Here is a 72,089-nt window from a genome sequence, read left to right as displayed (position 1 = left end):
GGTCTTACACGTTCCCCCAACTCAAGCACGGGCAAAAATCTGATTTGGTCATGTGGCAGTGGGGCCCACACGGCCACTAGTGCATAATTAGTGAATATTTAAGTCTTAATCCCCACTTAATAATCCAATCATGGTTAATTAATCCCTAATCTCCATTAATATGTTTACACTAAGTAAAATTTATAAAGTAATTTATGTTCTAATAAAAATTGAAAGATTAAGGATTTTTATTCCGTGTCCGGGAAGGGTTCCGTCTTTAACTCGCGTCGATTCTTTTATGAATAACTCGACATATAAAATATGGGGTATAACATTCTTCCCCCCTTTTAGAACATTCGTCCTCGAATGTTGAATTGGTCCCGTAACGTTCTATAAGAATTTTGGGGAAGTCTCCCTTATCGTTATAACATATAGTTTCACCAGGCAATTAATATAATCAAGTAAGGAGTTTAAGTTACCTGTAGGCGTAGGGAACAAGTTAGGATACTTGTCTTTCATCTCCTCCTCGGCTTCCCAGGTCATCTCTTCCCTATTATTATTTCGCCATAGCACTTTGACGGAAGCCACGTCCTTAGCTCGCAACCTCCTAATCTGTCGATCAAGTATGGCTATAGGCTGCTCCTCATAGGATAATTCCTTTGTCACCTGGATACGGGAAATACTCTGGAAGGATCGCCTATACATTTGCGAAGCATTGATACGTGGAAGACTGGATGCACTGCTTCCAATTCAGCTGGTAGGTCTAACTCGTAGGCAACCTGGCCTACTCTACGAACAACCTGATAAGGCCCAATGTATCTCGGGCCTAGCTTCCCTTTCCTGCCAAATCTCATAACACCCTTCATGGGCGACACCTTCAGGAACACCCAGTCACCAACCTGAAACTCTAAGTGTCGACGTCGATTACATGATTTCTGCCGACTCTGGGCCGCCAGTAATCTCTCCTGAATAAGCTTCACTTTATCAACAGCCTGCTGAATCATATCTGGGCCTATCAACTTGGTCTCGCCAACATCAAACCAGCCAATAGGTGATCTGCACTTCCTCCCATACAAGGCCTCATACGGTGCCATCTGAATACTCAAATGGTAGCTGTTATTATAGGAGAACTCAATAAGTGGCAAATGATCATCCCAGCTACCCCGGAAATCAATAACACAGGCCCGTAACATATCTTGTAGTGTCTGAATGGTACGTTCGGCCTGTCCGTCAGTCTGAGGGTGAAATGCTGTGCTGAGACTCACTTGTGTCCCCAATCCCTCCTGGAAAGATCTCCAGAATTTAGCTGTGAACTGGGCTCCTCTATCAGAGATAATAGCTGTGGGAACCCCGTGAAGTCTCACTATCTCCTCAAGGTACAACCTGGCATAATCCTCAGCTGAATATGTAGTCCTGACTGGAAGAAAGTGGGCTGATTTAGTCAACCTATCAACGATGACCCAAATAGAGTCATATTTTCGCAGAGTGCAAGGTAAACCTGTGACGAAGTCCATATTTATCACCTCCCATTTCCAGGTTAGAATCTCCATCTCCTGTAATAGTCCCCTAGTCTTCTGGTGCTCGATCTTAACCTGTTGACAATTCGGACACTGAGTAACAAACTCTGCTATATCCCTCTTCATGCCATCCCACCAATACAAGCATCTGAGGTCATGATACATCTTCGTTGACCCTGGATGAACAGAATAACGGGCATAGTGTGCCTCTCCCATCACCTGTTGTCGTAACCTTGCAACCTCAGGTACACATAATCTACCTTTGTATCGTAGCACTCCGTCAGGTGCAACCTCGAATGGGGTTTCTTCCTTTTGAAGAGCTGTATCTCTATGATGTACAAGAATAGGATCCTCATACTGGTGTCTCTTAATTTCTTATATGATAGAGGACTCAGCAACTCCCCGAACCGAAACCCTTCCATTATGAGAATCAGCCAAATGGACCCCCAAATTAGTTAACTGGCGAATCTCACGGACTATCTCCTTCTGCTCTGATTGTACATCTGCCAAACTACCCATCGATTTACGGCTGAGTGCATCTGCTACAATATTTGCTTTCCCTTGGTGGTATAGAATGTCAACATCATAGTCCTTCAGCAACTCTACCCATCGCCTCTGTCGCAAATTCAGCTACTTCTGCTTAAAGATGTACTGGAGACTCTTATGATCTGTATAAATGTCAACATGCACACCATATAAATAATGTATCCATATTTTTAAAGCATGAATCACCGCTGCTAACTCCAGATCATGGGTGGGATAATTTCTTTCGTGCTTTCTGAGCTGTCGGGAGGCATAGGCTATAACTTTGCCATGCTGCATCAACACACAACCTAACCCAACACCGGAAGCATCACAATACATGATATAGCCATCTGGTCCCTCAGGAAGAGTTAGAACTGGGGCCGTAGTCAACTTATCTTTCAGCAACTGGAAGCTTCGCTCACAAGCGTCGGTCCACTGGAACTTAGCTGCCTTCTGGGTTAGCCTCGTTAAAGGCGCTGAAATTGAGGCAAACTTCTCTACGAACCTCCTGTAATACCCTGCTAGCCCCAGAAAACTGCGTACTTCGGTAGGTGTTGTAGGTCTAGGCTAAGTCTTCACCACCTCGATCTTCTGTGTATCTACCCGAATGCCGTCAGCTCCAATAATACGCCCCAAGAATGCTACTGCAGTTAACCAGAATTCACATTTGGAGAACTTAGCATATAATTTCTGGTGCTGAAGTACCCTAAGTACCGCCCTCAAATGATCTGCATGCTCCTCTTCTGATCGTGAATAAACAAGAATATCATCAATGAATACAATCACGAACAGGTCAAGGAATAACTTGAACACTCGGTTCATCAAATCCATAAACACTGCTGGAGCATTAGTCAACCCAAAGGACATCACTCTAAACTCGTAATGCCCATATCGGGTTCTGAATGCAGTCTTTGGAATGTATGCCTCCTTTACCCGCACCTGGTGATAACCTGACAGCAAGTCTATCTTCGAGAAACACTTAGCACCCTGCAACTGGTCAAATAAATCATTGATCCTGGGGAGGGAATATCCATTCTTTATTGTCACCTTGTTCAACTGCCTATAATCAATACACATTCGCAGCGACCCATCCTTCTTTTCATGTGCTCGCTTTAATTTTCGTCACCGCATACTCTTTATTCTGAGCTTTCCCTATAGAACTTTATAAATATTTCTCATTCATCCTATACTCTGCTTTTCCATATCATATTTGCCTTTATACCTTAGTCACATAAATCACGTCATATTCTTTAGTCGCCTCCTCACCCGACTTTACTCATTCTTATGACAATCCTTGTTATATTCACGTAATATCTTGTTCGTAATCAATCCTATAGGGTAACACTTCTTGGTCTTATTCACGATTCTTACTATGGTATGATTACATTCTGTAGTGTAGGCATACTTAACCTTTGGTCAATCTTACCCTTAATATCTCACAAGCTGTCTTATCAACACATTCGTGTTTGTCATAATTCTTCCTCCCCCGCACTTTTGTCTCAATCATACCATTTCTTCTTTAAACTATAAACTCGTTGTAATTTACCCCTGCCTATCAGTTCCGTCGATACCTCAATATAACATTCTATTAAGATTTTACCGGCCCTTTCTAAATCATCTCTCGAAGTCAGACGTACTTGCGACCTAGCCAAAGCTTATCGTTACTGTTGGAACGACTTTCCAAAAATAGAACGAACTTATATGTCATTTCCTCATTATTTCTCAGAAAATTTTGGCAGAGTTTCCTCTGTATTTCTTACTATCTCAAAACATGCACGCAGAAAATACCAACAACACCTCACAGGGCCAACACACACATATATATATATCGTATCGTAGCCGCACAGGGCTTCCTATATCAATCACAAGATGAAAATGACAAAATTGCCTCGTATACCCAACACAAACTGTACCTGTCACTCTTTCTTGTTTATTTTCCCTTTCCATCTTTAACTACAGGTTTCAAACGTACCTGCAGCATTCGTACTATGCCTAATATATATTCTGTTTACAGTTACTGGTTCCTTTAGCTTCTTCTGTGCACACTTTCTAACTGGACTTATCTACAATGTATACATTCAACCCGATTCCTTACTATACTTACCATAACTCACCATAATGATGGCCAATTTGCCATTCCGTATATACAAATTCTCATTATGTACCCTTGCTATCCAACTTTCACCTGTACGTGCAACTATTTTCCATTCTAGATTCCAAAATTCCCACGGGTGGGAACGCCTTGGTCACTGTTACTCGTAAATACTTGGTTGTTGACTCCTTTGATTTCCGCTTGCCGCGATTAGGTAACAATCTATAACAAATGCACATACATAGGAAATTTCAATAAGGTCTCATATACCTGTAGTCGATCAGTCTCTAGTCTGATCCGGTGATCTAGAAGGTGAAGTGTGCTCCTCGTCATCGTCTGCCCGCCATTTACTCGTCTGACCTTCATCGCCTTCTTCATCTAAATCCGGGGAATGTAGATAACCGGGCAACTCCTGGTTTACCAATGACCAGGACAGAGGGCTGGAATAATCTGTAACACTTACCGGGGTAGCCGGTCTGACGTGGTGCCCTGCCATAGGAGCAACTGGTATGGGTTCAGGGATCACCTCCCTTGATATCAAAAACTCTGGAGGAATTGTCGCTGGGTCCTCCGAAGGGTCAGTCTCGATAGAATAACTGAGGCTCCTCCTACTCGGTCCTGGAGCCTGGGGTCCCGAATTTACCCTAGGGGCCCTCTTAGCACCCCCACTCTCTGAAGCTGGCCTCTTCATCTCTCGCAATTCTGCACCTACCTACAGGAAAAGAGGTCAGAAACAATCTTTCCTAGGTTCAGGCTCTATCGCACGATCTAAGACAGAAGGAAGGATAATATCCTAAATGTCCTGTAGCTTCCTGTTTATAGATGTGGTGCACAACACGCCGATAAACAAGACTCTACTAGACACGGTCTGTAGACAATCCAAGGATAAACCGCTCTGATACCACTTTTGTCACGACCCAACCCTGTAGGCCGTGACTGGTGCCCGAGCTGGACACCCGTACACACACCTGTTAGCTATATGCTCAATCAACACAAACATAACATGGAACGTATGAAGGCCAAAGCATAGTCTCGGAGCTGTCACATAAATGCATAAATACGTATCGCAACCTGTCTCCTGAGGAGTCACAACTATCAACAGATAACGCAGTACGTAAGCCGACAAGGCTGTCATAACATGTGGGAACGTCCCAACTATATGTATACGCAAGTCGACAAGGCTGCCACTACGAAACAATAACACAAGTAAGCCGACAAGGTTGTTATCACAGCATGACCATATATGCAAGCCGGCAAGGCTGCTACAACGATAGAACACGCGTACTGATCATACGCACAACTGATCACATCTGAATACAACCCATATACATGTCTACAGACCTCTAAGAGTTTCAACCGTGAAATATGACGGGACAGGGCCCCGTCGTACCCTTAAACAACATATACGTATATTTAGATAAAAAAGGATCTATAACAAAATCTGGGCTCCGGAACAACGGAGCTCTCCAAGATAGCAGAAGGGAAGTCCTAAGCTGGCGGCTCACCAAAGCGAGTATCTGTACCTGCGGGCATGAAACGCAGCCCCCCGAGGAAAGGGGGTCAGTACGGAATATATATTGAGCATGTAAAGCGAGAAATACAGTAAAAGGATCATAACTGAAATAAGGAGTACAGGAAACAAGTACAATGTTCAGAATACCAAAACACTTGCCTTCTCAACTTGACTAGAATTTGTGCCTTGAAGTTAATTCTTGTTCTTGCTATCTAGGATCAATCCCACATTGTTATACACCTTCAAAAGGGTTGAAATGCTTGAAGAAAATATTTTTTTGAATCAACTTGGAGAACCCAAGTTCTGGTCGTGAGCTATAAGAGCTTGCATGGCATGTTTATGGTTTCTCCTTCACTTGAAACATAATGGTGAATGTGTAGAACACTTTAAGGGTTTAATGGTAAGAAAAATAGAAGGGCTGGCCGTGCAATGGTGGTGGAACTGCCATGGCTGGCCGTGGCTCTCTCTCTCTCCCTTCACTTGGTGAAGATGAGAGCCTCTCTCTCTAAGTTCACCTTGTGGGATTGGGAAATGACTTGTGGCTGAACTTTGGTCAACAAAGTAGACCATTTTGATGCCCAAGAGGGTCTTACACGTTCCCCCAACTCAAGCATGGGAAAAAATCGGATTTGGTCATGTGGCAGTGGGGCCCACACGGCCACTAGTGCATAATTAGTGAATATTTAAGTCTTAATCCCCACTTAATAATCCAATCATTGTTAATTAATCCCTAATCTCCATTAATATGTTTACACTAAGTAAAATTTATAAACTAATTTATGTTCTAATAAAAATTGAAAGATTAAGGATTTCTATTCTGTGTCCGGGAAGGGTTCCGTCTTTAACTCGCGTCGATTCTTTTATGAATAACTCGACGTATAAAATACGGGGTATAACAGGTGGGCAGATTCTTTGCCTTAGCACATTTTGTAATTGGTTTTGCGATATTCAGTGACTGCTATATGGTTGATTGGCTGGAATGCTATCAATATACTTATAAGTTTTTTAATTTTTGTTGAGGCAGTGAGGTCGTATAGCTATGTATTCTTGAAGTATATTCATGAAAATACATTAATAGGGAGATTAGTTGGTCATTATGGATTAAACTTGAACCCTCCCCGGTGTTAGCCATGCCTGGGATTCCTGGAAATCCCTTGGAACTTGTGCAACATCGGAAAGACGGGGGCAAAAGCTTTCCGATACTAACCCTCTAAGTCTCCTTATAAATGTATATATGGAATATACTCAAATATACATAACATGTATACAAGTCGCTGATCTGTTTGTTTTGAATTTACATTATATATGTTTTGCCTTATTTATTGATTACGCGCTAATCCTTTTTCTTTCATATTTATGCTTGACCATTGCGTACGAGTCCAAGGGACTCATCTTCCTCAGCATTCGGTGTTGGGCTAAAGTCCAACGTGATTTTCCCTCTCGAGTCACCACTATCAGCCGTGAAAAAAAAAAGAATTCTGGGTCGAAGCCCAATGACAGACAGATCGCAGCAGCCCTAAAAAATGGGCTGGTCCATTCGATTATATTTTTTATCCCCTCTACCTTATTTTTTGTTGTGTATTTTCGATTTATATTGTATGACTAACACTTTACTTTGTTTTTATTTTCTTAGCTTAGATGAATCCTAGTGGATTAGTGGGGATAGTTTTAGTGATAATGGGTAGTGAATTTAAAGAAGAAACCAACAATTAATTTCATAGGTTTCATTCCCTTCTTTTTATGTTAAAATTATTTATAGTATCTATAATACTTATTTTTATTAGAACAATTGATTTTCAAATAGCGTGAACACATATTTTGAGTTAAGGGAATCATGTTTTTATTCTTACTATCTTAAAAATTTAGAACGTAGTGTATAGGCCAATATGAACCTGAATACTGCTTATAAACTTTTTTTTTTATTTTGATTTAATCATGCGTTCTTTTATAATTGAGCATAGACAAATAAAAAATAAAAAAATAAAAAGAGGAGAGGAAATTCACGCCCCTTTTGTGTATCACAAATCTAAATTTTCAACATTAATATAGTCACGTAACATAAATTATTCAAAGATCGAATTAGCCAAATTTTCCTTTAAAACTATTATCTAGGTGTAATTCTTTATTTGAATTCATATAAGATGTTGCGGAAGTATATTTTATTTTTATTAAAATAAATAATACTAAGATGAATAAAAAATGATTTTTGGCCCTTTTGAAGATAGCTATTTACTTGGTCAAGTATAAAAATGTATTATGTTTATTTGCAAGGTTTCTCTATTTTAATTATGTATATGCATTTTATGAGACATTTTTCTTAAAATTACTTATAAAATATTATTTATTATATTTTCCGATATTAGCTTAAGTTTGGTCGGTAACCATAATTAATGGATTCTAAAGGATGCCTAACCCCTTCCTTTTAGCATAATCAAGAACCCTTACCTAAAATCACACTAATTATGTAGACCATTAACGGAGGTTTAGTTTATATTTACCTTAGTTAATAATTAGGTGTCCTAATTCATCATTAAACAATTAGGTGGCAACTCCTTAAGTTAAATAATTTGGGAATCACCAATATGTTGTACTCCGATTTGACCTGTTTAAAATGGGGTATAACAGCTTGGCGACTCCGCTGGGGGCTTTAGGTTCTAACCATGACAGACTTAGGTTAATAATTTGTTAGATGTTTTGTTTTCTTTATTTTTTGCCTTTATTGTTGCTTTTTATGTGCTTTTAAGTGTTTTTATTATTGTTTTATTCCTTATGTGAACTTTTCTATATTATTGGTCTCCTTTAATTGGCACTCCGTTCATATTTCCTCCACTCCTGAAAAATTCACACAAATTCACACACTTAAAGCGATTTCGCGATTCGCGGCCGTGCACTACTAAATCACCCTTTAGTTGGATCTATCTTGTGGATTTAGTCGATCGGCGGTGCAGTCAACAGCCGCGGACTTTCCACTCCCAAGTTTTCCACTTGGGGGAGTCTTGCGTCATAGGAAACCAACTCTTAGTCAGCCTAAGATAGAGCTTAGCCAAAACTCTCTTTAAGAACATGCATCATATAAACTTAGGAGGCTTAATACCCAAGGTGTATTAAGTCCATTAGTCAACCTCGTCCAAATGTCCGAGTGGGTCTATGACCCCAAGCGACGGTTATCACTTTATGTGCATTGATTTGAAGGATAAACATGTGTATTATGTGGACCATATGCTATTTAAGTGGGTAATGGGTAGAACTAACCATTTGTAAACGCAGGTAGCCATGAGTCAGCACAATATTTACCCAAGGCTTAGCATGGTCTTGAGCATTCCTCCTCAACTAAAGGCATGGTGGATTGATTTGGGGGACTGCGGACAGCGGGTGGTACGTGGAGCACTAGGACACTTACCGTCCTTAATGGATATCCAACCGTGTAGAGACATAATCGAGGCGACAACTGTGTTTTGGAATCAGAAGAGGGTCGTGTTTAGACTTGGCAACAATGAAATGACACCATTGTTAGAGGTGGCTATGTGGAAAATGCAGCTTTACTACATAAGAAGAAAAAATGGCAAAATTGTGGCATGATTATTCCAAAGGAACCTTTACCAAAGGAATTTGTTGACAGTTTCGGGTTCAGAAAGGGTAAAGGCGTGGAATGTTTACAAGGGTCTATGATACCATTTGATTACTTGTATCATAGATTCGGCTATCAACAAAGTTTCACCACTCATCAAGATGAAATTTTCTCGTATGACTCTTGGAAACAAAAACGATGCTTTGTTTTCGCAGTGTGTTTTTTGTACACTATGGTGTTCCCTAAAGGAACAACAAGAGATATTCACACCTGACTCATTATTGTAACAGAAGCTCTATTTGGTGGCATTGAAGTATAATACTACACTGTGGTCCCTATGGTCGTAGCAGATATCTACCGAGCGTTAGGACGTTGCAAGCACAGGTACAAGCATTTTGAGGGATGCAACTTGCTCTTACAAATTTGGCTGATGGAACATCTTCAAAAGGTTGACAGAGGTCTAGCATTTCGGAAGCCGACGGGTGAAAATCACATTCTTAGACATGTTCCAGGGGCTATTTTGACTAATAGATCATTTGAAAAGCCAAATTGTGTAGAAGGGTGGGTAAGACTTCTTAGCCGTTTGAACGATGATTCAATTCAATGGATGTTCGGTTGGTTTCCATCTGAGGGTTTGGTGTTTCGTACGAAGATCGTATTATTTTTAGTTTTGATGGGACTTTAAGGCTTGCAACCTTATGCTCCGCTGAGAGTTTTAAGACAATCTGGAATAAAGCAAAACATACCTTTAGTGGCAGACGTGGATCGTTATCGAGCCGACTACAAAGAGGGAAAAATTCCTTTTGCAAAAGAAGTTATAAGCATGTGGAAATCGAGGGAAACTATAAAAGCGGAGTCAATTGAGCCAAACAGATACCAAGCTGGATGTGATGATAACTATTTGGAATGGCTGACCGCTAACTTGGAAGGATCAATCAAACCCGACTTCAGCCTGAAGGGACGAATTAAGGATGGAGAAGCAGAAGCATACATCTTACTCCGGCAACTGCGTAAGAAAAATCTTATCTCTGAAGCCGAGCACCATGCACAACTTGAGAAAAAGGAAAGGGAAGCAGAAAAATGGAAGCAGCAAGCACTTAGTTACGAGCAGAGCATGCAAGAATTAGATACACTTCTAGCTGAGAAAGGAGACACCTGCATCAAAGAAGACATCAAAACGGGAGGGGTTCTGGCTATGTCATACATTATCCAAAATCGCCGTAAGATCGGTCAATCAATCCAAGAAACTAAGAGGCTCAAGAGCGACGAAGGGCCTTCCTCATGTTAATTAGCTTATGAAAGTCAAGTAGTAGTTGTAATAATTTCTTTTGTACCAGGATTTAAATTTTCAAACATTGTATGTTTTGGGGGTCTTTAATTAATAGCACATTGGGATGACATATAATTACATGTTTTATCCTTCAGATCCTCGCTAGGCCTACCTCTGGCACAAAAGAGGTCCCATACATAATAGGTCGCGCTATGTTTGCTATATTTCTGTGTGATTTGTTTGCTATGCAATATGTGTTTCTTTCAACGTTATTTTCCCAATGTTCGCATTATTTTAAGCAGCAATCATTCGCACTATACTAACGTAGTTTTCTTCATTTTTTAAGGTTTGTTTTTATTTTTGATTATTCCCCCCAAAGGTTGATTCGTGTTGACTACGAATTGGCACACCACCCGTACTTCACAAGATCAAAAGCACGAGCATCCAATGATATGAATGATTCAGGGGCGTCCGAACAGACTGGCTTGGGACTTATCACCGTTCCAAGAGACCAACCTGAGGCTTCGGGAGGAGGAAATGATGAACTTATCGCCCAATTGATATAGCAAATAGCCAACATGCAAAGTGAAATTGAGCGACTGCGAAATCTTACCAACCTCTCCATTACCCTCAACACGCCTCACCATGAACAAAGAACGAGTGCGACAATCCCACCATCCTTTTCGCCTGTTGACTCGCCCGCTTCTCGGCCCTTTCCTTCGAACCCTCCACTTCACACAGTCAATCCAAGAACTACCAATTCACCCTCCGTCCCACAACAAACTAGCCTGCAACAAACCAACTCACAACAATCAAATCCACAACAAGCCATCCCTGCACAGATTAACTCACAGCAAGCCATACCGTAACAAACTAACCTACAATAAACCATAAAATGACCCGCAACAAGCCAACCCACAACAAGTTAACTTCCAACAAGCCAATCCGCCACCTTTCACCACTCCCTATATTCCTCAGCCTTCAGTTATCCAAACTACCCCCACTTACCCAAAACTACCAAGCAACTCAACACATACCATTGGCACACACCGCCAACCATAACACGCAGTATGTGCCACCGGTATATGTAGCAGAAGCTCAAAATTTCACTACCCAATTGCAGGCCGTGCAGTATCCAGAGGTTGACCCTTATGAGGAGATGGAAAGGGAAGCCAGGGCGAAAGCAGACGAGAATGTAGCAAAGGAGATTCGCAGTCTGAAAGAAACAGTTAGAAGCATCCAAACCCACAAAGGATGTGAAGGAGTGGAGTACGAGGATCTGTGTATTCATCCTGACATCGAGTTGCCTGCTGGATATAAAGTGCCAAAATTTGATATGTTTGGTGGAAAAGGAAATCCTCGGGCTCACTTGAGGTCGTACTGTGACAAGATTATGGGAGTAGGGAAAGATCAAGCCATCAGGATAAAGCTGTTTATAAGGAGTTTGACGGGAGAAGCGCTCGATTGGTACACATGCCAAGACCCGAAGAAATGGCATTATTGGGGAGAGATGGTACAAGAGTTCATGGATAGGAAGAATCACAAATCTTGCAGCCTTGCAAGCAACAAGTAAGGTAATTCAATCAGATTCAGCTAAGAAGAAGAGGGACGGAGTATCCGCGGTCATGACCATTCAGGAATGAAGACCAAACCAGATGTTAACCTACCAATACCCTTTATCCCAGCCTTCATATTACAGCCAATACACCTAAGCCCCTCAGCCTTATTACCAACCTCTACCCACTCCTCATTTTGTTTACCACACCCAGCCAGCATATTACCCACCTCGAGCACCTGCCCATCAAAGCCCATCATAATACCTGCCAACCTACTCATCTCAACCCCAATACCAATCACCAAACCGTCCACAAAATGCGCCCAGACCTCGACCAAACTTTGAAAGAAAGCCAACCAAAACCTACACACCGTTAGCTGAACCCTTAGCCCAATTGTATGAAAGGTTGAGAAACGCAGGGATACTCCAACCAATTCAGGGAAGAGTTCCTAATCCCCTTCCTGGATGGTATGACAGGACTAAACATTGTGTGTATCACTCAGGAGTTACCGGACATGATACTGAAAATTGTCGTACTCTCAAAGAAAAAGTCGAGGCATTAATCAAAGAAGGAGTTATCCAGCTCAAAGGAGCTCCCCCAAATATAAACAACAATCCTCTACCCAATCATGGTGATGCAAATGTGAACATGATTACCCTTGACGAAGATTGCAATTTGGAAGGGACTATCGTGTCGGTTAAAAAAGAGAAAAAGGTTGAATCATCAGCCTTTATTGCTCCAGTAGTCACGGTCCAAATGAGGGCCCCAATTGAAGTGGAAGTGCTCACTCCAAGGCCTAGGATCACGGCCTTAGTTGCTCAGGCATCTTCTTTCAACACAAAAGCAGTTCCCTGGAATTATCAGTCTGATGAAAGGGACAGAGCAAAGGGAATATTGGTTGTAGAGACTGTTTCTGCTGGATTGACTAGATCTGGGCGGTGTTATGCCCCAAAGGAGGTAGCACGAGGAGCACCGAGCAAAGAAAATGGCCAAAAGAAGGCTGTGACTGAGGCTGAAGTTGAAGAATTCTGGAGAAAAATGCCAATTAAAGAATATTCTGTTGTAGAACAACTAAAGAAAACACCAGCCCAAATTTCTTTATTGGCATTGTTGATGAGTTCTGAAGCTCATAGGAACGCTTTAGCAAAGGTACTGAATGAAGCTTATGTTCCGGCTGAGACTTCCAGCGAGAAATTTTCAGCCATGGTTGGAGAAGTCCTTAAAGCCCACAAAGTTTCTTTTCATAATGATGAATTGCCACCTGAAGGTTTGGGGCACAACAAGGCATTGAACATTACAGTCAAATGCAGGGACAATTTTATTTCTAAGGTGTTGATTGATGGGGGTTCAGCTGTGAATATATGTCCTGTCACTACTCTCCGAGCCTTAGGAATTGATAACGGAAAGCTTCGCGACAGTCAGGTGAGAGTCAAAGGTTTTGATGGAGCTCAAAGAGGTGTCGTGGGAGAGATTGACTTAGCCTTGGATATCGGACCTGTGGGGTTTACGGTGGAATTCCAAGTAATGGATATATCCGCTAGCTACAATCTACTGATAGGAAGGCCATGGATCTACATGGCTGGTGTAGTCCCCTCTACCCTGCATCAAAGTTTGAAATTTTTCGGGAATCATCAAGAAATTCTGATCAATAGAGAAGGCAGCAATTCAATCTATCCTGAAAGCTCAATTCCTGTTATTGAAAGTGTAGAAAGGCTGGATAGATCTGTCTTCCATATCAAGGAAACCATGTGCACTACCCAAGCTGAAAGGGCAAAATTGTCGCGTGTGCTTATGTTGGTGGCATGGTTTCAAGCCTGGTCGATGTCCCGGAATGAACCTGGACGGAATAGTGGAACCAATTCAGTTACCCGGTCAGAAGGATACTTTTTGTCTTGGATACGAGCCCACTCTTGAGGAAATCTCACTGGCTAGTCTCAAAAGAAAAAGTGATATTCCTTTGCCAAACCCTGTTCCTCTCCTGAATCATTCATTTTTCAAGGTATCCGTCACCCAAGAATCAGATGAAGCTGCTGAAGACAACCTCGTAGAAGGTATCAAGAAGCTATTCATTGCCAAGGAGGAAGCTGAATGCAACATGATTCTGGATGATTGTCCTGAAACTCCAAGCATTTGGGATGCTGATCCTGGAGATATTTTGAACACCCGCCCTCGGTTCTTCCGGAGTCTTGGTAGACAATTTGTATTAAGTATTTGATGAAGCAACACGATTCAAAACTGAGGCCTGAATCGTGTTTATGATTTTGTTGTGTTTTGCCTCCAAACTTTTGAAAGCTCAAATGCCAAATTCAAGTTATGCTTTTTATTTATTGTTCCGTCTATTTAATTAATTTTTATTTTATTTTTCAGCAGTCAAAGTAGTAAATCTGCTGATACTGTGAATGTGACACGTAATGAAACAAGCGAGCCCATAGTAAATGCCGAACAAGACTCTGAAGAATATGAAGAGGACATGCAACCTGAAGAGTTAACTAAGGATTTTGAACATTTTGAGAATAAGCCAAAACCAAATTTGGATGAAACAGAAACCATAAACTTGGGAGATTTAGAGATTATGAGGGAAACAAGAATTAACCTCCATCTAACCCCGTCACAAAGGGAAGAATTGATCAACCTATTGAGACAATATATAGACATGTTCGCATGGTCTTATGATGATATACCGGGTCTAAGTACAGACATTGTTTCGCATAAGTTTCCTATCGATCCCTCTTGTCCTCTAGTGAAACAAAAGAAGAGAAACATTAAACCAGATTTGAGTTTAAAAATCAAGGAAGAAGTCTCCAAGCAATTTGATGCAAAGGTCATTCGAGCTGCAAGGTACCCAACTTGGCTAGCTAATATCGTGCCTGTACCAAAGAAAGATGGCAAAAGTCAGGGTGTGCGTGGATTATCGGGATCACAACAGGGCTAGTCCGAAAGATGACTTTCCCCTCCCAAATATTCACATACTTATTGACAACTGTGCGAAGCATGAGCTGCAGTCATTCGTTGATTGCTACGCAGGATATCACTAAATTTTAATGGATAAAGAAGATGCTGAGAAAACGGCATTCATCACACCTTGGGGAGTATACTATTATCGAGTGATGCCTTTTGGGCTCAAGAACGCAGGTGCCACCTATATGAGAGCCATGACTATCATTTTTCATGATATGATCCATAAGGAGATTGAAGTCTATGTGGACGATATCATCATCAAGTCATGAAAGAGCTCAGATCACTTGATAGATTTGAAGAAGTTTTTTGACAGGTTGAGGCGATACAATTTGAAATTAAATCCCGCAAAGTGTGCATTTGGTGTTCCTGCTGGGAAGCTGTTGGGTTTTATTGTGAGTAGGAGGGGCATAGAATTGGTTCCTTCAAAGATAAAAGCTATTCAAGATTTGCCTGCCCCAAAGAGTCGAAAGGACGTGATGAGCTTCCTCGGGCGTTTCAACTACATTAGTCGGTTCATAGCACAATCGACAATAATATGTGAGCCAATAATCAAGTTATTGAGGAAGGATGCTGCTACCAAATGGATGGAAGATTTCCAGCGAGCCTTTGAAAGGATCAAAGAATATTTTTCTAATCCGCCTATTTTGGTGCCTCTAGAAGCAGGAAGACCTCTGTTATTATATTTATCCGTGTCAGCCAATGCATTCAGATGTGTGTTGGGACAAGATGATGAAACGGGAAAGAAGGAGCAAGCAATATACTACTTGAGCAAGAAGTTCACACCTTATGAGGCCTGGTATACTTTGTTGGAACGCACCTGTTGTGCCTTGACTTGGATTGCACAAAAGTTGAGACATTACTTGTCTGCATATACTACTTATCTCATCTCAAGGATGGATCCACTCAAGTATATCTTTCAGAAGCCTATGCCTACTGGGAAACTAGCTAAATGGAAAATTTTGCTAAGTGAGTTTGATATTGTATATGTTACCCAAAAGGCTGTCAAAGGGCAGGCAATAGCTGATCATCTTGCTGAAAATCCCGTCGACGAAGAATACGTGCCTCTTAAGACTTATTTCCCTGATGAAGAAGTGTTGTTTGTCGGAGAAGATATCGCAGAAGAATACCCAAGGTGGAGAATGTTCTTTAATGAGGCTGCGAACTCCAAAGGAGTTGGCATTGGAGCAGTTTTAATTTCAGAGACAGGCCAGAATTATCCGATCTCAGCAAAGCTCAGGTTTCCATGCACCAACAATATGGCAGAATATGAGGCTTGTATTCTCAGACTCAGAATGGCTGTTGATATGAACATACAAGAACTTTTGGTTATAGGAGATTCTAACTTATTGGTTCATCAAGTACAAGGCGAATGGACCACTAAAAGCGTGAAGATACTTCCATATCTGCATTGTGTAAAAGATCTGTGTAAAAGATTTATCAAGGTGCAATTCAAGCATGTTCCAAGGGCTCAAAATGAGTTCGCTGATGCTTTGGAAACCTTGTCCTCTATGATTCAGCACCCGAACAAGAATTACATAGATCCTATCAAGGTGAATGTGCACGATCAGCAAGCTTATTGTTTCTGTGTAGATGAAGAACCTGATGGAGAACCTTGGTACTATGACATTAAGAAATATCTCAAGGAAGGAGACTATCCAGAAGGCATAACCAGTGTTCAGAAGAGAACACTTCGAAGATTAGCAAACCACTTTTTCCTAAATGGAGAAATCCTTTCTAGGAGGACTCTAGATTTAGGACTATTAAGGTGTGTTGATGCCAAAGAAGCGGCCAAGTTGATTGAAGAAGTGCATGGCGGTACATGTGGGCCTCACATGAATGGTTTTACTCTGGCTAAGAAAATTCTACAAGCTGGCTATTTCTAGGTGACTATGGAATCAAACTGCATTCGTTTTGTGCAAAAGTGTCATCAATGTCAGATTCATGGCGATATGATTCGAGTCCCGCCAAATGAATTAAATGTGAAGAGTTCTCCGTAGCCATTCGCAGCTTGGGACATGGATGTCATTGGTCCTTTCGATCCTGCCGCGTCAAATGGGCACAGGTTCATTTTGGTAGCCATCGACTACTTCACGTAATGGGTAGAAGCATCTTCGCACAAGTCGGTGACGAAGAAGGTGGTGGTAGATTTTGTTCGCAATAACATCATTTGCTGATTCGGAATCACTGAATCAATTATAATGGATAATGGAGCTAATCTTAATAGTGGTCTGATGCATAAGATTTGCGAAACATTTAAGATTACTCACCGCAATTCCACCCCATACAGACCTCAGATGAATGGAGCAGTTGAAGCAGCCAACAAAAACATCAAAAGGATATTGCGGAAGATGATTGATAGTTACAGGCATTGGCATGAAAAATTGCCATTGTCCTTTCTCAGTTATCGCACCACTGTAAGGACTTCAACTGGGGCAACGCCTTATCTCTTAGTCTATGGGACATAGGCTATGTTACCTGTAGAGGTAGAGATACCATCCTTGAGAATTATCCAAGAAGCTGAGTTGAATGATGCCAAGTGGATACAAAACCGATATGAACAATTGATGCTCATTGATGAATAGAGGATGAATGCAGTTTGTCATAGGAAACTTTATCAGAACAGAATGGCCAAAAATTTCAATAAGAAGGTAAGACCGAGACACTTCAAATCGGGGCAATTGGTATTGAAGCGCATATTCCCATGCCAAAATGAAGCTAAGGGAAAATTTGCACCTAACTGGCAAGGGCCTTACATGGTTCATCGAGTACTGACTGGAGGAGCACTAATTCTGGCAGAAATGGATAGCGAAGTTTGGCCGAAAGCTATCAACGCAGATGCCGTCAAGAGATGCTACGTCTAGGAGCTTTTCATTTATTTTGTATGTAATATCTTGTGATGCCTTTCTATGTAATGAAGCTACATTCCCTCGGCGGTATACGTAAGAAACCTATATCAGGTTTGATCTTTTAAGATAGAAATCCAAAAAATTTCATTTGTTTATCCATGAACTACGTCTGACCTGATTCCCGCGGTGGGATACGTAGGCGGCCTACATGGGCCTCGGTCACATTATTAGAAAATCTCAATTTTATTTTTGCTTGTAATTTGAACGACGCTTGACCTGATTCCCTTAGTGGGATACGTAGGCAGCCTGTATAAGGCTCGGTCACGTCATATTAAAAGTTCAATATCATCCTATACCAGAAAATGGGACAAATTTTAAGAGCATCGTTGCAAGAAGACATCAAGAGACGTGAAAAGTTGTGGTCAATAGAGTCATCAGACAAAGGAAAGACTTTGGAGAAAGGACGCTTGCTTTGTTTCACAGTGTGTCACAGTCCCAAGTGCAGCAGAAACTATTTATCACTATATACATATTTTACTATGCATATTTTCTTTTGAAATAATATGATTTTTAATCAAATAGGTTTATTAGTTGGCCAAGACTCAGAAATAGGCGGAGGTTACAAGTCCAGGACAAATTGGAAGCATGAAGCATCAGGAGCCGGATCTTTAAAGTCAACGCGAATCAACCTTTCCCCTCAAACTTACAAATTTTCTTTGAATGCATATTTCCAAATTGCGGAAGCTGAAATATGTAATGTTTACAGCCTTGCAAGGATTGTGCGTCAAGCGGTTTGAGTTTTCTTATAACGATTATGCCTCTCAAGTGTTAATAATTCTCGAAATTTGCTATAAATTAATGATTAAGTTTTACCAATGATTTTTCAAATGTATCGACGCATAAATATTTTTCTACTGCTTTCCAAATGCTTCGCATAAATGCTTCCAAATGCACTGCACATGCACTATTGCTTTTAAATGTCCCGCACCGCACATGCACTGTTGCTTTCGAATGCCCTGCATAAGTGCTCTCAAACGCACCGCACATGCATTGCTGTTACTTTCAAATGCCCTGCAAACACACTGCATAAATGCTTTCGAACGCACTGCACATGAATAGCACTGCTATTTTTAAATGCACTGCACACGCATAGCACTGCCGCTTTCAAATGCTCTGCATAAATGCTTTCAAGTACACTGCACGCATATTGCAATACAGCTTTCAAATACACCGCACATACATTGCATGGCTGCCTTCAAAATGCTTTGCACCGCACACGCATCGCACAAATGCTTTCATCTGCTTCGCATAAATGCTTGCAAACTCACATGCACCGCACAAATGCTTTAAAATTCATTGCACAATGCTTTGCACCATGAATCATGTTGGTTTAAAAACCTCATTTTCATCAACCATTATGCCGGCTTAAAAAGCCTCATTTCTTATAAATCATTCGACTTAAATAGCCCATATTCATATCCGGTTTAAGGCCTCATTAATCATCGCCAAAGGCATCATTCTCATAAATCATCGGCCTAGAGCCTCATTTGCATTAGCCTCAGCTAAGGCTATCATTTTATCAAATCATTGCAGCTTTTTCATGGGTTTATTTTACATCGCTTTACTTCCAATATTTATTTACTAACTGTTTTATTTAGTTTAAGTTTCGCAGGAACTTTAGCGCAAGATGGAACTATTTCTTCGGCAGCGAACTAGGGCAATATGTAGGGAAGAATAATCAAAATTCCCGACAAGGGTTCACTCGTCTCCAATCCCAAATATTCCGCTTGCATACCAACACATTTATATTTCAGAATTCTCGAGTTTTATCATAATTCGACACTGGGACAATATTTTGCAAGGATTCGCACCAATCAGGATTCATTATTCATAGGTGTCATAGTTATCCCAGAATTACACATGGCTTGATTCTCGTGCAACCCGAGATATGTAGGCAAATCGGAGACCAGAGTTCGGCCACAATTCCATAAAATTTTCTTACCCTTAGTCCTCCGAAATCCTTTAGTCTGGACAAAATAGGCTACTGAGTCAACGTCTTCGCCCGAAACTTCTTTCGTCATTACCGGTCAAAGACGGACAAGTTGTTGACACCCAATTTTATCCCGCCTTCCTCCAAAATATTTATTTACGTTTCTAATATTCTTGGCAACTTAAGAAATAATTATTTATACTTTACTACAATTATTAGCTTTTTATTAATATCAGCATTTCATTATCCTATTGCAGTCACTAGCTATTATTATTTTTATTTTATTACCGTTACTACTACCACTATTATTATTATTATTATTATTATTGTTGTTGTTGTTATTATTATTATTACCAGTATTATTATAATTTGCATTATAATCATTTCAGCATTCTTTACCATCTTATGCACACGTATCACATTTATTTTTTGCGCAATTAAATAATAGCGTTTATTTACTAATATTATCGCACGACCATTACGACGTCATATAATTTTATTTTTTATCCGAGCACTAATAAACACATACTTCTATATTAGGTGATATTTTAGCACACGTTAGTATATAATTAATTAAAATAGGTCTTTTATTTAAATTTAGAAGCCTAATTTTTTTCTTTCATTCAGCCAATATTAGCCCAAACCCGAGTCCAATCAATCCACATTATTTTTCGGACTAGCCCATTGTCACCTAAAATAATACCTAGCCCAAAAATTACCAGCCCATTTCATCAACCCATTACCCGCCTACCTGACCCGGCCCATACCTCTTATTTCACCACCCTTACCCTAAACCTAATCCATACGAACTCAGCGCCGTTCCTCTCTCTTTCCCCGTCTCTTTCTCTTCTTCAACGCATATAGCAAAATCGCATGCCCTCTTTCGATCCTACAGGCCTTGCATGGCCACTTTGGGGAAAGGAATTAATGGCTCGTCCTTGCCCCGTCAGTGTTTCAACTATGGTAAGTTGTCGTCTTCTTTCTTTGTCTGTTTTTTATCTGAAACGATTTTAATGGATTTTGGCCCTTTGTGAGTTCAAATCCACCTCCTTTATCAGCTCCTTTTCATTTTCGGGTACCGAAATTTTAATGAATTTTTGTCTCTTTGTCTCGTTTGTTTCTGATCGATGACAGAAAAGCATTATAACGTTTTGTATTTGAACGGAGAGTTGACTTAGAAATCCTGCCCAATATTCTTTTTAGAACCCCAGCAAACCCGAGAAATCCCCCTATAAATATTCACTTCTTAATCCATTGAAAGGGAGTTCTTTTTAGCCGCCTCAATCCCCTGAAAATATTAGTTTCCATCCGTCTCTATATTTCTTGATATCGATCCCAAATACTAAATCATTTTTGTTTTCTTTTGCTCCTAGTATTACCTCGAATCTGAGTGTGTGCAAACTCAGATTTGGTAGTGTTCGAGTGTATATCGAAAACCCCGTGCCCTGTTCGCTGCACTCGAAGAAGGTCAGTAAACATCACTTTTATTTTATCTATCAATGAATTAAGTATTTTCTGTTTGTGTTATGTGTTTTACGTGCTTTACATGTTGTTAGTTAGGTAGTTTGATAATGTTAATAGATGTTATTACAATTCTGCTTAGATTAGTCTGGTGTAGTTTCAGCATATAAATCAGTTAATTAGTTTAGTCTGACTAGCATATGTCGATTTGTCATTAGCTTGTTTATGGTTAGCTTAGTAGTTTGTACCTGCTTAGTTGTCAGCTTAGTTCAAGTTTAACTTAATTTAGTCATTAGCCTGTACAAGCATGCTTATTTATCTTAAATAAATAGTAGTGATGTTTACTTAGCTTGCTTTTTCTTCTGTTAGTCAAATATGATTTTAATATGATAACATGTTGTTAGAGTAGCCAAGTCAGTAGTGTGTACAATATGTTCTAAGTATTTTGCTAAATTAGCTTGATGAGTTAGCCATTTTTGTCATGTCCATTATGTTCTGTTTGGATTAGTATAAGCTAAATGTCTCCCACTTGAATATAAGCTATGTTGACCCTCAGTATATTATAGTTTAGCCTAATCCCTGTTATGAGCCCTAGTCAATCAAAAAATGATGGCAAATGTTGTATTTTGGTTAGAATTTATTTGAATCAGGGATGTTAACATGGTTCAACCTAGTCTAGTTGTTGTTCCAAATAAATGTGTGTTAAATCAGATTACTTGGTCACTAGCATGCCTACAAGCCTGTTCAATTGAATATTGTTCAAACCATGCTGTGTGTGACATTTGTTAACCCACCAATTTGTCTATAAGCCGGTTCGGTTGAGTCCTGTTTGACTGTGTGTCATCATCATGCCTATGAACTCATTGGATGCTTCAATTACAGTTTTCTTACCTGAGTATTATGGATCTGCTTAAATGCTCTATGTTAATATTATCATGCCCTATTTTTAACGGGTTAAAACTAGTTCACAGCTTATGACTATGTTTCCTCTGATTTTGTAAATTTTCAGAGTCGCCACCTAATTTTAGGAAATATTAGGAAACCATTTATAAAAAGTAAACTCCATTTTTTAGTCTTTGAAACTTGTGAGATTCTAGGTAAGAGTTTTATTTACCCTGAGAGGAAGGTATTAAGCATTCCTCAGAGCTTATCCGAAGACAGTCTTTAAACTTAGTTTAACTGACACTAGAGGGGGATTATTTCTTTTATTATCACCTATTTAAAGAATTGCGGAAAAAGAAATTACTCTCTCAAAACTATTTGTATTAAAAAAAAGGGTTTTTTAATGTAATTGTAATTATGTGAGTAATGCATATACATAAAGGAAGTAGTTAATGCTAATGTGTGCATAAGAAAAATATGTATGACATTTGTTTTAGCTAGAGTAATATGGATAATATAGAATAAGAAGATATATATATATATATATATATATATATATATATATATATATATATTATGAAAATAACGTGTATACATGATATGTATATCATGGGTAACTAAAAATAGTTATTGATGGCATGATAGTACTATATAGATGCATATATGTGAAGACGACCAAGAGAATTAACGGAAATAAGGTAGTATATTTATGGTACGTGTAAAAAAAAAAAATAGTCGGTAGGCATACTCATTGTAAAGTTATATGTACTAGAGATGCATTTTTTTTTAAAAGTACATGTGTATTTTTTGAAGATCAGGTATAAATATGGTTATTGTATATAAGGGCAGTATATATGATGTAGGGTATGGAAATACATATTTATTATGTGAAAATAACATATACATAGAGTATGTTTATCATATGTAAAATAGTATAAAGAAGTACACTTTTGGAAATAGCCATGAAAAATATAATAACATGTATAAGTACTAGGCCTGTGCACAAATCGGTTCAATCTGAATTTCCAAACCGATTCGAAACAATTCGGATAATTCAATTTGGATAACACAATTCGATTTCGATTTACAAATGAAATTGTAAAATATTACGGTTTAACGGTTCGGATACGATTGGCTTCAATTATCAACCGAACCGATCCGAACAAACCGAATTTATATGCCACTAGTGACTAATATGACTAATTTGGTATATGTAATGTGGTGTTGGCGGATTTGTATGCTTGCACAAGTTGTCAAGCTCTTGTTTTGCTATTTATATACTATTATGCTTGCAAGTTTATGGTTTTTTCTTGGTTATAAGGTTGCAAATTTAGGATCTCATTATTTTTTGTTATGTTTACTCTAGAACTGAAATGAAATAGTTACTTGTTTAAATTTCGAATAAACCGAACAAATCAATTTGTGTAACCGAACCGAAATAATAAAAAAACGAATCCAATTGAACCTAGAATGGATCGAGATTGGGTGAGAATTTTAGAAAGTCAAAATTTGAAATTTCAACTCGATGATGGCCAAAACCGAACCGAACCGATTCGTGCACAGGCCTAATAAGTACCGTGATATATATAAGTACACCCACAATGTAGAGATGATTGGATGATTTAATAAGAAATAAAGTATATATATGTATATGAAAAATAGAGTATATACCTGGTGGCTTTCGTAAAATAACTTGGGCCACTATACATAAGCCCTAATATAACTTTCTTGTTTTCAACTTGAAAAATAAAACCTGAATTTATGAATTCGACCAAACTCTGGTTCCTGAGTAGCTGTTATATCCCGTATTTTTGAACGTCAGATTATTTGTTGAGGTGGGGCCCACACATCGAGATTTTTTTTGGGACATCTGAAAAGTCATATGAATCACATATGTGAAGTTAAACACAACTCAAGAAGGACCCTTGGGCCAAATCAAAGTGGAAGTCCTCCAAACGAATATTTTTAAGAAAACGTTTTCGGGTGATCTGACTTCTAGGGGCAACAAAGGTATTATAAGTTTGGAATTTGGAAAAATACCAAGAAATAGAAGTTGTAGATAATTGAATTAGCTTTCCAACCATATGTCGTGGGTCCATAGGTGACGTCGAGACAAGGAGATATGGACGTTTTAAGGCAGAAAGGTCAGTGGGCTAGGCCCAATCCGAGCCCAACCGGGTTAGGCCCATGACCCATCTTTATTTAAGTGGAACTTCAGCCCTTTTCTCCTCAATTTTCATACCAACACACCAGAAAATTCTGGAAAAGAGAAAGAGGAGCCTTGGAGAGAAGAAAAACCAATTTTGACCAAAATCTGAGCCCCGAATCCCGAAGCCCATGAAGGGAAAAGTGTTGTACGCTGCGTTGTCTTCAATTTGAGCTAGAAATCAACCAAGGAGGAGTGTGATAACGTGGTGGCTGAATTCTTAAGGTATGGATAAGGTTCCTTTTCATTGCAAACAAGTTTATTTAAAGATTTAACGGATTAGAACGGAAGAAATAGCGATATAACTTTATTTGTCGGTGTTGATGTGGTAGCCATATAGGGGGCTGTTTTGGTGGGGTATGATGAGCTAATTTTATCTAGTATTTTGATTGTTGTAGATATGTATTTTGTGATGGAAATGAGAACTTGATAACTTAAATTGATGTTGGAATTGTTATGGGCTGATTTGGAAGCCAATATGATGTTAGTGTCGTTTCTTTAAATGTGAAAATAATGTTGTTAGAATGTGTGTTGTTGGGATAGTTCATGAATTTGGAAGCAAGAAATGCATTAAAAATTGTTTCTAGGGAAGTTGGAGAATTTTCGGGTGAATTATGAATTTGGTGGAAGTTGGAAATATGGAATGTAGAAGATTATGTCACTTTAGAATGATTTTGTGATATTATGGAAATGAAGTTGTTAAGATGTGAATTATGATTATGGTTGATGAAATTGGAAGGTGGAAATATGTTATGAATATGTATGTTGAAGATTAGAAGTTTTGGATGGATTATGGTTTGGTGGAAAATTTGTATATTTTGTATATTTTGTGAATATTTTGTAAAATGATATGAAATGTTCCAAATTGTATTGGAGTGATCTTGATTAGTAAATGAATATGAGAATGTTGGTATTGAATTGAAAATGTGAAGTTGGAATGCAAGCTATTGCACTATGTTGGAAAGAAGACTAGTTATGCTATATTGTGTTTTGTAATGATTGTTGGTGTTGTTAGTGTTGTTGTTGAATTATTTTGGCCGAGTTAAATTCTCGGGGATGCTATATGTATAGGGGAGATGCTGCCCAAATTTCTGTAGACAAGTATTGGTTAAGATTGAACTTTTAAACCTTATGATTTATATTTGGTAAATGTGACCAAATGTAGATTTTGGACGAAACGGGATTTGAATTTGGAGAGGCGTAAGGAGCGAATAAGGTATGTAAAGCTTTACCTTTCCTTCTCTTGGCATGTCCTAGGTATGATAGGCTTTGATACGGGCCTCGGGGACGACTCTACTCTTCGGAATCTACGTTCGAATTTGCCCCTTTTTCATTCAGTAGAATTGAATTGAATATGTTATGAATAGTTAGAAAAGGTGCCTAAATGTCTAGAACTTGCACAAATAGGACCCGACTACCTTATAACTCTCACGGGTAACGGTATGAAGTGTAACATACGTAAATTATGTGCGCCACCTCATTTGACCCGAGGTGGGCCCACTTTCCCGGATTTTTCTGATTTGTTCCGTTTGACTTATTTTGGAAAAAAAACTTCAAAGGAAAACTCTTGGTTACTCTTCTAACTACTATATGACATTCGTTTGACTCATTTTGTTAAGTCCCATAATATATTTTGAAACATGAAAATGATTTCACAAAGCTTATTTTGGCATATGCTATTGCGATATCCGAAAGGCTTACGCTATGACTACCGTTCAATCTCTTTTATATGATTTGCCGTCTGAGTTATGCTATCGAGATTCTGTAAATGTTTATATTTTGATATGTTCAACCAATCCCAAAAGCTTTAATTTGATATAATCCCCCGCGACATCCAAAAGGTACGTGCTATGACTATCGTCTGATTTCTTTCTTAAATGACCTGTCATTCGGATTATTCTGTCTACTATGCGATAAGTGTTATGACTACCTTTATGAGTCTTATAAAATATTTTTGACATCTGGAACGTTTCTGGAAATCTTATTCTGATATTCTGGATAAGCTACGTACCTTCGGTATTTTTTCTGATATATGATTTTGGCATATATGAATCTTGTGTGATGCATGATCCTGGCATGTGTGATTTATGCTTGGAAAGTAATGAATTTGGCATTCTGTTATTACCTCTTTTGCCAAGTCCCAGGCCTGTTATATTATTGTGCGTACTATGTGATATTGACCGCTGGACGCCTGACCGTGGTATGTCCGACATTGACCGCTGGACCCCTGACCGCGGTATGCCGGATTTGTGATGTTGACCGCTGGACCCCTGACCGCGGTATCTGCGACATTGACCGCTGGACCCCTGACCGCGGTATGTCGGGTTTGGGATGTTAACCACTGGATACTTGACCGCGGTATGTGTGATAGTGACCGCTGGAATTTTGGCCGCGGAAATTGTGTGTTTGATTTTCTATGTGTATGAGACGGAAATATTTTTCAAAAGAAAGCAAAGCAGTTTGGTATTCTGGTTGCCGTATTTGTCTTCTGGGATCTGATATATACGCCATCTGTATCTGTATATGCCTCTGTCTGTTACACTTCTGGAAGTCTGATTCGGATAATGATCCTGTCTGCTTCACTTCTGTATGTCTGATTCAGGCTATGATTCAGTATGTTATACTTCTGTACCTCTGACTCTGATTACGATTCCGTCAGCCATATTTTCTGCCCTGATCCGTATGGTGATTCTGTCTGCTATATCTCTGTACTTCTGGTCGGACTATGATTATATTTGTTATATTCCTGCTTTACATACTCAGTACATTTTCCGTACTGACCCCCTCTTCTTCGGGGGCTGCGTTTTCATGCCCCGCAGGTACACCCAGATGATGCGAAGTTATTATAGAGGATGTTCCAGCAGAGTTGGCAAGCTCCATTTGTTCCTGGGGTGCCACTGAGTCAGAGTTTGTATGTGTGCTTTCTGGTTTGATGTTAGAGACTTTGCAGACAGAGTCGTGGGTGTAGTATGTCAGTTGTGCATGCGGCTTCATCAGCCTATATGTCATTCTGCATTATATGTTAAATTCTGTATGATCACAGATTCGGTTTGATTTGGAAAGCATTGAACAAACATATTTTGAGAGTTTATTGTATATTTTATTTTTATCTGATTTAAAAAGTCTACTAAGATTATGTGTGTCCCAAAGGTCTGTGGGTTCGCTCGGCTTCGGATATGGGGCCGGGTGCCCATCACACCCTAGCGAAATTTGGGTGTGACAGTAGCCTACATATCTTGGGTCATAAGAGAATCAGGTCGATGCAGTTCGAATAAGGAGATGGTAAAATTTTGGGAGGTCCTCAAAATTCTGCCACAATGTCTGAATTATGAAGACATTGGTTCTCTTGTCATGGACAGGGAATAATAGTTTTATTGGAGATTTGGAAGGTTGAGTTGTTGAAAATTTTTTAGGAGTGTTGTAGTTATGGTAACACTGGGTTTCGGAGATGGAAAGGGTAGTGGTTTTAGCATGAGCGAAAATGGCTAGAATGGAATATGACTAGCTTGACTATGAGTCCCCTACGTATTGAAGAGGACGGGAATTAATTCAGTTAAAGGAAAACGAAAAGATAGAAAATTTTGAGGGATCCTCAAAATTTTGTCCCAGTGTCGAATTATGGTGACACTAGATGTCGTTAAGAATATGCGGTCAAATTTTGGGAAAGATTGCTGATGAAAAAGGTCTTTCTAATGACGGGATGTACTTTTACAGCTTCTTGATTATAAATGTGGCAGCCGCAACACACCCATAAGCGAGACTCTCCACGAATGCATTGTGTGCTGTCATAGGATCAGCTCGTCGTAGGGGACTAACCCTCGGAATTGTCCCAGTATCGCATTATGACGGCCTTAGGATGCGTAAGAATTTGACTGTGTTTCTAGAATGTAGATTCTCAAAAGAAGTGACTTCTTGAAAAATTGAAAGAAAAAACTGGTCGGCGAGCTAAAGCGGAGAGCGGATTCATTGACTCTAGCTCTAGCATGCGAGTTTGATGTCCTCATCAAGCGGGGTGCCTCAGTTCGCTATGGCAGAGATAGTTCCACGTTGTATCGCGTTTATCTGCAAAAAATGTAAAGATACCTGTGCAGTTCAAAGTTATAATGTAATAATAACATAAGGAAATAAACGAAGGGATTGTAGACAAACTAGAATTGAAAGCTCCGATTTGCGAAGCGACTGAAATGTAAAGCTTCCTGCTGGCGGAACAACTGTAATGTAAAGGCTCTCGGCTGGCGGAGCAACTGTAATGTAAAAGCTTCCGACTGGCGGAGCAACTGTAATGTAAAGCTTCCGGCTGGCGGAGCAACTGTAATGAGAAGGCTTCCGGTTGGCGGAGCAACTGTAATGTAAAGTAAAATATCTCCGATTGGCGGAGAAACTGTAATGCAAAGTAAAAATTTCTGATTGGTGGAGCAACTATAATGTAAAGTAAAAATTTCCGACCGGCGGAGTTTGTTGACGAAGTTAGACGGCGATCCCCGATTGGCGGGGTAATTGACGTTGTTAGACGGTATCCTCGATTGGCGAAGTTAGTCGATGCAATTAGATGGTATCTCTGACCGGCGAAGTTAGTCGTAGTTAGATTGTAGATTCAATTGGCGGAGTTAGTTCGCGAAGTTAGAAGGTAGATCTTCGATTACCGAAGTGAGTCACTATTAGATTGCATCTCCGGTTGGCGGAGTCATTTAACGCAGCTAGAAGGTAGATCTCCGATTGGTGGAGTGAGTCACTTTAGATTGCATCTCCAGTCGGCGGAGTTATTTAACGCAGTTAGAAGGCAGATCTCCGATTGGCAGAGTTAGTATTAAGGAACAAGGCTGCTACGGGGGCCCCTATCTCTCGAATAATCGACCTTGACCCTGCTTCTGGAGATACCTGCAAATTTAAATAAAATGTTCAGAGGTGCATAAGCTAAGATAACAAAATAAAATAGGAGAAGGTTATTTTGGCTCATAGTGTAGTGATGGATCTTGTGACGCCTCCACCGGAAGCTTGCTTCGATGTCATCTCGTCATAATTCCTGTCAATCCTGTACTCAAAGAAAAATTCTTAGTTTGGGAGGGGGTGTTGATTTGTGGCGATCGTGGCCCTAGCCTTGTCACTTGAACCCTTTGAGCTTCTTTGGTTGCGGAGATCTCTGTCGAGAGACTTGGTAGGTGGAAATATACATAAATGCATTTTGAAAAAAGGAAAAATGGTTTTTTAGAAATCAGATATGCATGTATGTATACTACGTATAAATGCAATAAAACTCTATCATTTTTTTAGATTATGACAGGTTCCGAAACGCATTGAGCTTCTCCATTTCGACCCCCGCATCCAAATGGTGTCTTTGCATAGTCTGTTCCTCTGATGACACTTCTTCGTATTCAAGCCAAGTGTCGCGATGTCTTTGACGATGAGACCGATCCTTATCTGTAGTTACATTACAAAGAGAAGGTTTCCTAAGGGTATGACCGGACCTTTTTAGGTTGCCTACGTATCCCAAATAGGAATCAGGTCTGTACGTAGTTCGGGGGTACAAATGAAAAGAAAGTGATATGTAATGTGATATGACCGAGCCTGACTCAGGTTGCCTACGTATCCAAATGGAATCAGGTCGTAACGTAGTTCAATTACAATAAAGGGTAAAATAATGCAATGACCGAACCTGACTCAGTCAGCCTACGTATCCAATCGGAATCAGGTCATGACGTAGTTCAATTACAATAAAAAGAAGATTAATAAAGGGACCGAATCCGGTGGGGATTGCCTACTTATCCCACCAAGGGAAATCAGGTCGAATCGTAGTTGCAGTTACACAAAGATAATGTTTTTGGGGTTTTCTATTACAAGAGACCGGACCCGATGTGGGTTGCCTACGTATCCCACCGTGGGAAGTCAGGTTAGTGTAGTTCTGTTTACAACAGAAATGCAAATTACAACGGAAAAGAAAAAGCTAGCTTGGATGTCTTCAGATGTAGTACTTCTTGATCGAGTCCGAGTTGATGGGCTTCGTGCTCACTTTACTATCCATTTCTGCCAAAATCAATGCTCCTCCTAAAAGCACTCGATGAACCATGTATGGACCTTGCCAATTTGGTGCGAATTTCCCTTTAGCTTCGTCCTGATGAGAAAATATTCGCTTTAAAACCAACTACCCTGGTTCGAATTTTCTAGGCCTTACTCTCTTGTTAAATGCCTTGGACATCCTGTTCTGATAAAGCTGACCGTGACAGACAACGTCCATCCTTTTCTCAGAGCATCAACTGTTCGTGTCTGCTACGTATCCATTCTGCATCGTCCAAACCAATATCTTGGATAATCCTCAGAGACGGTATCTCTATTTCTGCGGGTATCACAGCTTCGGAACCATAGACCAACATATAAGGAGTTGCTCCTATGGATGTTCTAGCAGTGGCACAGTAACCAAGCAAAGCATATGGCAATTTTTCATGCCACTGCCTGTGACTGTCTGTTATCTTCCTCAAGATCTTTGTGATGTTCTTATTCGCCGCCTCGACTACTCCATTCATCTGTGGTCGATAAGTTATGGAATTTCAATGGGCAATCCTGAACTTTTCACAAGTCTATCTCATAAGATCGCTATTGAGATTGGCCGCATTATCTGTGATAATTGACTATGGAATCCCAAATCGCAAATTATATTATTGCGAACAAAATCTGCTACCACTTTTTTTGTCACTGCCTTGTACGTTGAAGATTCGACCCATTTAGTGGAATAATCGATGGCTACCAGGATGAAGCGATGCCCATTTGATGCGGGGGGCTCGATAGGTCCAATCACATCCATGCCCCAAGCGGCGAACGGCCAAGGGGAGCCCATTACATTGAGCTCATTTGGGGGAACTCGAATGAAATCTCCGTGAACGTGACATTGATGACACTTTTGTACATAGCGAATGCTGTCTCTTTCCATAGTCATCCAAAAGTATCCCGCTCGCAGAATCTTCTTTGCCAAAGTGAATCCGTTCATGTGGGGTCCACATGTCCCTGCGTGTACTTCTTCTAACAACCTCGTCGCCTCAGTGGCATCCACACATCTTAGAAATCCCAGATCTGAAGTCCTCCTATATAGGATTTCTCCGTTAAGGAAGAAGTGATTTGCCATTCTCCTGAAGGTCTGCTTCTGTTTGTTAGTTGCATTTTCCGGATATTCTCTCGTCTCGAGCAACTTCTTAATGTCGTAGTACCATGGCTGGCCATCCAATTCCTCATCGATATGAAAACAATATGCTTGCTGATCGTGTATTTCTACCTTGATAGGGTCGATGTAATTCTTGTTCGGATGTTGGATAATTGATGACAATGTCGCAAGGGCATCAACAAACTCATTTTGGATTCGAGGCACATGCTTGAAGTCAATCTCTCTGAACTGCTTGCACAATTCCTTCACGCAATGTAAGTATGGAAGAATTTTGACATTCTTGGTGGTCCATTCTCCTAGTACCTAATGAACTAATAGGTCAGAATCGCCTATTACCAAAAGTTCTTTGATGTTCATATCAACTGCCATCCTAAGCCCGAGGATGCAAGCTTCGTATTGCGCCATATTGTTTGTGTAGGGAAATATGATCTTTGCTGAAATAGGGTAGTGCTGACCCGTCTCGGAAACCAAAAGTGCTCCTATTCAGACTCTTTTGAAATTTGACGCTTCGTCAAAGAACATCCTCCATCCTGAATAAGGCTCTGAAATATCTTCCCCTGCGAACAGTACTTCCTTATCAGGAAAATAGGTTGTAAGCGGCTTGTATTCATTATCTACAGGGTTCTCTGCAAGGTGATCCGCCAAGGCCTGTCCCTTTATGGCCTTCTGAGTTATGTACACGATGTCAAACTCACTTAACAAGATCTGCCATTTCGCTAATTTCCCGGTGGGCATCGGCTTTTGGAAGATGTATTTGAGTGGATCCATCCTTGAGATCAGGTACGTGGTGTACGCAGATAAGTAGTGCCTCAACTTTTGTGCGATCCAAGTCAAAGCACAGCATGTGCGTTCCAACAAAGTGTACCTTGCCTCGTACGGTGTGAATTTCTTGCTTAGGTAGTAAACGGCTTGCTCCCTTTTCCCCGTCTCATCGTGTTGTCCCAAACACATCACCATCCAATACAGACAAGTACAGCAATAGAGGTTTTCCTGGTTCCAGCGGGACCAATACAGGTGGACTGGACAAGTACTCTTTGATTCTGTCAAAGGCTTTCTGACAATCTTCTGTCCATTTTGTGGTAGCATCTTTCTTCAGCAACTTGAATATGGGTTCACAAATCACCGTCGATTGTGCGATGAATCGACTAATGTAATTGAGCCTTCCGAGGAAACTCATTACATCTTTCTTGCTTTTCGGGGGAGGCAAGTCTTGGATTGCCTTGATTTTTGAAGGATCCAACTCTATACCTTTTCTGCTAACAATGAATCCCAATAAATTTCCAGCAGGAACTCTAAACGCGCATTTTGCTGGATTCAACTTCAAGTTCAAAGAACTTCCTTAGGTCAGCAAAATGATCTGAACTCCTTCGAGATTTGATAACGACATCGTCCACGTAGACTTTGATCGCCTTATGAATCATATCATGGAACAAAGTAGTCATGGCCCTCATGTAGGTCGCACCAGCATTCTTGAGGCCAAATGGCATTACTCGGTAGCAGTACACTCCCCATGGAGTGGTAAATGCCGTCTTTTCTGCATCATCCTTATGCATCAAAATCTGATGATATCCTGCATATCAATCGACAAATGATTACAACTCATGTTTTGCACAGTTATCGATGAATATGTGGATGTTTGGAAGGGGGAAGTCATCCTTAGGACTAGCTTTGTTGAGATCCCGATAATCCACACATATCCTGATTTTTCCATCCTTCTTGGGAACGGGCACAATGTTGGCCAACCAGGAAGGGTAGTTTGTAACCCTTACGACATTTGCTTCAATCTGCTTAGTGACTTTCTCTTTTTTCATTAAACTCAAATCGGGCTTGAACTTCCTTGGCTTTTGCTTGATCGGCGGGCGGGTGGGATCAATTGGTAGCCTATGAGAGAGGATGTCGGTGCTCAGCCCGGGCATGTCGTCGTAGGACCAAGCAAACACGTCGACATACTGCTTAAGCAATTCCAACAATTCTTGCTTCCGTTCAGCTTCTAAGTGTATGTTGATCCGGGTTTCTCTCACTGTCTCATCGTCTCCTAAGTTACCTATCTTAGTTTCCTCCAAGTTCGATTTCTTTTGATTCTCGAGTTGCTCGATCTCTTGCGGAAGATACTCAGGCATCATGCTTTCATCGTATTCCTCATAATCTTGTTCACCGTTTATACTTTGCTCAATGGTTTCGTTATATGTCATAATCATAGAATGAATATTTTTACTAGTTTGAGTGTTGAAAAACAAAAAGCGAGCATAAGTAAGATATGATATTTTAATAGAAAAATAGAAATGCATTTTCATTAAAGAAGCATTCAATGCTTTTAAAGAAAGAGGCAGATGACAAAAGAGCACAGGCATTATTCAAGCCTCAATTGATCCTGCTATTTTGAAAACAAACTACAATTCCACACTACCAAGACTCCTGGCGAACCAAGGATGGGCTGACAGTCCAATTCTGCAAGATCTCTCCTGGTTCGACATCACGAATAGTCGGTGTCTCGGCATTTGCTTCAGTCTCCCCACAATACTCCTCGACCATTGTCACGAACAGGTTCTCCATTCCTTCTATGATATCTTCATCGACCTCTGGCACAATCATCTGACCCTGGACAGGAACTTGCTCTGGTACAAAGATCCCCTTGGTGCTGCTAGTTTCTCCAAACATAGGATCATACCCGAGCCCAAAAGTACTCTTCTGCTGCTTCAGTTGGATTGGTTCAATTATGCCATTAGATTTTGGGCCTAACCCGGACTTTGGCTGGTAGCCATACTTCAACATCTCTGACGCTACCATCTTTGTCGCGCTTGACATCTTCATTTCATCAGATCCCGCCATCTCGTCTATTTTTACAGCTTGCATGATTTCCACAGCATGAAAGGTAACTCCATCTAACTCTCCCATTTCTTCAATAACCGGAATAAAGCTTTTAGAATAGATGGGGTGACTAAGTTCCCCCTAAACTACGATTTGCTCCCAGCCCCATTCGAATTTCAAACACTGATGTAAAGTGGAAGTAACGGCTCCAGCTATGTGGACCCATGGTCTTCCTAACAACAAGTTGTAAGTTGACGATATGTCCATCACTTGAAAAATGATTGGGAACTCCACGGGCCCGATATGCAAATGTAGACATATTTCTCCAGTGACACCCATTTGTGTCCCGTCAAAAGCTCGAACCTTCATACGGCTTTCTTTCATTTCTTCCGTGTCCATCTTCAAACTTCTCAGGGTGTTGAGAGGGCAAATGTTACACCCTAAACCTCCATCGATAAGTACCCTAGATACAAACTTATCTCCGCACCTCACGGTGATGTGAAGTGCTTTGTTGTGTTCTGTTCCTTCTGGTGGAAGTTCATCATTGCGGAAAGAAATCTTGTTTGCTTCAACCATCTGCCTGATTGTTGTGGCCAACATTTCACTCGTCGTCTCATTCGATATGCTTACTCCACTTAATACCTTAACTAAAGCATCCCTATGGGCTTCAGAACTCATTAGCAAGGACATGATCGATATTTGGGCAGGTGTCTTTTCAACTGTTCCTCGACTGAATAATCTTTGGTTTGCATCCTCTTCCAGAATTCTGCTGCCTCGGCATCAGTAACGTTTCTCCTTTGATGGTGCTCTTTGCCTGAACTTCCTCTGTTTAAATCCTCCGGGATATAACATCTTCCTGACTTTGTCATTCCATGAGCGACTGCGGTTTCCATCATCTTAGCCTTCACTTTCGATTGATAGTCCCATGGGACTGCCCTGGAATCATAATCGTGCTTTTTTGCGACAACAGTGGTCACCACGGACCTTGGTTGGTATGTCTGGACAACTACTGGCGCCCTCAACTGTACTGTGATGATGGAAGCAGTTGGGGATGTTACGACAAATGCCTCTGTGTTTCCAACGGGTACAATGGTTCCCTCCAAGTCATATTCCTCATCAAATGATATCATATTAACTGCCCGGTTTCCATGATTTGGCAGCGGGTTGTTGTTCACATTCGGGGGCGCTGTAGTACATTGAATTGCTCCACTCTTTATTAAAGCTTCAACCTCATTTTTCAAACCAAAGCATTCCTCGGTGTCATGTCCCTGAATTCCTGGATGATATGCGCAACGTTTGTTCCTATCAAAGTTTCAAGGAATTGGGTCAGGGATTCTCCCTTCAATTGGTTGTAACAATCCTGCTGTCCTCAACCTTTCAAATAATTGGGCTAAAGGTTCGGCTATGAGGCTATAGGTTCAGGTATTTCTGACTTCGGGAGTTGGGCGAGGTCTTAGGGCATATGGTGGTCTATTTTGATGGATGGGTGCTTGAATAGAGATGTAAGGTCTTGGAGGGTTTTGGTAAGTGGGGGCTCGTGGTGGGTTGTAATGTGGTTGGACGTTATAAACTGGGTATGGGACATAAGGGACATGAGTAAAGATTTGGGGGTTTGTGGGGTATGGGTGAGATGACTCTCCTCGCTGGTAGTAAGGTGTGATATTAGATATGTCCTCCTTCTTTTTCTTAATCCCATTGATGGAACCTGACTGTATGGCTTTGCTTGCAACTTGCAACGCATCCATTGATTGAATCTTTCCAGACTTGATTCCTTCTTCCAAAAAGTCTCCCATTTTGACCAAATCTGTGAACTTTTGGCCCATTGATCCCATCATCTTTTCAAAGTAGATGCCTTCCTGAGCTCGAATGAAATACTTGCTGAGCTCGCTTTCATCCAATGGGGGCATAACTCGGGCAGCCTCCATCCTCCAACGTCTTGCGTAATCCTGGAATGATTCAGTCGCCTTCTTTTGTATGTTGCTCAGAGAAAACCTGTCTGGTGTGATCTCAGTGTTAAATCCGAAGCGATTCATGAAATCTCAGCCATATCCTACCAGTCGCTCCATTTGCGAGGATCTTGGTGAGTATACCAAGTGAGCGCCTCTCTTGACAAACTTCTAATAAACAATTTCATCCTCAATTTCTCGTTCCTTCCTACTCCTACTAACTTGTCGTAGTAGGCCCTCAAATGTGCATGAGGATCACCTGTCCCATCAAAAATATCAAACTTAGGAGGTTTGTACCCTACTAGCGTGCCAATATCCGGGTGTATGCATAGATCATCATAATCCAAACTCTCACTTCCCCGAGTGACTCGCATGTTCCTCATTTCTTTCCTTAGACTGTGCAGCTGGTTAATGATTGATTCATCTTCTCCTATCTTAGCATCTCTCTCAATTTTTGCATATTGATCCACCTCGAACGGGACCCTGACTGTGATAGGAGCGGTAAAGGTTGGAGCCCCAGCTGCATATACCGGTGGCACATATTGCTCGCGGGAAGTGTCAACGTCTGCCCCTGGTATGTGCTGCACGGTGGGGTAAGTAGGTGCAATAGTAGTTTGGGTTGATGTTGGGTTTTTGTGAAGTATGGGTGTAGTCGGGGACGTAAGGGGTTTGTTTATGCATATTTGGTACATTCGCGGGAGTGATCGGAGGTAGGTTGGAAAAGGAAAGGGGTATTGAAGGTGGACGTGTAGATGGAGGGAAGTGTTCTAGAACCAGCGAATCCAAAGATGGAAAGTGAGGTGGGTTTGGGAAAGCAGTCACAGTGAGACGGGTCAGGTCTCGAACTTGGCGCAGCTCTCCTCTTAGTTTGTCAAGTTGTAGCTTTAGCAAAGCGATCTCTTCTTCATCGTTCAGATTAATCCTCTCTGTCGAGCTTTCTGGATTTTCATTTGTTATGGAAAAGTTAGCAGTTGGGTTGACTTCGTTGGTGATAGTCATTTTTCCCTTAGACCTCAAATTGTAGTGTGACTAGGCCAGTTTGAAGATCAACACAAATCAACCTCTGTTGGCGGGATAAAACTAAAATAAAAACAATTGGAAAACAAAAGGTTAGTCTGGGAAGCTTTAGAAAGAGTATAGTAACACATTTGATCACATAATTACGTCAAGTCGACGTGCAAACAAGCGTGTCCTATTGTGGAGCCTCTTTTTGCCAGAGGTAAGCCTACGTTACACACAAGTTGATGATGATGATCCTTTTTTGACACATTCTGTGATTTTTTAGAACAAACATAACTTCCATTCCCACAAAAGGCATCTCGAGAGCTTACAAGGATAGGCCTATGGCAGCCTGAAATGATAAAACACAAAAGGGGATGGCCATAAAGGCATACAAAAGGAATGGGTTAATAGAAATTTGAAATGGAAATGCAACGGGTGGCCACGAGGGCGTACAAAAGGATTGGGCCATATAACACTCTTTTGGAATGTAAATAAAACAAAGGGGGGGGGGAAAGAAAATAGTCTAGGGCCATGTCGGGCCGTCATTGTCATCCCCATCATATGCTGGATCATAATCGGGCCCTGGGTCGTACTCAGGTTCTTCCTCTGGGTCTGTCTCTATCTCCCAACCTGCCTCCGGATCATACTCAGGTCCCTCCTCCATACCAAGTACTGTGGGCCTCCACTCGGACTGCACCTCCGGTTCCTCCTCTAAATATCCTGTTGGAGTGTACTCAGGTGATTTCTCTGGCTCTACCTCTATTACAAGATTACGCTCTGATTCCCACTCTGGATCTTCTTCCGGATCCTCTTCCATCGGTTCATCTAGCTCTGTCGATTCTTCCTCGGGATCCTCTTTCATCTCATCTTCCGTCTCCATCGGATCTTCCTCTTCTACCAGTTGTATCAGATGGTTTACTGAGCCTGGAACTACCTGCCTATACATATTATTAGTGACGCTCATGAGAGGCAATATCTCAACTGCAAGCCAAGCGGCTACATCATCGTCCGTGAGCCCATCGAATCTATCTTCGGTTGGCAAAAGTGCCAGGCCTCCCACATTATACTAGGCGTAATACTCGGGTGTGCACCAACTCTCGTTACCCATACCAATTGTGATTATGTTCAGCCATTCTCTTTGTAGAATTATCACTCGTGCCACTGGAACCACCCTATCATAGTTACCTTTATGCAGTGCCATGCGGGACCAGACTAGGACATCTTGTGTAACTCCAAACTGCCTCAGGACCCTAAAAGGCGCATACGGTTGAATCCTATCCAACCCGACCAACTCAACGAAGTACAGATTTGCAGTTCTTACCAAAGGTCTCCCTGACAGCCAGGGGTATTTCCACTGAATAGCATCTCCCGTGAGCTGAACCAAGAATGCGCGCCACTCCTCTGCTCCTGTAGGTTCAGGCCAGCACCTCATTCTTTCCATATGGCTTTGAATTCTACTTCGAGCATCTATGCAATAATCCATGATGGGGGAGCGAGTATAGAAGTGTTCCGTGGCCCATAACTGCAGCAAGAGATTACACCCCTCGAAAAAGTTATGCCCTCTTGAACAAGCTGATAGAGCTCGGAGCATCTCCGCGAGGATCATAGGGACCAATGTCAATTCATCCGGTCTCGAGAAGATATCCATAACAAGTGGCAAAAGGTTAATATTAATTCGGTAGGCTCTCTTTGGGAAAACCAAGACTCCCAACAAGGCTACGGCGAAGACTCGTGGCCGCATTTTCTCCCACCTTCCGCGGTCACACGCAAACTCATCCCGATATCGATCAACGCTTTCTCGGCTCCCAAATCTCTGAAAAAGGAAGTCAAACTTCACTCGATCATTTTCCACGTTCCTCAAGACCGGGTAAACATTAAATCCCAAAATGCGCAAGAATTTCTCCCTCGATATGAAGGATGGTAACACTGGCATTCTTCCCTCAAATGGTAAGTCGGTGAATCCACAAACTTCCTCTAAAGTAGAAGTTATCTCAAAATCCAAAAAGTTGAAGGTTACACTGGCGGGATCCCAAAATTCTATCAGCAGCTTGGTGAGAGTTTTGTTAGCTTGGATACCCATTAGTGACATTAACGACCCTAGATGTTGTTGAATTTCCTGTCCGTGTGCCACTTTTATGTTCCTCCACCAAGTTTGCAGGTCGTGAGGAGATGAGACTATCATTTGGATATTTGGTAGGTTTTGGTTAATTTCTATCTGAAAAGAAGGGTAAAGGTTATGATAAGTATTGTTTGTAAAAAAATCATCTTGTGTCTCTTAAGGATCATTTCATCAATTCACATAAAGGGTTGTGTCATTCAGGTTTCAAACCTTTGACAAAATAGTGGATTCCTAATTTGCAGCGACAATACCTTAGATTGTCCTGCCTAAGGTGTATGCAGCATGACTTATTTTTTCTAGAATAAGATTTTTTCCTAAGAATTTTGGAGTGGGACTGAATGTCTGCGAGAGGGTAAGTAGTAAACTACCGTACCGACTCTGAAACTAGAGAATCCAAAGAAGGGGTGGAGGTGTGTCAGACAACACCTCGCGTGAACCACAGTGTGTGTAAGTGTACGCCCAAAGACTCGATAGAAAGTGCAATGACATTATAAGGAAAGCAATAACAAATAGTGTTTTCTCAAACAAATAAGGAGCACAAGTTTGGCTTTAGCTTGTGTCCTTTCAAATATAGCAATGTAGCAACTCATAAATAACAGGCGGAAAAACTAGTTTGGCTTTAGCTTGTGTCCTAGAGTGCCTCCCCAGTGGAGTCGCCATTCTGTCATGCCCTATTTTTAACGGGTTAAAACTAGTTCACAACTTATGACTATGTTTCCTCTGGTTTTGTAAATTTTCAGAGTCGCCACCTAATTTTAGGAAATATTAGGAAACCATTTATAAAAAGTAAACTCCATTTTTTAGTCTCTGAAACCTGTGAGATTCTAGGTAAGGGTTTTATTTACCCCGAGAGGAAGGTATTAAGCATCCCTCAGAGCTTATCCGAATACAGTCTTTAAACTTAGTTTAACTGACACTAGAGAGGGATTATTTCTTTTATTATCACCTATTTAAAGAATTGCGGAAAAAGAAATTACTCTCTCAAAACTATTTGTATAAAAAAAAAAAAGGATTTTTTAATGTAATTGTAACTATGTGAGTAAATGCATATACATAAAGGAAGTAGTTAATGCTAATGTGTGCATAAGAAAAATATGTATGACATTTGTTTTATCTAGAGTAATGTGGATAATATAGAATAAGAAGATATATATATATATATATATTATGAAAATAACGTGTATACGTGATATGTATATCGTGGGTAACTAAAAATAGTTATTGATGGCATGATAGTACTATATAGATGCATATATGTGAAGACGACCAAGAGAATTAACGGAAATAAGGTAGTATATGTATGGTACGTGTAAAAAAAAAAATAGTATGTAGGCATACTCATTGTAAAGTTATATGTACTAGAGATGTATTTTTTTTTTTAAAGTACATGTGTATTTTTTGAAGATCAGGTATAAATATGGTTATTGTATATAAGGGCAGTATAATGATGTAGAGTATGGAAATACATATTTATTATGTGAAAATAACATATGCATGGAGTATGTTTATCATATGTAAAATAGTATAGAGAAATACACTTTTGGAAATAGCCATGAAAAATATAATAACATGTATAAGTACCGTGATATATATAAGTACATCCACAATGTAGAGATGATTGGATGATTTAATAAGAAATAAAGTATATATATATATGTATATGAAAAATAGAGTATATACCTGGTGGCTTTCGTAAAATAACTTAGGCCACTATACATAAGCCCTAATATAACTTTCTTGTTTTCAACTTGAAAAATAAAACCTGCTTGACGTTAGTGCAAAAAGAACAAATTCTGAAAATATGTTTTGGATCACTAAAGTTCTTATTTTTTACTCTCCAAAAACTGGTGTCTTTATCACTTCTAAAAAAATCCATGTGTGGGCCTTTGCATAGAATATGCCTAGCTCTTGCTTGAAACACTTGAAAAAACGTTTTTAGCCAATTCTTTATTTCGAAAGAAGTCTCCAGTTTCACCTTTTAGAAAAATCCAATTTTCTTACATCCTGAAAAAAAAAAGTTGACATCATTTATGTGACTACTCTAATATGCCTAATCCGAACAAATACACTAAGTTCAATATCTTAAAAAAAAGAGCGTAGGGAAGATAATGACTAAACTTAGTAATATACTCAAGTCAAGTTACACGTTCAAAACAAAACTACAAAAATACAAATTCACAAAGAGTGTTAGTCAAATAATATAAACAGCATGTATCAAACAATATGGAGGCTTGAAATTTTGAATAAGGAAGAAGGACGGAGACTCGAGACGTGGACGCGGTGGGACTGCTAGAGACGAGCAAATAATCTGCTGCTGGCCGCTCTTATGACCTGGGCAGAATTAGAGTTGAGCCACAACTCCAACAAACTCCCATGGTGTTCATGTAAAAAGAAAGAAAAGAAAAGGATTAGAGTTACAATCCCAATAATCATAGATCGAAATAATTAACATCAAATGCTACACGTTGTAATTAAAACAAGGCACAAAAATACTAATTATTTCCAGAATCTAGTTAAATCATAAGAAGATCTCCTACGTCAAAAAATCTAGTATGTAGTCTCAAAAATTAGCTCACAAACATTTAAACCATGATCACATCCAAAGCCTTATTTTATGTTTTAATGTTCCACCAGAGGGGGAAATACAATAATATGAGATAAGTAACTTTGTCCAACTGATCGCTTTAGACGACTCAAATGGTTTTAAGCATCCAGATCAAAGCACATCAACTTTTGAGCTAAAATATGAACAAAATATAACGCAACTACGAGTTCAACTTGAAATTCTTAAACATGATAATAGGTTGTTCAACAAGCTCACACCTTTATTTTCAAGACTCCAAGACAACATGTAAGGCACCCTACAAAGTATGGGAGTAAAGAGACCAAATCTGTCTAGGAAGGTCGACCAAAATATGCATTCTTTACTTATTGATTCATGAAACCAGGAGATACAAATAAAATAGTACAGCTATGGTCACATTACACGCCTCGACAAATCGGCAACTACAAAAAAAAGGCCCAAGAACGGATGCAACACGACTGACCACCATTCTTCCAAGCAAAACAATTAATCCAACTCTACATAGTGCAGGTCCCTTTTTAGGCTAATGGAGTCTATTAAGGCATAGCTAGAATGCAACAAAGCTGTTACAACAAGCAGGTGAATTTTTTAAGAGTAAGCAACTTTTAGTCATTAAAACATGTAGACCCTTAGCTAAGTTTCTTAAGTCAGAACGTTTAAAGGAACTCTTCAAGTCAGAAAATGTGCTAGATTAAACAGCCAAGAATTCTCGCATACCCTTAACAAGCTCGACATGCCTCATAAATTCATTATTCATACTTGTGGACATATAAAAGCAACAAAAGCAGTCACTAGATCCTCTCTTATCCATATTTCATTCAAGTGAGTACATAAGCATATAAACTAATTCATATTTGTTTCCAAACTTGAAAAAAAAATACAGAGATAGCCAATTAAGTACATATAACTGGAAACTTAGAGCCAAAAGGCAAACTAACACTTTTTTTTTGGTGACTGTTTCTAGACAAAAGGAAGCCCAAAACAAGTAATTTAGACTCTCACATAGCAGCACCCCTGTACATTAGGAAGTCTAGTTAAGCTCAAGAAAAATGACACTAGCAAATTGTCAAACTAAAGCGTACATTTGGCACAGGATATAATATGTGCAGCTAACTACCTACTGCTTATTTATCTCGTCCCATTTCACTAAACACCAGTCTTTTACTATCCTCATCTAGAGATAATTAAGTTAAGAACTCTTTCTAGATTTATACATGACAACTTAGCTAGTACAATCATGCTGAGAAGACCACAAATGTACTTAGCATCAACATGTTTCTTTGTAGCTTTTGGGATTTCCCAAGTGAACTCCTAATCATACCATAGTATATTCCTAACAGAGAGGATTTTAAAACAAATGTAACAAGCAGAACTGGTTTAAACTTCATATCAAATGTTAAAGCTTAAATTCTACGATCTGCAAATAGTGTAATATGGTATAAGATGAACAAAACAGCTGAATCTATATAAACACTTCAAGATGTTACAGCCATAATTCTTAAACAATGAGAAAACTTCCATATTTACAACAGACTTAACAGGTTCACTTGGTCACCTAACATGAATTCTTATAGAAAAGAAGCATGGCTTTTAGTTAATTACTTGAACATACAGGAGGACAACAACAAACATAACATCAAATCCATGTATAAGCTATATATTCTCACAAATAAGTAGATTTCCCTTTCTAAATTCGCAGTTTCCATAAGCCATGCTTTATACCGAAAAAAATAAGGACGTGGCAGCTTTTGACAAATGACTGAAACAGAAAATTAGCCAAGCGACAAAATTGCATACATCTTAATTAACCAACAATTCTTCTAAGTATGATTAGTCGTTTTACACTAACTTACAACAAACGACAAGCAAACACAATCTAGCCAACTAAACCAAATAAATGATGAGAAATACTTGACGACTACATTTCTACTTTAACAAAATTAAAGACGAAGATAGGACGAATGCGATTACCTTCTTTATGACAGCGAACTGAGGCTAACGTCGTCGTCGAGTCTCCGAATCCGCTTGAGGAGCTTGTTTAGCCGAGAACCACCAAAGAATTCGACAAAAAACAAACTTAAAGTTAAAAGAGAGATTTTTTTTTTTTTAAGAAAACAGATGAGATTTTTTTTTTTTTTGGGTTATTCAAGAGGAATTTCCAACACTTCAACCTTGTTAACTTAGCCCTTGAAACTTGTCTCAAAACAGCCAAGGAAGGCCTGTATTTATAGGTAAATACTGAGGGTTTCAACAGCTTGAATTCGAAGTCTTAAAAATAAGGAAAAGGGGGGAAATTTTGGGAGATGTTTTTCAATAGATGAGATGATGAAAATAGGGATGGGACTTACCCCGAAATCCGCTGAAATCGCACATGGAGCCTGCAAGCTTCAGAGATGGAGTGTGAGAAAGGAGAAGAGGGGTGTAGGTAGCGGATTTTGTGGGATATGGGCGTGGTGGTGGTGAGGTGACAGACGTGACAAGGGTGGCGGCGATGGGTGGTGCGTTAGGGCTGTTAGGTGAACGTTGAAAGGGGGTTGTCGGTTTAGGGTTGTTTGGTTAAAGATGAAATGGTTAAAGAGGGCAGTTTGGTTACTGATTTTAGGGACTTAGTATTTGGGCCCGGGTCGCGGGGATTTTTGGGCTGGGGTGGTGAGGAATTGGGGATTTAATTGGGCTTCAGATTTGGGGCAAGGGGAGAAGAGAGTTGGCCCAATATTTTAGGTAGATGAATTATTTTCTAATCCCCTTTTTAGTCTAATCAATTAATTAAAATATGCTCCTTGGTCCTAATTAATTCCCACAAAATGTATACCTACATAAATTGCAATACGAGTATTTAATATGCGTATTTAGTTTTAAAATAGGGTAGAAGGGGGGGGGGGGGGGGGGGGATGACTTGTAATTAAAGAAACTGGAATGAGTTGCATTCGAGATTTCAGGGGATTGAGACCTATTGGAAACATAAAGAAAGTTGACATTAGGAACTCAAATCAGTATTACGGTTTATAGATTAGATTGATAACAAAGAGATATTGATATGGGAAAGGAAGTTAACGAGTACGGGAATGTTCCACCCTAGAAATGTATATATATACGAGATCAAGATTGGTTTGCACTCATAGTGGAATGTTCTGCAAACTTCTAGGTAGATATTATTAAGTAGCAAACGGGAAAGATCACTTTAAGAGCAAAGGAAATCAAGGAGGACCTTGAGGACAGAAGTACGAGAAAATACAATTATAAATTAATTAAAGGAAGTTATGTGATCGGTGACGATAAGAGGAAGCTTAATAAATTAGTAAGGTTGGCCAAAGGTAGACAGTGATGGCATATGACAGTGGACTTGGAATAGAGATGCGATTATAAAGGAAACAAGACGAATATACGAGGAATAGACATACATACGAGCAAGCTATGGTATCGTAAAAGGAAATAAGAAATGAATGAAGGAAGAAAGAAAAGGGCGTATTTTACTAAAATTTCATGGTGAGAACAAGAATCGGCGGGACATTAGAAGGATTATGATGCATGATTATGATACAAACAATTAGTTAAGAGAAACTATGGGACACTATGAGCTGAATTAAGGAAAGGATGAATGGTGAGAACGAATAAGAGAGAGTATCGCCTTTTACTAGTATGGTATAGACCCAACTCGGAATCAGGAACCAAGAGTAAGATGAATCTCAAGGGTACTGGTGAAATGATAGCTATGAAGGAAAATTGCGGCTGAAGGAGCATGGTATAGTCGGGCATTCTATAAGGAGCTTAACGAATTCCGATGTCACAATTGATTCATTAACCTAGGGGACTATTAGGCGTGAAGGAAGGAAGTGGTTTGAGTTGTATCCAATATGTCTGGACATTTGACTTGATACAAGAATCCAGTTAGCAAAAGAGAAATAAGTCAAATCATGCTATGAAAGTAACTCCGGCATTATGTGGACTAGAGGAGTTGAAGAATTGCTAGGGTCGCCCAAATGACTACCAAAGACGATCAATACTCGAATGTTACTGGTATATGAGAACATTCTTAGATGAATTAGAATATTCCCAAGTACAAAAGAAGGAAATGTACTAGCTTGAAGGAGTCGAAATTCAAAATGAACTAATATAGCAAGGATGTGCTAAAAAAAGTAGAAATGGACTAAATGCATGTATATTATGAGGCAGACATGGGAACGGAGGCATGACAAGATAATGAAGGTTTAGCAAATCAAGGAAATAAGTTTTGTCAATGCAATACGTTATGTTTCGGGCTATGATTCGAATCGCTCGTACCAGAGAAATTTTTGGTTACAATTAAATACGCAGCAACGTACCCCAAAAAGGTAGCAGAAGAAGTGAGAAGGCATACAAGTGACCAAGGATAAGTATTAGGGACAGTCGGGATTAGTAAAGAGAAATCGTAGCACTGGAAGAGGTGAGAGTTTTAAAAGAGGAATATTTTTAGGAATTTCAATGATCGTCAAAAGAAAGAAAGATAGTATGCCTATGAATAGCACGACAGTAGTACTGCCTGAGACTAGAAATACCTCCTGCGTCGTGAAATCATAAGTCACCTTTTATATCAAATCGTGAGAGTATATGTCATAGGACCATATAAATAATCGTCCTGATGAAATGACTAGTAAAATGGTATGGGGACGATAATAAATATTTGAAGAAAAATGGAAGCTAGTTAAGTCTCAATTAGCCACTGGTATAGGAGAGCCAAGGACTTAAAGAGGGAAGCACACTCATATTGAAAGGAAGTTGTAATTAAGTAAGATTTTATTTCAGTCTCATGCTTATGAGTTATTTCGTAATGATATTAAGATTGGAGAAGAGGAAATTGGGGGAAAGATTCAAACATGGATTTGAAGATATTTTGAATAATAGATTAGCCTTAGACTTGATCAATGGTATGTTGTAAGTATAATCCAGTGATGGGGAATAACAACGATGACAAGAAAATGTTGTATACAAGTGCATAAGGGATGATGCTGAGGTTGTTGTATGGGTTGAATTGAGTCCTATTTGAATATAAATCCCTTGGCTATAGTATTTTTGACGCATGGGATGAGTAATATGAAGTAAAGTATTTAATAAAAATAATAAGCCCTTAGCAAGGAAATACTATTATAAACCATTTGGGCACTACCATAGGTGGAACTATGATGACAATACAAGGAATTAAGGAGTCCGACAAAAGAATTTAAAAATGAGATGAGATGATATGTATGTAAAATCGATTAGTACTAAGAGGGATAATCTAAAGTATCACTAGATAAGCAAGAAAGGAAAAGTACCACAGCTAAATAAGAAAGTTGTCCACTAGTAGAGAAATAGAGGGCTGCGAAACAAGAGGGACTAAGTCAGCGGAAGGTGAAGTCATGGAAGTAGATGAAGATAGGATCGCAGGAAAAGGATTCAAGGATATAAACAAAGGAGATAGACATTTAAGGAATTAAGAATCTACTTGATTTATAAAATCGAAATGATAGATAATTGCGTCAAACTATGGGAAAGACTTATTAAGTGAGAGTCGGGTAAAGGTTAAAAGTAGAAGGCGAACCCCAAAGTAAATGATCAAAGGATATCGCGTTTGATTAGAACAATCGGGTGACAATGAAACCTCGTGGAACAAGCAATATGATGGCTCTTATTAGAAAAGGAATGAATGAAGGTTAAAGACAAAGGAAAGAATGAAAAGATCTGAATTCGCTGCATGACTAGAAATCTTAGTCGTTCTTCGACAAACTTCTGAATTCACCTCTAACGTATTAGCCGAACTAAGGATCAGAAACTTTAAGAGTATATGAAGGAAAGGAATCATTAAAGAAGAGGTTTGAGATGTTTTTGATATAAGTACAAGAATTACCGTTAGTTATTCAAGTGCCAGAAGTCCAATTGAAGAAAAGAGAAATTAAGCGAGACATTTTGGTGTTAAACCAGTTGAAAGATAAAGTACCGCAAAGATTAATTCGACTGCTATGGAAAGCAAAGGATGCTAAAATGTGACCAGTCTTGAGGTTATCTTTAAGGGAGGAAGAATAAGAATAAGTAAACTCCAAGAAGACAGAGGCCTGGGACATCTGTAAAGCTTAAGAAAGGTACATAGAGATCGAAGAGAACAAGAATTTCTGAATAAAAAGAAGATGGGATCAAAATTGGATAAAAGTATGTAGTAAGTACTGGATAAAAGAGCATACAAGAATGTAAACAACGGAGGCTGAAGAGACAATAAGAACGATAAAGCATCAAGAGTTAGTAAACAAGCAGGTAATAAGAAAAAAGACGACCTTGAGTATGGGCGTAAATTTTGGCCACAAAAGAAGAAGGATAAACTGCGTAATTCAGATAAGTTTAGTTTTAAATGAGCAAGTAAGATTTCAAGTAATTAAAGTAAATACTGACAAATACGAGTAAGAACATTGACATCTACCTCAGAGCGAACTCCACCTCAACATTCGAGGACGAATGTTTTTTTTTGGGGGAGGGGGGGGGATTTGTTTATCAAAGCTCCAAGGCATACAGATTTCATGATATTATGGGATGATTTTATTCATGGAGATTTCCAAATACATGAGCTATATATTATTATGAGGTGATTGAGCTTACTTTGCAATTTCTTAATTTCCTTCATTGTTAGTAATCTCACCTTATGACCCTTGATCCTTCAAGGTGGGATAAACGATGATGATTGATCCATAATATAATCAGAGGCTACCGACCTTACGTCACTCCGATATAGTGGTGGATTTTGATTGGGCTCTCAGGCATGCTTTATATATATGTATGTATTTTCTCACACCGCGCTGCGCTATAGTCGATCGGGCATGGCACGTAGATGTGCACACCACTGTAGTGGGCATTTTACGATATTGCCCGGCCGCGGGAGGCCCGAACGCGGGCTAATGGTGATAACACTGAGCCTTAATGGTCGGGCATAATACTATGCATATGACACCGAGCCTTAATGGCCGGGCATGGTACTATGTATATGTATAAAAATGTTTTTTTTAAAGGCTAAGCATGCATGACATCCGCCTTATGAGGCATCCAGATGTATATGTTATCTCTCTTATCCCATGTTACCTTTCATATCTATATTATGTTGTTATTCATGCCTTACATACTCAGTACATTATTCGTACTGACGTCCTTTCTTGTGAACGCTGCGCTCATGCCCGCAGGTAGGCAGGGGAACGGATCAGACCCGTAGGTTTTCTATCAGTGAATTCTTAGGAGCACTCCAGTTACTTCGGAGCTGCAGTCTATTTGGTATTATGCTTATGGTCATTTGTACTCTATGTAGAGGCTCGTAGACGTGTGTGTATAGTTAGATATTCTATTGCTCCACCGGTTCATATTGTTGTATAATATATTGGTGGCCTTGTCGACTTTATTTTGAGCTCTTGATACATTACTGTTAATCTTGCCGGCTTTATGATATACGTTATGTTGTGGCGACCTTGTCGGTCAGCATATGAATATATGTGCTGAATGATCGGATATTCCTATGTTGGGCCTTTTCTGCTTGCAGGTGCTCTTTGAGTTATAGTTTATACTGTTCAAAGTAATGGATCAGTCAGGTGGTTTCCGGCCTACGGGTCGGATCCCGTCATACTCTTGGTAGGGGTGTGACAAAGAATCCCACCCAAATTACCCATTATCATCCTATAAGTCTTTGTAACACTATTTAAAAAACAATCACAAGAATTAACAGGATAAGGCCCCACCTTAATGACATTATCAGCCCGACACAATGCAGCTTTATCCTAGGAAGATGGTCCATGGATAACGCTGTAATTGTACAGGAAGCTGTACATTCATTCCGCAAAAAAATCTAACACCAAACCAAAAATGATTTTAAAAAATCGACCTAGAAAAAGTCTTCGATAGACTAAAGTGGTCCTTTATCTATAGCTCTCTATGTGACCTTAACTTCCCCTCGGACCTTACTCAGCTTATTATGAACTGCATCACCACTGCCAAAACTGCTATCATAATCAATGGCAATCCTTCAGAATAATTCGAACCAACACGTGGCATTAGACAAGGAGACTCTCTATCACCCTATATATTCATCATCTGCATGCAAGCCTTAACTCGTAAAATAGAGCAGGAAATAGACATTGGGAACTGGAAACCCATAAGAATTAGCCAATCAGGCCCCTTACTATTACATATTTTATTTGCCGATGATCTAGTTCTATTCGTAGAAGCCACTACCTCTTCTGCCTCCTCCATAGTAAACACCTTCAATGCGCTTGCTACCCATTCTGATTAAAAAAAAAAACAAATCAAAGCTCATCTTCTCCCACAATGTCCAACCCCCCCCCCCCCCCCCAAACCACAACCAAAACTATTAATTCTATTTCCATTCAGCTTAATATCAAGCATGTCAATTCCTTTGAAAAATACCCAGGGTTCCTCATTACCAATCTTCAACCTAAAGCTCCTGACTATCAATACATCATTGATAGAATACACAACATATTAAAAGGAAGGAAAGCAAAAATACTAACCATGGCGGGAAGAATTACTCTCACTAAATCAGTCCTCGATGCTCTCCCTGTCCATGCTATGCAAATTATCATGCTGCCCACGGCTGGGTGGCAGCAGCCGCGTCCAGCTCTCTCGCAGCAGGGAGTTCTTGGTCCTCGTCCTCCACAGTCGTTCTACTCGTCAGCCTCGTCATCACATGGTGGGTATGCGCCCACATATATTGATCAAGCCATGCATACAATGTCGTTGAATCCACCTGATGACAAGAATTGGTACATGGACACCAGAGCCACATCTCACATGACCAACTCCCAAGGTACTCTCTCGTCTTATTATCAATTGAGCAAAAATAATGGCATTGTTGTTGGTAATGGTAGCATGATTCCAATTCGTGGTTATGGTCTTACATCCCTTCAAGTAAATCCCTCTTTAAAACTGAAAAATGTCTTACATGCACCTAAACTCATCAAAAATCTTATTTCCGTTCGAAAATTTACTATCGATAATATGGTTTCTGTTGAATTTGATCCTTTTTGTTTTTATGTGAAGGATTTACGGACGGGGAGCAAACTCATGAGATGTGAGAGTTCGAGTGATCTTTATCCATTCTTCAAAAAATTTCGAGCCATCTCGTCTTCCGCACCATCTGTTTTTAGTGTCATCTCTCCTCATATCTGGCACTCCCGTTTAGGTCATCCAGGGGATGTTATTCTTAGTTCTTTACATAGTAGTAATTTGATTGAATGTAATAAGGCTCGAAACAATGTTTGTCATTCTTGCCCTCTGGGGAAATTAATTAAATTGCCTTTTTATGACTCTCTTTCAACTACTACTATGCCCTTTGACATTGTTCACAGTGACTTATGGACTGCACCTGTTCTTAGCTCTTCAAGTCACAGATATTATGTTTTATTTCTTGACAATTACACAAATTTTCTTTGGACTTTTCCCATCAAAACAAAGTCCCAAGTTTATAGTTGCTTCTTGTCTTTCCGGAATTTCATTCGCACTCAATTTGAAAAAGAAATCAAAACTTTTCAATGTGACAACGGGCGTGAATTTGATAATGGTCCTTTTCATAAGTTTTGTGAACAAAACGGGATGCTTTTCCGCTTTTCTTGTCCCCACACTTCCCCCTAAAATGGTAAGGTTGAACGGAAAATTAAATCCATCAATAATATTGTTCGTACACTCCTTGCCCATGCATCTATGACCCTCATATTGGCATCACGCCTTGGCCATAGCAACGTACTTACACAATATTCTTCCTTCTAAACTCTTAGCATATAAGACACCCACTAACATTCTTTATCAAAAGAATCCATCCTACTCTCATCTCCGAGTCTTTGGCTGTCTATGCTTTCCTCTCTTTCCTTCCACACAAATTCATAAGCTGCAATCTAGGTCCACTTCGTGTGTCTTCCTAGGATACCCTTCCAATCATCGAGGGTACAAATGCTATGACTTATACAACCGACAAATAATCATATCCCGGCATGTGTGGTTTGATGAAATTTCCTTTCCATTTTCACAAATAAATACTCCATCTCCTACTCATATGAATTTTTGGGTGATGATAATTCCCCATTGAGAATACAATTGTTGCATGACCAGGCCACTGCTCCGCCAATGCAGCCCCCTCCCTCTCGTGCAACCCACCACCCGAGCTCCCCCACCTCTTCTCCTTCATCGTCGACTGCCCAGCAGTCTACCTCCACTGCCCCAGCTGCCCGCCAGCCTCTTCATCCTCCTGCCACTGCCCACACGGCAGCCCCTCCGCTGCCAGCCCTTCCCTCTCCCACGCTGCCCCATCACGGCAGCAACCCCTCCCTGCCAGCCCCCCACCCGTTCATTGCATGACTACACGTAGTCAACATGGAATTTTAAAGCCGAACTCAAAATACCATAATCAAGTCTTAAGTGTCACCACCAATTCCATCTCCCCATTCCTCGGAATCTAGTTGGTGCCCTTAATGACCCGAATTGGAAAAATGCTATGCAAGATGAATATAATGCTCTTATTGATAGTAAGACTTGGGGGCTGGTCCCTCGTCCTCCAAATGCTAATATTATTCGGTCTTTTTGGATTTTTCGGCATAAAAAGAAATCTGATGGTTCTTTTGAGAGGCACAAAGCCCGTCTTGTAGGTGATGGCAGGTCTCAACGGGAAGGTGTTGATTGTGACGAGACGTTCAGTCCGGTGGTCAAGCCAGCAACTATCCGTGTGGTTTTTACTATTGCTTTATCTCGCTCTTGGCCCATTCACCAGCTTGATGTAAAGAATGCTTTCTTACATGGAAACTTGAATGAGACCGTCTATATGTATCAGCCTCTGGGATTCCGGGATCCAGCTCGTCCTGATCATGTGTGCCTCTTGCGTAAGTCTCTTTATGGTTTGAAGCAGGCACCATGGGCTTGGTATCAGCGTTTTGCTGAATATGTGGCGACCATTGGTTTCTTGCATAGTACATCTGACAACTCTCTCTTCATTTTTTGTCGTGGGAAAGATATTGCTTACCTTTTGTTATATGTGGATGATGTTATTCTAACTGCATCTTCAGACTCTCTTAGACTTGGTATTATGTCCAAGTTAGCTACGGAATTTGCGATGAAAGACTTGGGTCCGTTGAGCTATTTTTTTGGGCATTGCTGTCTCCCGGGACAACAATAGTCTCTTTATGTCTCAGAGTTCTTATGCAGAGGATATTCTTGACAGGGCAGGCATGTCACAATGTAAGCCTTGCCCCACTCCAGTTGACACAAAAGGCAAACTCAACGCTTCTTCAAGCGCCCCGTATGAGGATCCTACGAAGTATTATCGTCTGGCAGGTGCTTTGCAATACTTGACATTCACTCGGCCTGATATATCATACACCGTCCAACAGGTTTGCTTGTTTATGCATGACCCCAAAGTCCAGCATATGGAAGCATTAAAACGCATTTTGCGTTACATTCGAGGTACGATTGTTTTTGGCACACATTTATACAAATCCTCTCTACAGTCACTACTATCGTATACAGATGCTGATTAGGGAGGATGTCCAGACACTCGACGCTCCACATCGGGTTATTGTGTCTATCTTGGGGATAACTTGATTTCTTGGTCTTCCAAGCGCCAACCTACTCTATCTAAGTCAAGTGCTGAAGCAGAATACAAAGGGGTTGCTAATGTTGTCTCTGAGTCTTGTTGGATTTGTAATCTGTTGCTTGAACTCAATTGTCCTATTCATAAAGCAACTTTGGTCTATTGTGATAATGTGAGTGCCATTTACTTGTCCGGAAATCCGATACAACATCAACGTACCAAGCATATCGAAATGGACATTCACTTTGTTCGTGAAAAGGTTAGACGTGGCGAAGTTCGAGTCCTACATGTTCCGTCCCGTTATCAGATTGCTGACATCTTCACCAAAGGTCTTCCGCGCGTATTATTCGATGATTTTCGGGACAGTCTAACCGTTCGTGAACCTCCCGCTTCGACTGCGGGGGTGTGTTAGATTATGTAATTATTTAGTATAATATATTTTGTAATCTTTTATTTTAGGATAGCATATGTTAGAATTATTTAGTCAAATTAGTTCCTAATTTGTAGCCGACAATTATGTTGTAAATCATGTATATCAACCCATTGAAGGGAACAGAATATTCAAGGAAAACATTTTCTTACACAAACAACTCTTGCAAACATTGTAACTCCCCCGAAGACTCCTACCATATATTCATTCTATGCCCCAAAGCCAAATATATATGGACTCAACTTGGAATCACTACACCACACCATAATGAGTTCATCCACTAGCTAAACGCTCAGTGCTCAAACATGGACCAGATCACTCTGCCTCCTAACCACACCCTGGACACCAAAATAATCTTTCCTTTCCTTCTTTGGAACATCTGGATAAATCGCAATGCAAACCTCTTTCAACAAACTCACCTGAACACTAATCTTTTTAAAGCCTTTGGACAAGCTATGGAGTTTTACCATTTAACCCAAAAAATACCATCAATAACCTTTCTAGTTCAACACATAGAACAAACAAAAATAACCCTTGGACGAAACCACCCATAAATTGCTTTAAGTTGAACATTGATGGAGCCCATCAGCCCAACTCGCATAAATGTGGATCAGGAGGTCTAATCCGAGACTCAAATGGGTACTGGGTAGAGGGTTTTTCTACCCATATCCATGCACAATCAGCCTTACATGCGGAAATTTCAAGCCTTGTTGCAAGGACTGGAACTGGCATACACAAAAAATCCATTCCCACTTATTGTGGAAATAGATAATCAGGTTTTATCAGAACACCTAAATAACGGAACACAAATCATAGCTCACATGAATTCCCTAAATGATTGCAGGTTCCTTTTGCAGGTTATGGACAGTGCACAAGTTCGTCACATTCCTAGGGAGGGGAACAAGGCGGCTCATGAACTGGCTAAAATTGGTCTAAAAGCTGAAGGACAACAACTGGGAGAATCTATTTTTGGGATTATCCCCCTCAAGTACTTATTCAACTGCCACTTCTGGATTCTTTAGGGATTGAATCATTAAGATCTATCCCAAGTAATTAGTGTGTAACTTGAACTATGTTTTACTTTACCTGTACTGTCTTTAAAGTATCTTAAATACAAAGTATCTTTCATAAGCCAAAAAAAAAAAAAAAAAGTAACTTGAGGGTATTAATTGATTAAGCATCATACACTACAAGAAAAAATATATTTGGCAACAATTTTGTTTTTGCCATAAATTGATTATTGTTGCAAAAAGTACTTTTGACAAAAAAACAAATTGTTGCATGAACTTTTCCCAATGGTTGTTGTTGAAACAACGTGCAACATTTTTTTTTTTGGCAAAAGTACTTTTTGCAGAAATAATTAATACTATGACAACAAAATTAAATTATTTGGCAACAAAAAAGTTCATTTGCTAATAATAAAACTAAGTTGTTGCCAAATATTAAATTTTTTGTTGTCATTTCTATACTTTCTTGTAGTGAAAGGTGAGAGATCAAACTAAAACATTAGAATACATAGGATAATCCGACATAGGCATAAGAAACACATCGCTTAAAATCAAAAAACCTAAAAGTAAGCAAATAAACAACCGACATCAATCTATATCTATCTGTATTATAAAGCTATATAAAAGAGTGATGTGGCATCTTGTTGGAAATTGGATTCGGGCCACCCATGTGGATCAACCAGATTCATATTCATATAAATAAATATATAATGAGTTACTTATTATTATTTATTAAATAAAATGGAAAAGGGAAAGACACAACTTTTGCGAAAAGTCCCTAAAATTTGTATCCCTTCATCACAATAAAAAGGATTCCGCACAAGAAAAAAGTAACTTTTTCACCTGCCTCTTTCTCCCAATAAAAGACAAAAACTCTCTTCTTCTTTTGGTAAAGAACTTCTGTGGAAGATTCCTGCTTTGTTCATGGAGCAATCTTCTTCTTTGTAACTTAGGTATGTCATAGACTGAATATTTATGTGTAGTTCGTGTTCTTAACATGTGATTCCACTATCGACCAGTTGTCACGACCCAAACCGATGAGCCATGACGAGTGTCTGACCTCTAATGACCAAACACCCCTATACTTGTATTTGGATAGTGCTGCATAACAAGGGCCCATAGATAACTCAGACTGAACCATACTAACTCATAAAAGGATAACATCATAAACCCTGTACCATCAGAATATATACATACTAAAAGGAACGGTGCAACCCGACTAGGCCGCTACATATGTTGTACACAAAAGAATAGGAGCCGACAAGGCTACATCACATGTCAATACATTCAACTATCTACAGACCTCTACTGGAGTATAAAGCTGTAGAAAGGACAGGATAGGGCCTTGTCATACCCATATGCATATACATCCAAAACAATGGCATACCAAAATACACTGTAGCTCCGGATCAAGTGGAGCGCACTGACCACCGCTAGATAAAGGTCCTACTGAGCTGGACCGCCTGTCTGTCTACCTGAACCTGCGGGCATGAACGCATCCCCCCAAGCAATATGGGAGTTAGTACGGATAATGTACTGAGTATGTAAGGCATATAAGCAACACATCTATATGAGAATCATGAATGGAATCTGAAACTCATAAGCTAGACTGACTGTCTGAATGCATCTATATGACTGAATAACTGTATAACTGAACATATCTGTATAACTTTGCATAATTGAAAATGCCTCTGAGGGCATACGATATGCATGCTCTGTATGTAAATCATGTATATACATGTAGGCTATAGTGCTGAGGAACGTTCATGGATCTTAATGTCTCCTTAATCATGGATCCCACGAGTCCTCGTACACTCTATGAATGATTATCTACAGTAAACGATGGTTTCATAACTTATAAGAGAACTCATTTATACATTTTGTCGAACATCTTATGTGCCTAAGATTCATGTAGCGTGTTTTCCTCAATCCTATACATATTTCGGTACCATCAATCCTTCACTAGTTTCCTTTTCATCTTCACAACTCACTTAACAATCCAACAACTTCATATTAAAATTTTATTTGCACAAACCAGCCCAACAACATCACAATCATACCAAGTCTAGAACAATTCATACTCAAGCCTAGCTAAGAACAAGTTCTAGCACGACTTAAACCTTACTTTCATAATTTCTCCTTCGCATAATTTATGTAAATGCCAAATAATACTATGAACATGAAGATGGAGTGATAATCTTACCTTCAATCACAAAGATCACTCTAAGTTCGAAATTCCTTCACCTCCAAGAAGTCTTCAAATTCAACACCACAAGAGGAAGAACAATCTAATGATGATCATGGAATTCTTTATGTTGGAATCACTTGGTTTGCCCTTGATTTTGGTCTTAGATTATATGAGACTTGTAGAGAGAGTTTTGGAAGTCTCTAGGCTCAAAAATGGTGAAATAATGATTTAGGGTCGAGTTGGTTCTATGTATAGTAGTCCAAAAAATTCTGACCCGACACAACATACTGCGAGGTTTGCGGCGTCGCAAAGCGCGCTTTGAGATCCGCATGTTGTGTCGCAGACCTCGCAACATCACCAAAAATTCTCTGTCACACTTTGCTGCGCAACTGCATCTTCTCAAAGCGTGCTTTGAGTCCCACATGTTGTGCTCTGAGAGCCACATATTGCGCCATAATGTGACACTTTGTCAAACTTTCACTGAAATTTAACTCTGATGATCCAACAAGTCTTAAACCTTCCCGAAGCTTACTAAACATGATTTTACCCTCTCATATACCCAAGATGGATATATCTATCCTCATGACCGTGAAAAAAATTTGTCCTACTTTCCAAGACTAGGACAACTAGCACTCGGCGAAACTCAACGTACAAAAATGCGAGATGTAACACTAGGAAGAGAACTATGTGTTTTTGTAGATTGTGCATTTTCCTTCATTGATATCAGAGCCAGGACTTATTTGTTTTCTAGTCTCGATTCCCTTCATGAAATAAGTGTAAGAAGATTCCCTATTTACTATAAGTCGCAGTATTTTTTTTTTAATGGTGTTTGGGAATGAAACAAGTCTGCTCTATGTTTATAGTTTTTTTTACTGCGAATTAGTATAGTTTCAGAAATTGGTTTTCTGTCTACCGTCGTAGTTGGTTTCGCTTGGCTTCAAAGTAAATGACCTCTTTGTTCTTTCGTTAAACTGATGATGAAAATTTATGCCACAAACCTTAAAAAATCAGAATGTTTTGGTTCCAAATTTTGTGGTTAATAGATAAAAAGCCAACGTGGCTTACAATTTTTGTTTGTTTTCACCATTCTTCTTAAAGTTTGTGTCTACACGTGTCCATTCCTTGGCCATATGTGGCCGCCATGTGATGCTTCAAAGTAGATATGGAAACTAAAGTGATTCCTTTATAATCTTTACGGTGAGCAATTTCTTTTATAAAAAGGAAAGGATTGACCCCACTTGTATTTTTTGTTGAAATTGTTCCATGAAATAGGCGTTGATAATTACTAAAACGATTGCTTGGAATAATGAGGAGCTAGACGAGTATCTGCAGACCCTCTACCCCATCGACTACCTCTATCGCTGAACCAACTCTATTTAAGATACTATTCTACGGTTTGTGGCACTCTGAGTGTTGTTTGTGGACGACGGTAGTTTCAAAATTTATTGTTTCATTTGGAGTCTTCGCATTGTGTTTTAGAAACAACTTTTTTCTGAATTGCTTCTTGATCGAGTTGCTCTTTGGACCAACTCTGTGGATTTAGTGACTGCTGTGAAACGTCACATAAATTAAAATTCGAATTGGTTTTCATGTTCTTGATAGTGAATAAAATCAGTATTCCGTTAGAAGAAAAAATAATGAAAGATAATTGTTTTGCTTCTTTGTTTTTGGTAAAGTCATCTGCCACAAGAATTAAAAGGCAATAGATTGAGATTTTTTTTGGTTTTCTCACTGTTGGTCCTATGTATACGACACAACACAAACTTCAATGCTATTGGTTGAGTAGCGCATGTGTGTTATATGTGTTGAGGCAAAACTTTTTTAACTACGGCTGAGAATATAAAGTAACTAAGTTTTTGCTCCAAGTTAGCCATGAAAAAAAGAACTTTTTTCTTAGACGAGAAAAGAAATCATGCATTGTTACGCCCCGAAAAATTTCGTGTTACCAAGATTGTAGACGGCTTAGTATAAGCTCGAGGGAGAGTAAAGTTATACAAGGATCAGGGATGAAGATTATATGATCTGAGTATAAGAATATATATCAGTGAATCAGTTAAGGTGGGCCTCACATGCTGGGGTCTTATAAAAGACATGTGAAAAGTGATATGAGTAGTACATGGAAAGTTGAGCAAATCTCCAGAAGGGCCCTTAAGCCAAATATGGGCATAAGCCCTCCAAAAGGATGATTTAAGGATACGTTTTCGGATGATCTGACTTGGAGGGGCCAAAATGCTATTATAATTTTGGAATTTGGAAACACACCAAAATTAAAAGTTGTAGATAACTGAAAGAGATTTCCAACTATAGGTCGTGGTCCCTCACACAATAGCGGAATCAAAAGTTATGGCCATTTTAAGATCAAGACTCCAAGCTGCCAAATGGCTTCTGCGGTCCCACTTGAGAAGGTCGGTGGAACCGACCTATGAGGGGTATAAATACCCCCATTAACTCCATTTTTTCAGCATTTTACATTCTCAATAGTCCTAGAAACTTCTCAACACAACCCCCAAACATTTATAGCCCATTAAATCAATAATTTAACAAGATTACACCAAACTAATCCATGAAGGGTGATTGTTCTTGCTTCTACTTGATGTTGTGGTAAGTTTGGTCTTGAAGAAAGTTGGTGTGGCTGAATTTCTTCAAGTATAAGATATGTTCTTCATCCTATCTCTTATGTTGAGTTGATTTGAAGGTTTAGCAAGTCTTAAAAGTGAAAATAGTTATGGAGGAAAGGTCATAAAATGTTGTGTTATAGTTGTTGTATTTATGGGATGTTTTTAGCATGTTGTTTCCGTGTGGCTGGGCTGATTTACATGTATAGAGATGGTATCTAATGTTGTTATGTTGTAATTGTTGTATTTATGGGCTGTTTTTAGCATGTTGTGGCCGTTTGGCTGGGCTGATTTACATGTATAGAGATGGTGTCTAATGTTGTTGGTATGTTGATGAGATTATGCTCCTTGATTGGGAAGAAAGGAAGGAAGTGTATATTGTTGTTATATGCTAAAAACATCGTGTGGGATGTTTTATGAAATAGATTGGTATTGATAATATTATTGTTGATGTTGGTATTGTTGTTGTTGTTGTTGTTGGTTGCTGGATTGTGATTTCGGGCTAGGCATATAAACTGGGGAGATGCTGCCCGAATTTTGGCAAATTCTAAAGGAGTTTGGTTTAAGGACTTGGGATAGGCATATGACGATAAGCCTAACGATAATATGAATTCTCTTGAATGTAGATTTACGAGCTTGGGAGGATAAACGTTAAATAGTTAAAGTTAAGACGACTGAAAAGGTATGTTAAGGCTCGTCCCTTTCTTTCAAAGGCATGATTCCTATGGTATGATTCCATAAATATTCCCATAACCTCTTTGATTTCAAAAGCTAGAAGTTTATGACTCTTAAAGCTTCTTATGATGTTAAAGATGAGAATGTTTCTATGAGGATTACGATGATGATGATTTTGTGTTTAAAAGTCTCAAGTTATGATTTCAACGATGATATGAAAATGTTGAACTATTTCATGATTTTCTCGATTCTATTCATTGTTGTTGATCTCACCTCATGAATTGTTCCTTCGAGGTGAGATATAGCGATAATGGTTGTTCCATAATATGAATCGGAGGTTACCAACCTTACTTCACTCCGATGAAGTTGTATCTTTCATATGAGCTTTCATGTATACTATTTACATTATGTGTATGAGTATGGTATATATGGATCGGGACGTACGTTCCTCCGCACTAACTTATATGGATCAGGCCGTACATTCCTTGGCACTAAATTATATGGATCGGACCGTACGTTCCTCGGCACTAAATTATATGGATTGGACCGTACGTTCCTCAGCACTAACTTATATGGACCGGGCCATACGTTCCTCGGCACTAACTTAGATGGATCGGGTCGTACGTATCTTGGCACTAACATATGATATTTATGGATCGGGTTGTACGTTCCACAACACTAACACTTATGGATCGGGTTTCATGTTCCACAACACTATTACTTATATTATGTGCGTGTATATATATATATATATATATATATATATATATAGGTGCTTGTGTACATATGAGTTTAAGATGTACAAGTTCTCTCTCTTATTCCATGTTACCTTTCATATCTACCTTATGTTGTTATTCATGCCTTACATACTCAGTACATTATTCATACTGACATCCCTTTGCCTGGGGGCGCTACGTTTCATGCTACGCAGGTGTATACAGATGAGTAGGAGACATTGGCTATAGGATGTTCCCAGGCTATTAGCTGGATTGGTGAGCTCCATCTCAGTTCGGAGTGTTGCCGAGTCAAAGTACTTCTGTCATGGTATCTTGGTTCATGTTAGAGACTTTTGCAGACAATGTCTTATGGATAGTGCGTCGAGATGTCGACAGTTGTGTAAAGCGACCATATAGGTTGATGTGTTTTTATGCTTTATTTTTAAAGATTTTATTGCGACTAAAGATTTTCTTTGCATTAACGATAAGGGAGAAGTCCCTGATTTGACAAAAGAGTTTTATTGAAAAGTTTTTGTTTTACCTGACGGAAGCATCATTTCGTAAATCAAAGGTTCACAAAATGCTGTGACTCCTGGATGGAATAGTAGTATGGCACTCAGTCGAGTATGGTCTTGGATGTCAGTCGCAGCCCTCCGGTTTGGGTCGTGACATGCATAGCCATGTCATGGTGGTTAAAGCAGTAGGGTATAAGAACCTAAGTTTATTTTTTTCTTCCAGATTTGCAGTGTGGCTGCATATTTTCTTTTAACCATTTGTTTATGGACTGTGTGCCACAACATTTTGCATTTCTAATGGTATTATTGTTAATTTTAACTTTTCTATATTTGCTATAGAATATATCCTTATTTAATTTTGAATTTACGTGATTTAAGATGTGTTCCTTATATAATGGATTATGTTAAACTTTTTACATATTAGAAATTGCATGATGATTGGGAACGTAGTGAACTTTCGATTCCAAATCTAATGTGAAATAAACTTTAATATGGTTGCTTATTTTAAGGAATAGTGTGTATATGAATTAAGCTCTAAAGATGTACATAGATGTCGCAAATAGTTTATACTTTGTTATCAATATGTCAATTGCTACGAGAATAGCAGTCTCCAAACTTAAGTGAAAAGTTGAACGGTGACGTAATGCAGTAAGTCCTAGAATAGAGCAAAAGGCTCTTATGACTTTAGATGTTTCTATGATGCCTTATTATGTATCTTGTTTGTATTTTGGTACATATGGTGCTGGTTATTCCTACGATGGTTTTAGTATACTGGATATTATTCATAATTCCAATAAGAATATTTATTTGTGCTTATTTGCGTCAAGTGTTGATGCAAATATATGACATGCTAGATTTAACCTTACTGGTTAACAATGAAAGAATTGTTTAGTCAAACAAAATCTTGCTTGATGATATAAATAAAGTAGATTTGTCTACTTGTTAATATTGTCTAGCTAAAAGATAAGCAGAAAACCATTTGAAAAAGTAAAAGCGTCGATCCTCCATTGCGATTAATCTAATCTAACATTTGTGATTCAATCCTTAGTTACTTTTACTCCATTTAAGTTATGGATAGATTACAACAGAGGAATATTACTTCCAAGGGCAAGAAATTGTATTCATGATATTCTTCACAGTCTAAAAAGTGGTATGTTCATAAGTGAACGTCTACAATAATGTAACTGAATTTGAATCACGTGATGAATTGTTTTTCTAAGTAGGGTGAGATAGGTCATGACATATCTCTTTATGAAAGTAACGATCGAATTGCTTCCACTGTATATTCTTTATTGAATTTGAATGGATTTAGTTGGTGATAATGGATATGTTCCTATCGCACCAATATACCATCAAAAGATAATCCATTTAATATTAAACTTTGTCGCAGTGGGAGTAACTAACTAATTGATAATCAGTTTGTCAATCTCAATCTCGACGCACGAGTCATTCTTGCATTCCCGTAATCGATTTGAGATCGATGGGGAAGCATATATAGTTACTCCACTTGATGAAAAGAGCTACATATATATAGTGTAACGTAGTCTCTTATATACCCTACTAGGAATCAATAGTTACAACAATGGAAATTGAAATGGAGTATGTGATATCAAACCATGTGAGAGTTGATTGAGGTTTTGGATCTTAAGGATTTTGGTAAAAAGGGGTCCTCAAACTCAAGCATAAGGCCTGAAGTATCATGTATTCTTGATCCATAAATACTTCTATTTGTAGAGGCAAAATTTCGAGTGGGAGGATCTGTCCTCATACTCCACTAGACACTAATACTGGAAAGCAATTAAGATGATACAAAGGTATTTTAAAGGTACAATAGGATATTTCCTATCTTGTCAAGGAATTGAGAAGAAGATTTATGTTACACCCCGTAGTTTCGTACGTTTAAATTTATAAGTATTGATGGTTGTTTTAAGTACGGTTAATGGAGTTACCTTCAAGAATATATGAGATTATATGTGTCAACCTTATGGTTACGAGGGTTTAAGTTCATATAATAAGCTATGAAAGGATTGGAGGGCAAGTGGATCAAGGAAATTAAGTTTGTTAGATTTTATGGAAATATGAGGGGCAATTTTGGTCGAATTTTGAGAAAGAATATCTTTTATTATATGAGGAGTTTTGAAGCAAAGAAAAATCCTAAATAGAAGTTCGTCGAGTCTAGTTTCCAACGCAAAAAACCGCTCATCTATACGACGTCGGAGTAGAGAATTACGGACGTTACAAGTTAGGCGGGCAGAGCAGTGTCGGCGCTGCTACAGTGCTACAGTGCCACTGGCTCTAACCCACTATATAAGGGCTAACACCCCTCATTTTCAGCCCAACACACTCCAAATATTTCCCAAATTTTCTAGAAAATTCTCCCAACTTCCGCCCACTAAATTTTAACGCGAATAAAGTGAAATCTCCGAAATTAGGTCCGGATAGCATATAGTTGTAATTATAATATCGTTTTGCGAGGAATCTTGGCATGGACTAAGGGTGACAATTGGAGATATTGCGGCTCTAGCGGGTGAAAGGTATGAATCTTCCCTTATTTATATTGGTTTAGGTTTATTTACGGAGGAAAAGTTATTAAATGATCATAAAAAGAATTTGTTGGTTTGACAATTGGAGAAATATCGTGTGGGATGTTTTATGGAACATATTAGTATTGATAGTGTTGTTGTTGATGTTGTTATTGTTGTTGGTTGCTGGATTATAATTTCGGGTTAGGCATCTAAACAGGGAGATGCTGCCCGAATTTCAGCAGATTCTAAAGGGATTTTATTTAAATGCTTAAGACAATGTATGATGGTGAGCCTAATAATAGTATGAATGGTTTTACATGTAGAGTTACGAGCTTGGAATGATAACCATTGAGTAACTAAGAAGACCGAAAGGCATGTTAAGGCTAAACCATTTCTTTCTAAAGGCATGATTCTTTTGTTATAAACCTTTGCGCCATATCCATAATGTCATTGCTTCCACAAATGTTACAATATATGAGCCTTATGACCCGTATAATATTGTTAAGCTATTCATGATCTTCAAGACTATTCATTGTTGTCGATCTCGCCTTATGATTTGTTCCTTCAAGGTGAGATGTATTCATGATGGCGGTTCCATAAGAATAATCCAATGAGATGAGAACTGTGTACTTAGATAATGTCTAGTGGGACATGAAGAGTGTACTAGCGGAGGATTCCTAAGAAGTCTTAATGGCTAGAAAAGTGCTTATAAGGCTTATATGATTATGCAGACACTACGGGTTAAGTAATGACCATGAGAAGTGCACATAGATTACTCGTAGAAGTTTGATTATGATGTCGATCATAGTTACCACTGGTCAGTTGGGCAGATAGAGATAGCACCAGAGGGACATGCTAGCTAGGATCACAGTATAATTCACAAATATAGTAAAGGATATGAGAGCATAAAGAGACATGTGCACTAGATTCTCATTAATAAGTCAGAAGTTCCAAGTTGATGCTTATCTTTCCTTCCTGCAGTTTACATATATTTATTATGTTACATTTTTGCCTTACATACTCGGTACATTATTCGTACTGATGTCCCTTATCGCTGCGTTCATGCCCGTAGGTGTAGATAGATGGGATGAGGATCTTCCACAATAGGCTGCTTTTAGGTACTAGTTTTGATTGGTGGGCTCCACTTCTTCCTGGAGCATTGTCGAGTCTGTGTGTGTGTGTGTGTGAGGAAGAAATTCTAGGAGAAGAGGATTCGTTAGAAAAAGACTATACTTTAATAGACATAGAGACAGAATTATATAATTTTAAAACAGGAATAGAAAGAATAGGAATAATAAAAACTCAAAAAGATCTAGATAATATAATAAAAATATTAGATGAAATAGAAATTATAGGAGAAAAACCATTAAAACATTGGAAAAATAATAGGATTGTATGTAAATTAGATATAATAAATCCAGACTATATAATTAAAACAGCTTCGATTGAAGCAACAAATCAAGATGTAGAAGATTTTAAAGTACAAATAAAAGAACTACTGGATTTAGGAGTAATACGGAGATCTACTTCTAAACATAGATCTGCAGCATTTATGGTAAGAAATCATAGCGAAATAGTAAGAGGAAAAGCGAGAATGGTAATAAACTATAAAAGACGTAATGATAATACTAGAACAGATGGATATAAGTTACCAGACAAGAAAAAATTAATAAATAGAATACAAGGAAAGAAAATATTTAGCAAATTTGATTGTAAATCAGGATATTGGCAGGTACGAATGCATGAAGAAAGTATAGAATGGACTGCATTCACCTGTCCTGAAGGACATTTCGAATGGAGCAATGATGAAGGGGGTAGTAAATTTTTCGATAGCAAAAATTCAAAGGACAAAAAAGGAAAGGGGGTAGTAAATTTTTCGATAGGAAAAGTTTAAAGGACAAAGAAGGAAATTAATATTGTTTTTAAATAAAAATTTTAACAATCCTACTTGGTACTTCCTCACTCCTATATTTTTTCTTATCATGTAGTTATAATTAATTTTCTGTCTATCTCCCAAATTATTATTATTATTATTATTATTATTATTATTATTATTATTATTATTATTATTATTATTTTATGAATAGTAAAAAGTGAACAGTACTTACGATCAGTGCTTATGAACAGTAAAAGTGAACAGTTTTTTTTTTTTTTTTTAACTTTGAGCAATCACGAATTTTGTTATACTTTTCATCTCTTTCTCTTAACCTTTGTTCTTAATAACAGTCTTCTTTAACCACACTCCATAAATTTTTCGATAGGAAAAGTTCAAAGGACAAAGAAGGAAAGGGGGTAGTAAATTTTTCGATAGGAAAAGTTCAAAGGACAAAGAAGGAAATTAATATTGTTTTTAAATAAAAATTTTAACAATCCTACTCGGTACTTCCTCACTCCTATATTTCTTCTTATCATGTAATTATAATTAATTTTCTGTCTATCTCCCAAATTATTATTATTATTATTATTATTATTATTATTATTATTATTATTATTTCTGCATGATAAGATATTATTATAATTACTATTATGATATTATTATTATGAAAATTATTATAATTAATTTTCTGTCTATCTCCCAAATTATTATTATTATTATTTTCTGTAGATAGACAGAAAATTAATTATAACTACATGATAAGAAGAAATATAGGAGTGAGGAAGTACCGAGTAGGATTGTTAAAATTTTTATTTAAAAACAATATTAATTTTCTTCTTTGTCCTTTGAACTTTTCCTATTGAAAAATTTACTACCCCCTTTCCTTTTTTGTCCTTTGAACTTTTCCTATCGAAAAATTTACTACCCCCTTCATCATTGCTCCATTCGAAATGTCCTTCAGGACAGGTGAATGCAGTCCATTCTATACTTTCTTCATGCATTCGTACCTGCCAATATCCTGATTTACAATCAAATTTGCTAAATATTTTCTTTCCTTGTATTCTATTTATTAATTCTGTCTTGTCTGGTAACTTATATCCATCTGTTCTAGTATTATCATTAAGTGTTTTATAGTTTATTACCATTCTCGCTTTTCCTCTTACTATTTCGCTATGATTTCTTACCATAAATGCTGCAGATCTATGTTTAGAAGTAGATCTCCGTATTACTCCTAAATCCAGTAGTTCTTTTATTTGTACTTTAAAATCTTCTACATCTTGATTTGTTGCTTCAATCGAAGCTGTTTTAATTATATAGTCTGGATTTATTATATCTAATTTACATACAATCCTATTATTTTTCCAATGTTTTAATGATTTTTCTCCTATAATTTCTATTTCATCTAATATTTTTATTATATTATCTAGATCTTTTTGAGTTTTTATTATTCCTATTCTTTCTATTCCTGTTTTAAAATTATATAATTCTGTCTCTATGTCTATTAAAGTATAATCTTTTTGTATTAATTCTATGTTCATAAAGGTTGACTCAGTGGTTTCATTTTCATCTAGAGTACTTTCTTCTTCTATGTCTTTTTGTGGCGTATAATTATAATTAGTAAAACGTATAGATGTTTCTCCCTTAGAATTAGTATACATTAGGTGAGATTCTGGCTGTAGAATCTTTTTTCTATTAAAATCCTCTAGATTCCATTCCATCCCTGCATATTCTTCAGGATTTATTTTTATGGGTTTTATTAGTCTTATTCCTCTATTTCCCATTACTTCTACTACATCTTCTACCTTAATTTTAAATTTTGTATTGCTATTATTAGTCATTTTTCCTAGAAATCCTACGCATATTAATAAATTATTACCATTACACATCTCTTCATAACCCTTGGTCTGTATTCCTATTTTTATGTGCTTTCCAAATTCTGCTAAATTCATTATAAAATCTGGGCTAATATAGAAGATTCCTCCATTATTTGTCATGTCTACTTCCGTTAGTCCTATTATTGATTTTTTCATGTCTGACCATCTATCGTCATAAATCACTATTAGAACTTTAGTTCCTAAGTTTTTTCTAGTTAATCCTTTTAATCCTACTACTATTAATCCCATATGCATTAAACTTCTTCCAGTATTTTTTATTTGTCTTACAGCCGCTGGGTCTATTAAACTTATTGTAGTAACTTTAGTTCCTATGGCTGATAATTGTTCTTCTCTATAATGTCTATATAATTGTGCTGTACTTGAGAATTGTCCTATATTATATAAGGTTTTTGGATTTAATAATTTTAATTGGTTTTGTTGAAAAATTTGTATATCTCTATCTACGTCTATTACCTCACTTAGCTGTTGATTATTTTCTTCTGGTGTTCTTCTACTTAAAATTCTTGATAAGAAATTATTACCTATTCTATTTTTTGAAAAACTTACTCTTGGTCTTTCTTGCCTTTCTGATCCTCCTTCGTTTCTTGATCTAGTTGAAAGAAGGTCCATCTTTGTGGTTTTCTGATTACTTTAACTCTTTCATTCTGAGGTGTTATCTCAGCGTTCTTCAATTGTTCTATTAAGTCTTCAACTTCTTTATTTTTAGGGGTCTCTTTATTTCCGTCTTTTTGTTGTTCACTTAACCACTGAACGCGTTCACCTAATAATTCTAACCTTAGTACTATTGTTTCTATTTTCTTTATTATTTCTAATATTAATGAAAGTATAGTAATATTTTGTTGTAGTATTATTTGGTCCGATTTAGCGTTAGGTATATAATCTCTATAGTCTGCTGGTAAAGGTATAGATTTCTCTATTAATTTTGAGGCTTCTTCTTGAGCTAATGTTGGTCTACTCATGAAAGAGTGATTTCTTTTAGTTCTGCTACTGTCTTTTTTAATTCTCTAATGTCACTAGTTAAAACTTCTACTTGTTGCGTTATTTTACTTACTATGTGGGTTGTTTTTAGTTCTATTTCTTTTGGTTTTTCTGTAATAAGTTTAACTAACTTTTCTATTTCTGTCTTTGTAGGTAATTTTTCTAGATTAAATTTATTGACGAGAGTCTGGACTTTTTTTTTTCTAATTCTAGTTCTTGTGTTTTTAAGTAATCTAGGTTTTGTTCTAATTTTTCGAATGTTTTTTTTTTTGCTTAGTTTGAGATGCTTCTACCACCTCTAATATTCTAGTGATGTCTTTATTGTTTTCTTGTATTCTTTCACTAAAATTTATAACTAAATCGACTAATGCAAGTTTTATATACATATATATACACACATACATACATATATATATATATATATATATATATATATATATATATATATATATATATATATATATATATATATATATATATATACACACACACATACATATACATATGTTCGTAGAGGCTTTGCAGATAGTTCCTGTGTATAGCTTAGTTATGTTGTGTCAGTAGTTATGTTGGCATCGTAACCTATTGCACATATATTTATGCATGATATTATGTTCATATTTAGCCCTTAGCCGTATTTTTACCATTCAAGACAACAAGGATGCAAGTTATAAGTTGGTCCGCTCGATTCCCGTAGGGTGCCAGGTGCTAGTCACGCCTTACTAAGGGTGGGGTGTGACAATTTAGATGAGAGAAAATCTAAATTTGAGTATGTTCTTGCTATTGAGAATATAAAATCTATTGATATTAAGTGTAATTTTGTGTCAGAGATATAGTTGTACATAGAGAAGTGAACATGAAGTATATCTATACGTATCACTTGGTAGAAGACTTATTAATAAAACCCATAGCATTTGTTTGCTTATGGAAGATATGATATCGTTGGGTTTGCGTAGTGATGATGTATTTATAAATCCTAATTTATGTGGATCATGTTCACTTATAAACAACATTTTGTGGTAAATGTTAGGTGATGCATAAATTTTTCATTATTATCGTTTCATATACATAAGAGGGGTCTTATGTTTAGAACATAAATTTCAAGTGTAAGTATGTCGGACGGACAAAAATATTGGTCTATTCACGCTGGCAATCGTCTCTATGGTCTAGGTGACAGATAGAGATGAGATAATTATAAAATAATTATTGTCAGAAGTGATAATAAAAGAGAGCTTGGAGTTTATAATAAGAATGTCGTTTATATTTGTGTTTAATCATATGTGATTAAAATGCAATAGAATGTTTTAATGTCAAATATGAGTTCTAATGGATAAAATGTATGAGTAGATTTGTGAACTCAAAGTTAGACATGAGTTGTCTGAACTATCGTCTGCACAATATTTTAATTTGACAAAAGACATAGCTCCACGAGGAAAGAATAAATATTGTGGTACGTGATTCATACCACGTATGCATTAGTGACCTAAGCGATACAAGTTTAATCTCTACTTGTTATCGTGTGAAGCCCGGAAAATTATGAGAAATTTTCCCTTTGTACCGTCATGACTTTGATAAGTTTCTCGAGATTCAATTTGGTGTTTGCTATCTTAGAGTGTTGCCAAAAGATTATGTTTGATTTGGTCTGGCGGGACATTTCTAGAAAAGCATATCATATTGAGATTAAGAGAATCATGAGATGAGGAAGATCATTAAGTATTGTCACATTAATTGTGTTCATTGACGCGTCCTTTACGTATGTCTTTGAGGCAAGAACATAATGATAAACTCAAATTTAAGACAAAAGAGATTGTGAGAGATATGAATGTGATAAATGATCTACGGTACTATATGTTCCTAACAGATGTATAGTAATTGTGCTCTCAAAGTATGCACTGGTCACACGGTCCAGTCGTTATGTATGAAAGTTACAAACTAGGAATGAGAGTTGACCCACCATGTGCGAGTAGGAGATATTGAAAATTGGATTCGGGCCACCTGTGTGGGTCAAACGGATTCATAACTCATTATATTTATTTATTAAATAAAATGGAAAAGAAAAAAGACATTTTTTTTGGGGAAATTTCCTAAAAGTTGTATCCCTTCATCACAATAAAAAGGATTCTGCAGAAGAATAAAAGTAACTTTTTCATTTGCCTCTTTCTCCAAACAAAAGACAAAAACTCTCTTCTTCTTTTAGTGAATAACTTCTGTGGAAGATGTTACGGTTCGCTTTTACACCGGTTAAGGCATAAAAGTTACTACGAGATTGTTGGTGCTCTAATTAGATTTAGTGTTTTTTTAAAGTCGGCACCTAATTTATTATGGGAAACTAGGAAAACCGGGTAAAAGACTTTTTCAAACGAGAGAAAAATCTTTTTGGTACTAAAGTTCGAGGTATGGGTTCTGGTGATCCCCTGGGGAAGGTTTTACGCACCCTGGTATTAAAGATCAGTAGAATACAGTTGACTTACGAGCTTCAATGTGTGATTATGTATTTATTTGTCAAAAGTGTTTACTTTTCCGCAAAAAATGTCATGTCATCTCATATCATAATTTCAAGAAAAAATTTGGCAAAAATTCCCCTTGTAAAAAGGGGTTTTGATTTAAAAATCCACATAATTGTTCAACTCACTTTATTTCCGGACTAGGACACATCTGTGATTTCTCCCGAATACAGTCACTACTATTCTAGCCCTAATAAAATGAGTTTAGTTCTTACGGGTTTTATTTTTTTATAAGAAAATATGAGTATTATATATATAAAGTGTTGCTCAGTGCAAATGTTATCACATTTGAAGCCCATAAGGTCAAGATATACTCCGCGTCCAAAGTCCAAATATATTTCTCCCATTTTTCAGTCCTCTTGGTTTTGGGATTCCAGGCCCAAATCAATCACTATTTTTGTCAACTCAGAACCAATTTTAAAAACATGCAATTTTGCTTATTCTTTCTCAACAAATAGAGTCCAGATTAAAAACGGCTCTTTTCGATTTGCAAAAAAAGAAGGATTTATCACAGCCCAATTTAAATCCCAAAAGGATATCACGGTTTGACCTTTAATTTATGGAAGATAGCCCAAAATTTATTATTTTGCCACTTTTTGAAGAATCATTTGGACG

At 38.4% G+C, this 72,089-nt stretch overlaps 1 protein-coding gene and 1 long non-coding RNA gene across 2 annotated transcripts; both read right to left on the bottom strand.

The window, feature by feature from the left end:
• Window positions 1-30,602: 30,602 nt before the first annotated feature.
• On the bottom strand, window positions 30,603-32,281 carry LOC132630439 (uncharacterized). Its single transcript, XM_060346007.1, has 3 exons — window positions 32,003-32,281; window positions 31,037-31,816; window positions 30,603-30,881 (listed from the first exon to the last, which is right to left on the bottom strand). The coding sequence occupies exons 1-3, from the start codon at window positions 32,279-32,281 to the stop codon at window positions 30,603-30,605; spliced, it is 1,338 nt and encodes a 445-aa protein (XP_060201990.1).
• A 9,204-nt stretch (window positions 32,282-41,485) lies between these two features.
• LOC132630636 (uncharacterized) lies at window positions 41,486-44,530 on the bottom strand. Its single transcript, XR_009578634.1, has 2 exons — window positions 44,321-44,530; window positions 41,486-44,191 (listed from the first exon to the last, which is right to left on the bottom strand). It is a non-coding gene; the product is annotated as an uncharacterized LOC132630636 (long non-coding RNA).
• Window positions 44,531-72,089: the final 27,559 nt, after the last annotated feature.

Source organism: Lycium barbarum, chromosome 3, assembly GCF_019175385.1.
Source record: "Lycium barbarum isolate Lr01 chromosome 3, ASM1917538v2, whole genome shotgun sequence".
Classification (NCBI taxonomy): Eukaryota; Viridiplantae; Streptophyta; class Magnoliopsida; order Solanales; family Solanaceae; genus Lycium; species Lycium barbarum.
The sequence above is the reverse complement of the archived record's forward strand: the minus strand, read 5'-3'. Positions and strand labels throughout refer to the sequence as shown.

Bases quoted from the DNA above. Each gene is read 5' to 3' on its own strand.
- LOC132630439 (XM_060346007.1), bottom strand. From the start codon at position 32,281: ATGGATCCACTCAAATACATCTTCCAAAAGCCGATGCCCACCGGGAAA. The intron at 31,817-32,002 runs GTCTGAATAGGA...TTAGTTCATTAG, and splicing joins AAGCGTCAAATTTCAAAAGA to GTACTAGGAGAATGGACCAC. The intron at 30,882-31,036 runs GTAGCAGATTTT...TATCGACCACAG, and splicing joins AGGCAGTGACAAAAAAAGTG to ATGAATGGAGTAGTCGAGGC.